Raw genomic sequence first — 72,089 nt, forward strand, 5'->3', positions numbered from 1 at the left:
CCTGTGTATTGTGGGTTTGGCATTTGCAGGCCAGAAGTGCAGACGGAAGTGCTGTGGACAGATGAAGGCAGAGATATGTCTAGGGTGTAGGCTGCAGTGCCTAGAACTTGGTATTCTCAATGAGTGAGGTTGGAGCAGAGGAGGTGGCAGTGATTTGTCACATGTGTAGGAGAGGATGTGTTCCTGGTGGCAGGGAAGAGAACCTCCTTAGCATGACTAGGTGTGGAAATGTGGGGTCGGGATCACCTGGGGGGTCATGCCAAAGCTTCGGAATGTTAGCTTTGCATGTATGTAAATATGGAGCTAAAGGGGTTCTTGGCAGAATTTCTATGGATGTGCAGTAAACACGCTAATGCTGCAGGTGTCCAGCTACAGAGGAGACATGTTCAGTGACTGCCAGTGCTGAGTCCAGTACATCATTACAACCACACCCCCACCGAGCTTCCAGAGGCCAGGGCCTCTCAAAGCTGTCATGAAGCACTCAAGTGCACACTCTTGTATCTGAGTCTGTTTTGTGTAGTGGCAGTCAGGACCAAAATTTTCAGTGCATCTGCCTCTTCCACCCACAAAGGCAGCCTGCATCCCAGGGCACACTTGGTGCGCAGATCCCTGGCCCATTGCTCTCATCTCAGTGTGATGAGAGTGTGTCTGTGCATAGGCAGTTTGGTCCTTTGACCTGAGTGTAATGTGGCTCCCCAGGGGGAGGGGAGATGGCAGGTACAGGCAGATATTTGTACCAGGATTGTTCTAGTAGCACATTGCAAGAACCCAGGGGGTATATGGAGGACACACTCGGGTAGCAGGATAACAAGATTGTGCCCTTGTATATGTAGCTGAGATTTCTCCTGAATGTTAGACCACAGTCTTCTGGGTAGCTCCTCTAAAAGCCATTCTCTGATGACATTTGTCCCACCCTGATTCAGGTGACCTCTCAGGAGACAGTGACAAGCCTCATCCGCAGGGCCTTGGACCAAAATTTGTTGCAGCATGAGGATGTGGACAACTTTGAGCTGCTGAGTATGATGTCTGAGGATGAGAGTAAGTAGGACAATCAGACAGTGGGGAGACATGATCCACAGTGGGCTCAGGATAACTCACAGCCAAGAGAAAGTGGGCCTTGGCCCCAAAATACCAAAGTGTGGTGGGCCTGGCAGAGACTCTCAGGGGGTGTGGGTGTTTTGTGGTATAATCCTTGAGTGCCACCTAACAATTCTCTCCACTTTGCTCTGCAGAAATCAAGGTCTCTGACCACTCACTGGTGTGTCTGTCCATGAATCCGGGAATAAAATATTTCATCATGAGGAAACGCCCCCAGGTCAAGGGAAAGGAGGTAAACACCTGCCTTATTCAAGCTGTACTTGTGCTGCCATTCCACTCCCACCTGGGGAAATAAGAAGCCTCAGCACCTGGACATATGTGCTAGAAGCCCATAGAGCCACCTGACAGGCTGGGGTGGCTTTCTCTTTCTGGGTTTGCTGATGTTCCATCCCCCACAGTTCTCAGAATCAACCTGCAAGTCCTCCAGGCCGCTTTCCCACAAGCAGGTGGGAGACACCTGCTTAATTCGTGTCCACTTAGAAACACAAAGTCCAAAGATGGCCAAGACTGTTTTGGTAAGCCTGGGAGCAGGGGTGTCCCCTGGTGCTTACACCTGGGTGGGGAACAGACACTGGTCCAATACCATGGACTACTCATGCCCTCTTGAATTTGGAGCTTCTGGATGATCAGGAGGATAGAGGGGAATCAAGAAGGGAGAGGTCAGTGTGAAGGGCTGGAGCTGAGATAAGGGAGCGCAGCAGCTTGTCCACTGCCATGTCTGAGGGAGTCTGTGTGTCAGGTGGCAGCATGCAGTCCAGAAGGGCAGGGGCAGGTATGGGTGACAGATGAGAATAGGATAGGACCTAGGTTGCAGGTTCCCTTGTATGGGATGCTGACGTCTATGGAGGAGGACAGCAGTGTGAGGTTCTGCATGTTCCTTGAACAAGGAGCTGAGAGAGTCTCTCTGCAGAGTCGATATGGATGTGGAGCAAGCACACTAAATGTCCAGGTAACCCAATGACCACCCTTGCTGGATGAGGTGCCCTCCTACATCCCAGCCAGCACTGAGCCTCTGGAGGCCAGGAGCTCTTGTGGCTATGTTTCAGCACTCCTGTGTGTGGTCATGTTCCTGGGTCTGTTTTTGGCCCTGGCAATCCAGACCAAAGCCTCTAGGTTTTGTGCCTAGGCCATTCCCAATGCCGCCTGCATCCTCGGGCAGACCTGGGATCTTGGAGGCTATTGTCCCATTCCTCCCAACTTGTGGGATGAGATTGCATCTGTATGCAAGTAGTTGAGTCCTTTCACTTCAAGAGGAGTGCAGCTCCACAAAGAGCAATGTCAAGCCCAGGAAGTCCTATGTTCAAGGATTGGGCTAGTAGCCTATGGGAAGAGCCTACACGATGCGCAGGAGGTGACCCTCAGGTAGTAGGGTCATGGATGTTGCCCTTGTATTTAGAGTGGAGGTGCCTCCAGAATGACCCTGCCCACTGCCCTTGAGTAGTCACTTCAAGGCCCATTTCCTGAAGGCCTGTCTTCCATGCTGCTCCAGGTGACCTGCCAGGATAAGGCTCCTGTCGTCATCCGCAGCGCCCTCGACCTACACTTGCTTACTCAGGAGAAACCGGAGGATTATGAGCTGGGCCAAATCATCTCTCATAGTCAGAGTAAGTGAGACAATCAGATGGCAGAGAGCAAGGGTCAGGATGTGGACTCAGGTCAACTCTTAGCACCAAAGAGTAGTCTCTGACCCCCAAGAACACTCCAACAGGGTGTGTTGGGTTCTTGCACAAAGACAACTGCACTTCTGCTGGTGGAAGTTCTTGAGGTCTAATAGTGTACCCCAGTGGATATTGCGGCTCCCCACCAGGTGACCTGCCCAGGACATGAACAGGCATACAAAGCTGACATCATTGAGGAGTGAGGAGGAAAGCCTCTTTCCAGGAGCAGTATGCTTTCATGGTCTGGGATAGGAGTGGTTTCAAAGAAACGTGGAAATGCATGGGCTAACGATGGAACTGGCATTTTGTGGACTGAAGCAGTACTATTAAAAGCCTTCTGTGTGACCAGAAATCCACTGCCTGGGCAGAGCATTGCCAGGATTCTAGCAAGCAGTAACAGGATGAAATTGGGAAGAAAACACAGCCTGGGAGACAGCCTGAATCATTTGTTTTTGCATAAATTCCATGGTCTTCCGCACCTGAGTCCACTTGCCAAGGAGTGATCACAATAGCCGGGTTGTGATTCCCTAACTAAAGTCAGATGAGGGCTTCCTGAGCACGTAGCCACAGAGCTCATCTGATAATAATGCCAGTGCTTTTTTGTTGGTTGGTTGGTTAGTTTTTGTGAGCCAAACACCACAGCATCCATTATCCCAGCCTATGTACACTGAAGACCACCATCCCAATGAGTTCTAGGATCACTTGTCTCCTATCTTAACCTTCTGTTAGGTTAGTAGAGTCTATGCAAGAGGAAGTCTGTCTGGGGCCTTGGTAGCCTAAGAAATTCATGGCAGAGATCCCCACATCCAACCCAGAAGGGATGGAGAACAGGCTCTAGGTTAGAGGAGGGTGACAGGAAAGAGGTGTTCAGAGGAAGGAGAAGCGGGCTGTTGTATTCCCCCACTCGGGGTCATGGCACCACTGGGCCATACACCATGTTGGAGGGAAGCAGTCCCTTTGCTGGTCTTTGGAACCATTGTTCTCAGTAGGGCAGCATTTGGAATGTGGCCTCCATTCTCAGAAGCCTGGTTCACATGGAGGCAGGCTCCACCAACACAGAAGCATGGCTCTAATGTGGTATCCGTGCTGGTCAGCCTGTCCTCACTGTGGCCATACTTGAGGAAAATAACTCAGAGGAGGAATCCTAGGCCTTTTCTCTGGGTTTCACAACTTTCTCTTTGGTTGTGCACTGAGGCTGTCCATAAAGCTCTAGTGTGTGGCAGTGGAGAGCTCCTCAGCCCTTGCCACAAAGGCATAGAAAGGGAGAGAGAGAATGAGGGTGGCAGAGAGGGAGAGAGAGAAAGATGGAGAGGAGGAGGAGGACCTCTACTTGGAGAATGAGGATTCAGTGGAGCCAACAGGAACAAGGTACTGTTGCCCAGGGCGCAACCCTGTTTAGGTCTTCCTCCAACCATGCTCAACCTTTCTCCCAGTCCCTCCGACCCCCCAGTAGTGTATTCATCTTGAATGAGAATTTCATGTTGACATCAGAGCACTCACCATCCAATGCTACCCTCCAAACCCACCTATGAAGATGGCTCATGTGGGGACTGAATCTTCGGCACAGGAGCCTTTTGTGGGAGATTTCAGATGTAAATCTAGTGGTGTGCTTTGGCAGATGCAAGAGGACCTGAGATGTTCTGGATTCCAAAGCCTTTGGTAGGACAGACATTAGGTGTGTTGAAGTGCTCTGCTTAGTTCTTCCTCAGGGAGGACTGTGGAGGCTGTCTTGTTGGTATTGGTGCTGAATTGGAGAGCTCTCAGGTGTGTGGCTCTGGCCTTTTCTGGCACAGGCTCTCAGATGTTGGGGTGTCCTAGGGAGCACCTCCTGAGTGCCACCTTCTTTTTGTACACCCCTCTCTCCCCAGAGCTGAGGATTCCAGCGCAGGCCAACGTATTTTATGCCAAGAATCCTCACAAAAAATCCAACTTCGTGCTGAGGAAAAGAAACCTCTCCCAAAAGAATGATGAATGGATCCAGCCTCAACCTCCCTCTCGTCCTTCAAAGAAGGCTCCAGCCCTCCTGAGGATGCTTGCAAAAATCTGCTGCTGTGTGCCTGGGTGGCGCTGAGGCAGCCCAGGAATATTTACATTGATTACTATTTGCTTCAAAGTTTGAATCTACAGTTTGCCATTGTCTTTGACCTTGTTAGTAACACAGTTGTTACTCTATCCTGTAATTTTTGTTTCCATTAATATATTATTATTTTAAAATATATATGTTTTTGTTACCTAATCTACTCTGATGATTTGAGTATACTAAATGTAGCAGTGTTTCCTAATGGACACATCCAAACCAACAGGAAGGAATGTTTCATTCTATCAGCAAGAACTTCAGTATTTAGGAGTTTGGCAGATGGCATTATCTGAGTCAGTTTTCCAATGGGGGCAATGAAGTATCAGCTATCATGGTACAAACACAAACAAGGCACACAAACACACACAAGAGCACACACACTCACTGAGAGATAGATAGACAGATGGAGTTGGTCCCTGCTGAAATACTTTGGAGACATGGTTCTGATTTCTCCCATTTTGGGTTATTTTTAATTGCCCAAGTTATCTTGCAAATGAACCCATGTCTGAGGAAGACATGCATGTGTACTTCACATGCCACTTTTCACATAGCAGGAAGGTCATGTCATGTAATATTTTTCATGCAGCTGTGTTTTGACTGTGAACCATCCCATGAGGTCAGCTGTGAAATTTTCCACTGGTAGCATCACAATGGGGATCCACTCTTTGGGTTTGAGGATATTTCAGATTTTCTTGATTCAGACTGGAATGATATATATATAGTTTTTGATGAAAATTCTGCATTTGATGGTAATGAATGCCATGCATCTAGGAATCTGTAGACTGCAGACAATGAATGGATGCCTACTATTGCCTGGACTGGTCTGAAAAGTCCTGTAGCATCTGAGCATGTGTGAGGGCTGTACAGGTCTTGCAAAAAGTCCAGGTCAGATGATCCTGCACAAAGCTGAACTCCTAGTGGTCTCCACAACAGTGTAAGGGCCAAGGAGAAACACACTTCCACACAGAAGATGGGAAGCTACCTTATGAAGGTGATCATAGGTAAGAGATCCTCTTGGTAGGACCCATTTTCCATGGGGCCAGAACTGTGCTCTGAATGTGGTTGCTGAGAACTTGGAATTTTCTAACTGAAGCAGTTCGTGCAAGCTGCTTCCACTTGCAGGAACAAAGTGTGTTCTCGTTGAGCACTTTAGGCTGTCCCTGGTTTAACTAGAGTGTCAGAAGCACTTGTAATGATTGGCATTCATGGTTTCACATTGAAGCCTCTGTGCCATCTGTCAACCACTGATGGCTGCAAGTGGGGAATGGAAGCCATTTGCTGCAAGCAGTTTCAACTTGCAGGACTAACTTTGTTGTAAGTGGGCACATGGTGTTTTTCCTGTGTGAGCTAGAAGAAAGCAAAACTGCTTCTTACAGGTGACAGGCATGCTTTCACATTGAAACTTTTGTGCCATTGATCCAAAACAGTTCACTCATATGGGCACCTGCACTTCAACTGTATGTGGTAAACAAGTGTGACTAATGGATGTCAGTGAGACTTTGGAGAACGGACCTTCTCAGCTGGTCCTCTTTCCTCCTGCAAGTTGGTGATCTCTTTCTGTCACACTTTGTGTTTCATGCCTGAACTGTGCTCTGTATGTGCTTGATTAGAACAGTTTAGAAGTGCAGAAGTGAAGCTGTTTGCAGAAGCAGCTTCAAGTAGCACAAGCTAACTTGTTCTCAGTGAGCACATGGAGATTTTTCCCTGGTTGAAGCAGTGTGAATGAGAATGGCTTCTCAGAGCTTGTAGGCATGTTTGCATTTGGCAAACATTGCCATCTATCACCAAGAGTTCCTTGCATGCAGAAACCTTCTTTTTAAGTGTTCTCAGAAAGGTCTGATGAGTGGATTTCCATGGAATTCCGTGGAATTGATCTTTTCAGCAGTCATCATTGGCTTCTCAAATTTGTTGATCCTGGGCACAAGGACTCTCTTGCTAGCCAACATTGTATTTTCGGCCTAACCTCGGCTCTGAATGTGCTTGCTGAGAGCAGTTTGGGAGTGCAAAAGTAAAGCAGTCTCTCAGCAGCTTCAACATTCAGGAGCTCATTTTGTTCTCAGTGAGCACATTGGGGTTTGTCACTACTTAAACTAGCATGAAGAACCACCGCTTCTCAGAGGTGGCAGTTTCCCTCTGAACCATCTGTACAGTTGGTCAATGCGAGTTCAATGCAGGCAGGCACTTGGATTTCAAGTGAATTCTGTGACAAACAATTGAGCAATGGATTTCAATCAACCTTGGGCAATTGCTCTTCCCAGTGGGCCCACAGTTCTTCTCCAGTTGCTGAACCTAGGTCCAAGGGCTCTCGTGCTAGCACTCTTTGCATATGGGCTGAAACTGTGCTCTGAGTGTGCTTCCTGAAAATATTTTGGAAGTGCAAAACAGAAGAATTTTGGCAAGCAGCTTTCATATTAGGAAATGACTTTTTTCTTTTCGTGCCCATTGAGCTTTGTACCTGGCTGGAGTAGCCTTAAATCCAATGGCTTCTGAGAGCTGGCAGGCCCAGTTTCCATTGGAAGCAACTGTGCTCTTGGTCAATGGTAAGTTGGTTACTGTCAGGTACCTGCAGTTTCAATGAGTTTTTAGAAGAAGGAGACCAAGGGGATAAGATGAAACTTGTGCAATTCATTTCCTAATCAATGTTGGTGATGCTAGACCAGAGTGGACTTTTGCAATGATACTTTCTCATGTTTTTTGCAGGAAATGTGTTCTGAATGTGCATCCTGAGATGCATTTGTAGGGGGCAAACAGAAAAAGTTTGTGCACAAAGTAGATTTGTTCTCAGTAAACACGTGGCGGGTTTTCCTTGGTTGAATATGCAGGAAGCAGAACCTCTTGTCAGAGCTGATGGCACCATTTCACTTGGAACCATCTATGCACTCAATATTAAGCAGAGGTCATTGCAGACAGGCTCATGCAACTTCAAGATAGTTTTCAGAATCCGTTTGAGGAATGGATTCCAAAGAATCTTTGAGGTATTTACCCACCCATCAGTCCTATCACTTCCTCTCTGAGCAAGTGCTCCAAGGTACAAGGGCTCTCCTGCTAGCACACTTTGGATATTGAGCCTGAACTGTTCTCTGAATGTGCTCAATGAGAAGAGTGTGAAGTGCAGAAGAGAAGCAGGGTATACAAACATCTTCAATTGCAGGATGTAAATGTGTTTCTAGAGAGCATATTGGGATTTGGGCTTGGTTGAACTAGTAGGAATTGGAATCCTTCTTAGAGCCAGCAGTTACAGGCTTTACTTAGAAGTTTCTGTGTCTTGTATAAAGCAGAGTTTGTTGCTCATGGGTACCTTCGTTTCCAGTGAGTTTTCAAAAAATTTGAGAAAAATATTTCAATGAAACTCTGGGCCATTAATCTTGTCAACCATCCAATGTTCCACGTGAATATTGGTGATGTCCCAAGGGATCTCTGGGTAGCACAATTTGCACTTTCACATCGTCTGAACATGCTGGCTGAGAAAAGCTTGGAAGTGCAGAACAGAAGCATTTTGTGCAGGCAGCTTCCAATTGAAGGAACGGTCTTGTTCCCTGTAAGCACATTGAGGTTTGTTTCTGGTTGAAGCTGCATGAAGTGGAACCACTTCTCAGAGCCGGCACTCTCAGTTTCTCTCTGAAGTATCTGTTCCATTGGAAATGTAGATTCCTTTCAATAGGGCCTCATCTAGGGAGCCTTCCCATGTGTCTCCCACTTGATTCAAACTTCTCCAGTGCACTTGTTGTCAAAGCAGGGACTCTAGGAGAGAGGGGCTCTACATTCTCCACACTGAGATCTCTCAGCAGGGAGGAGTCCTCCATGCTTGGATGGCAGGGCTGTGATCACCTGGAAGGTGGAAATAGGAGGCTTCCAGGGGGCTGGTGGTGTTCCTAGCCAGGGTGCTGGTCAATGCAGTGCATTTAATCTATGGATCTCAAGGAGACTTATGCTGCAGATTTGTGTAATTCTGCATCTGTATGCACACAGTTCTTCATGTGGGGAAAAAGCAATGTTCTCAAAGTTTGCTTTACATTATACTCAATTTACAAATCCCAGTGTCCCATCTTAGCCCAGAGCCATTCCATCAGCACAGGGCCAGTGGGTAGTCCAGTGGTCAGTACTATGACAGCTCCCAGGTGGCTCCAGTGTGTAGCTGAATTTGACAGCCAGTGTACTGTAGAATTTGCCCTTGAGGTTAGAATATATTGACTTCCTCTTATGTCATTTGACTAGTCAGGATGTCTCATTAACTATCTGTGAAATCTTCAAGTTAGCAATCTCTGGTCATTTCTACCCTTTGAGGCACTGGTTCAACAGTTGGTCATGGTCATGGGTAGTCCTGGGTCACAATGAGGGAGAAGAAGACAATAATGTAGAATGGTGGTGTAGAGAGTCAGGGTGGGGCCAGAGCCCACACTGTGGTTAGGGTAGGGAAGGGATATGAAGAGACTACCTTGAAAGTGAGCTCTGGCTGCAGTTAACCAGGAATCAGGGCCTGGAACTGGAAGCCATGATAGGGCTTCTGACTAGAAAGGACACATCCTTCTGGGCTGAGTTGGAGGTCCATCCAGGCAGAGGCAAACAGAGAGGATGCAGGAGAAGGGGATGGTCTAGATCACAGAGCAGCTCCATCACAATATAACACAGAGTGAATTTTTTTCTTCCAGTTGTTGGTAAATGCTGATTTATTCACGTGATACATTCACATCTACCTTGTCCATTGGAAAGGCCGCTCAACCACAACAGGCGATGATATCTTGCTGGATGTGTGCATTCTAAAAAGAGGTGAGGTTGGCGCCAATAGAGTGTGTGGGCACTCAGGCATTGGCAAGCTTGCTTTGGAGAGTGAATCCTCTAAATGTTATTGGGCTGGCTTTTGAGAGCTCCTGTGGTTTGGCTAGACGTAGAATTCTTTCACACAATTTAGCATGGTGTATATTTTAGAGAGCATGATCACTGAGGGGCAGCTTGCCGGTTTGAAGCCATGAGCATTAACATCTATCAAGTTTCTCACCTGGAGTTGGCTACCTACAACTGGTGACAGTGTTTTACTACTGCTGAGCAATACTGAACAAGTCTCTGGGCCAGTAATCCATTGCTGAACTACATCACCAACAAAAAGGCACTGAGTGAAGGTGAGGACCAGAAGAGCCCGGGAACCACCAGACAGCAGCCTTGAAGTCCTGAGCTCTGGCATATCATATGCCAACTCAACTGGGTATCAACCTCTTCCTGGGCTCATTAGAACTGTGTGCTACAACTTTCAGAAGCAAATGCAGAATGATACAATCTTCTCTGAGGACACTTTTCTAAGTCTTGTTTGCAGCACATCTTCTAAGTCTCATTTGCAGCATGTCTTCACTGGAATGAGTAGGCATTCGGCATTCTGTTGTACTTAAAATTCATTCTACCCCTACTTGGTAGGTTGTGTGAAAGTGACTCGGCCTGAATGCATTTTACATGCCAAAATATGGCTTGTCTTTTCTCCTAAACTTATAAGGGCAGTCAAAGCAGCCAAGGAGTACTATAAATTCAGGCATAAAATGGCCAGATAGACTTGGATCACTGTACATCTTTCTAGAACCTTCTTTCATGCTCTGGCTTCCCTGAGTGTAGGGACTCTGTGATCCAGATTTGTTACCAAGTAGTTTCTTGGAAGGCGATGCTAGAAAACTCCAGGTGGGAACAGGAAGTGATTAGGAACTGGAAGACAGGGTGTACCAGCCAGTTGTTGTCACTAAGTGAGTAAACACAGTTCTGATAAGGAGTGCTGGAGGTTCATGTAAATCATGTTATTAATAGAACCCTTCCTACAGGTGAGAGAGCTAGGGGTTCTCCAACCACTCCTGACAGCCATGGCAGGATTCTGCTGCTGGCCTTCACTGTAGGCAAATGGGCCATGGTGCTGGGAGCTCTAGGTCAGCTGGGGTGTGAAGAAATGGCATAGTGATGGACAATGTCATCCAGCTTTGAATCCCCAGACTGGGATCTTTAGCAGGGCAAGGTCAGAGACTGTACTCAATGCAGCATCTACTTCTCAGCATAGTGCCAGGCACACAGCAGACCTTCATCAATACCCGTGGAATGCACTAGCTGGCCCCAGCCCTGCTCCAGGCCTCTCTCAGCTGAGCTCTTTCTGCTGGTCCTGTCTGTTCTAGTATATTCAGCTCTTGCTTCTTTGTATTTCACTTTCCTGAATTATGTCCTCTTTTTCCACACTCCTGTGGTCACTCTTTCTCCACACTCCTCTGGTTCCAAATGGCTGTCTGGCGGGGCTGTGGCAGAGAGATCTCATTACTACCAGAGATGGAGTTTTTAAACCAAATAAGACACGTGCTCTGCTGCTTAGGATTGTCTTCAGCATAACGTGAGGTAGAAGGTTTGAAATTAGGATTGTCCTCCCAATCTTAAGGCATGTCATCCCTGTGTGCAGATCAGAAAGAGCCCTGGGAAGAAAGGCAGGTGTGGGTTTGGAATCAGAGACCAGCATGAGAAGAACACTTTCACTGCTTACTAGACAATGAGCTTGGGCTTGTTCTGTAACCTCTTGGGACCTCAGTGTTTGCATATATGAAATGGGGATAGTTGTATGCCTGATTTCAGGAGGTTGGTAGAGAGAATCCTAGAAGTAGAGGAAGAAAACACACAGCATCTGTGAAGCACCCCGCCCCCATCTTTAGTCTTTCCATGATTTTCTAAGCGTATGTTGATTGACTGTTGTTCACAACAGCCTGCAGATCTACCTGAGGTCCCATATAATCCACACGATGGAGAAGCTCACCTTTGCTCAGTTGCCACATTTGCAAGGACACCTTCTAATAGAATCGGATCTAGGAAGCTGGGGTCCCTTTGCAGAACATACAGGATCCACAGCAAAGTTCAAGCCCCTGAGACAGAGGGCTTCTGCTGGTGTCCTCATGTCCTCATGGGCACTGCAATGCCTTTCTCCACAGATGTTCATTGAGAGCCTGGTCCAGGCCAGGCAGGGCTTCCTGCTAAGGATGTGGCAGAGAATGAAGCACATGCCTGGCTGGCTTGTAGGGGAACAGTCGGGGGCAAGACAGGCCAGTGATGGTGAAGACAAGACCAGTTAGTTGACTTGTCCAAAGGTCTTGGAGCCAAGCACTCTTCTAAGCACCTTATCATAAAAGCTTCCTCATCCCTCAATAGTTGCAAGAGGAACAGTGCTTTGGTTGTCCCCATTTTCCATAGGTGACAACTGAGGCACTGAAAGATCAGGTCACTTGGCCAAGGTCATGGAGATAGCACAGGGGGAAGTGTTGGCTGCAAACCCTCCCAGGTGGCTACTGCTTTGGGCTCTTTATCACCCACGGCCTGCAACCTCTTGGTCATGCTGTGGCCCCTGTGACTGGTCTGTCACCAAATAGTGATTCACTGCAGGGCCTTTCCCAAGTCCTCTTCCACCTCAGAGTGCCTGTGTCTCACAGAGAGTTAACCAGTTTCCTGGGCCCCACTGGAGTTCCTGGTTTTGCCAATCTGTTGCGGAGTCTGAGAATGTGTGTTTGTAACAAGGTCTCAGGTGACCCTGAAGATAATGGGTCTCAACACAGTTGACTTTCCCCCTCCCCTTGGGTCATTTTACAATGCCTGGAGACCTTTTATGTTATCACAAGTCAGGGGTGCTGGTGCAAAACTCAGGTAGAGGTCATGGGTGCTGCTGAATGTCTACACTGCACGAGGAAGACCTCTACAGACTAAGAAGGATATGGCCTGATGGGCCAAGGGCGCCAAGGTGAGGAACCCAGTGTGGAATACAAGCACATGAACTTGGGTGTGTGAATGTATGGCCTTGGGGCTTGTTTCAAAGGTGGCTTCTATCAGTGCAAAACTCCAGCACCTCTGAGTGGCAGCGTTTCTGACAAGCTCTGAGCGGGGATGCTGGTGCTGCTGACCAAGCCACCCCACTTTGAGTAGCCAAAGTGAAGTGGAGTTCTTAGGACACCATGAACTTCTCAGAAATGCAAAGTGGACATCTTCTGTGTTAGATCAGAAGAAAAGAAACTCTGAGTTGGAATAAACCCTTTCAACTCACCTAGTTGCAAGTTTGTCCCTAAAGCACCGCTGAGACAGCAGGGCCAGGTGGGGAACAGAGCTCCACTCCTCTCCTAGCCGCAGGCAGAGGCCTGCTAAAAATGAGGAGGTGCAGAGGTGGGTGAGAACTGCCTTGCTTCGGTCCCCAAGCATCCAGTAAAGTCTATTGTCACCTGGAGTGGCGGCTTCTTCTCCAGGGCCCACGCTAGCATTGGGGTTTGCATCTGCCTGACTTTCAGTTCTGTGAATGGAAGGTGGGAACTGGCTGCTTGAGACATGGTTGCTATTTTGGCAGAGGGTATGGGAGAAATGACAGGACGCCCAGCCCTCCAGAGCCCGCACCCCTGCCCCTGTGATAAATGGCAGCATTAACAAGGTTTGGTTGAGAGGGTCCTCCAGATTTGTGACTTCCCATGTCCGCCAGCAGATGTCACTATAGCTGGCAGAACAGAAGGCCTTTCAAGAGTGAGCTGGGGGAGCAGAGAGGGAAAAATATCATCAAATAGAAGGCAGAAGCCAAAAGTACCCTTGGCCTAGCAGGATATGGTCCATACTATCATTTTAGGAATGGGGGACATTCTGCAATAAACCCACTATCAGATCGTGTCATTGAGGTTTAGCTTCTGAGATTTAGGCAGAAACTCTCCAATGAAACACAAAGTTTCTGGCTTCTCTTAACTGAGAAAGTCTCCAGGTTTTGGCTCCTGGCCTATATGTATCAGGAAACATTTTCTTGAAGGAAACAAACACGTTGCACTGAATAAACATATATTTGTTGTAGCTTACCCTGATACATCATATTGACGGGATTTAAAAATTGATTCATTTTACAAATTCAGCAGCTTATTCTGAAGTTCCATTGCCCTCAAAATTCCTTATGATTGGCACATTAGCCAACAAGCAGAATTCTCTGAAGCCCCAGCAAGAAAAAAAATAAAGTCAAATTCCTATTTGTTGACATTTGAGGAAAACAAGGGAGAAGTAAGGGGCCCCACTCACTGGTGACAAGGTCTGGTTGAACATCTTTTATCTAATGCTTACCAAGAATGGTAGCAGAAAGAGCACTGGTTCCTCAAACAGGGCAAGAGAGAGGTTGACACAGATGAAGAAGTACGTGGCCATCCACATGGCCCAGTGATTATAAAAATGGTAAAGTCTGGAGAGGAAAAACAGTAAAGGTGGTTATAACCACTGAGCAGGAGTTATATAACACTCAAACTTCTGTGCTAAGATGAACAGGGGCCGGGGCTGGGATGGCAGCTCAGTGGTAGAGCAGTACCCAGCACGCACCAGGTCCTGGGTTCCATCCCCAGCACTGCCAAATAAACGGGTAAATAAACAAATAAATAAATAAGACTCGTGATGGGTCACATGCCCTTTAGGTTCTCAGGAACAGGGGTGATATCACTTTAACTCAAAATATAAAACACTAACAGAAAACATCAAGACGATGATCATATCTCAAAGCACACTTGGTGGACAGCCAGCTTTAGCACCTTCTGCACGGAGTTGTTGTGACAGTAATAAGAGAACACTCTGAACCAGAGACTGACAAGGTGAACCCTCAGTTACAGTGACCTAAGGCCATGTGGGCGTGCCTGAGTCCAATGTGAAAATGTGCACAGCCCGTCTCAACGCAGTATATTCAGGACAGATGTGGCTGCCACACACCAGATCCCTGCAGGGTGGGACAGTCCCCCACTCCTGCTTGGCAGTCTGGGCACATGAGGTGTTTGTTGCTTTTGGAGACCCTGACACCGAGCGCTGATGTAAGAGAGGGTTTTTCCTTACTCTAGCCAAGGGCTTGGTCTTAGTTAAAACTTTAGGGGGAGATAGAAAAGGATGGATTCCCAGGAAAGGAGTGAATGTGTGGGTAGCATTAGGAGGTGACAGAAGGGAAAAGAGAAGCCCTCTTTTGCAGTCCAGGTAACGTTTGCTAGGAAGAAAGGTGGCCATGTGCGTCCAGCTTGGGCACTCCATCTCCTGGCCCTGGTGGTGTCCATTACCCCCGATCTGCTCTTAACTGACCGGATGCTCCCTGCACGTGGGACACTGTGCTCTTAGAACTTAACCCAAACCACCAGGCTCAGGGGCTGGGCTGCAGCTCCATGGTGGAGTGCTTGCCTAGCACAGGCCCGTCTCTGGGTCGACTCCCAGCACCACAGAACAAAACACTCTTGGGTTTTACCCAAATTATGTGCCGTACGTAGACCCCTCTGAAAAGTTTCTGTAGAAAGAATGCCTCCAGGTTTGTCTCAACCTCTAGAACTTAAGGTGGACAAGTGAACAGCTAGATGATTAAATTACCTGATAGCCTGAGGGGAAGTTTGGAATGGAACGTTCCTGTTGTACTGGGCATCAGAAACATAGGCAGCTCCAAGAGAAGGTTCTGGAAGGGGGAAAACGTCAGCACAGGAACTAAACTGCTTTTTCCTTGTGGGAATGCATCAGGCACGGAGGGGAGCCCTGCCCCTCCACCTCCAGCCCGGCTCCCTAGAGGTTGCCACCATCAGCAGAGCCATAGGTGCCTTTCCTGGTGCGTCCCCTGGGACCAAGGATCCTGCAGCAGAGCTGGCCATGTGCACACTGCATTTTCTAGAACTCAAATACAGGTTCTCATTTGAGGAAGGATAATAAGAAAGCACTGAACAGAATATGTACATGGCTTACGTGGCATATTTACACATAAATAAAGGTTCCATCTGTCCAAATATACATATGAGTATATGCACACAAACCCAAGTATAGAAACCCCAAATTATATTTAAGCCACTTGGTGGGTGATTGAAGGGATTTTTGAGGCGAAATCTGACAAGTGAATTATCCATGTCTCCCAAATCTACTTAAGGTAGATCTCTATACATACATGGAACTGAAAACCAGTCACAAGGCTTTCATGTAACTCATGGTGGACACATTTCAGCCAATATATTCTGGACTTTACCCCCTTTCAGGACACAGAGTTGTATTCTTCTTAACAAGCAACTTATCATTCTGATAGTACTCATTTTTTTTTCTATTCAAACATAGTTGCATTACATATTCTTATGGAGGTGGGTACAACGGAACTCAGGGAGCTTAACCACTTTGCAACATCCCCAGTCCCCCCTCCCCCCACCCCCCACCCCCCGCCTTGAGACAGGGGCTTGCTAAGTTGCTGAGGCTGGCTTTGAACTTGCAATCCTCCTACCCCAGCCTCCAAGTGCTGGGATTACAGGCGTGTGCCAATGTGCTCAGCTCAACATTCTTTTGTATATTATACACACACACACACCACACACACACACAAGAATATCACACGTGCACACATAAATATCTTGGAGCCCTATGAGTGTTTTTGTAGGATTAAAAAAGTGCATTACTTCTTGATGAAAGAAGACATAGATATCCCACAGGCTTCCAAATTGTATGGGAAAGAAGACTTGTGCAGGTAAGCATTCGCGCACGCCCAAACACATACACACGTGCGTGCACGTTCTCCTGCTTGTCACTAAGGGTGATGTGATTTTAAACAGTGTCTAACACCGACCAGCCAAAGGGGCTTCTAGAGACTTTGTTTGCCTTTCCTTAGGACCAGGACTGCTGCCTCCCTGTGTGATGATTCACATTCTGATTCTGCATCGATGAGATAAGAACATACACACACTGACCAGCTATTTTGCCCTTTCCATAGACTTCAGAAAGAAAAATAGTCTGATAAGCTAATTGACTGCCTGAGCTATCCACTGTAAACAGAAGCCATCTTCCTGCCTGTTTTGAATGGGTGTCTCTTACTGGTCAGGCAAGTTAATCTTAAAAATGCATCACGTATTCATAGGGTCAAAAGATTCCCAACTGTATGCAGATGGTCAATCATAGTTCTATAAAGCTGTTAAAAATTATCCAAACAGAAAAGAAATGCTTGAATTAAAAGTTGATGCAGAACCATATCCTTAGAGATGGATTCACTGCTGTAAGAATGGATTGCTTTTGGAGTCTCACGCATTCCAGGGAAGGAGGACACTTCACCAGGGCACATTACCAAAACCTAAGATGCACTATCTATGTTTTTGACACATTATACATTTTTCTTTAACATATCCAATAAAATATTAATAGAAAAACTATTAATATCAATTATTTTTCCATCAAGCATCTTTAATATTGAGCAATAAATAGTTTCCCAGTATACTCTTAGAATTCTGTTTTAGGTAAAAACATCTTGTATCAATAAGAGTTGATTTGTTTCTAGCTTTTTCAGTGCATGCACATCAACTTTGAGAAAATTCTTTACCTTATATAAATGTTAAAATAGATTCTACTGTCTTTTATGCCTAAAGAAGAAAAAATAAATAAATATATGTTTAAAAAAATAAAGTCCTATTAAACCTCAGAAAGATCATACTGGGGCAGCAAAGAATTCAAACGCCCAGCAGACACCCTTTTCCGTCTCCCCTGCCCTAGGAGTGACCACCGCCAGCCCCAGATTCCGTCAGGCAGGCAGGCGACAGGAGCCGGGAATCTGAAGCTGCTGATGGAAGCGCTTTGAAAACACACTAACATGTCTTGATGATATAGATAAGAAAATCAGCAAAACTAGCCCTATCTCAAGGTCAAGAGAAGTCCCCACATGTCTTAACTTACATTCTTCCACTCGGGTTTTTCCTCCCAATGCCAACACTCCTTCTGTCACTACAAACAGTCTTGCCCCCGTCTTGCCTGACTCCAGTCCTGCCATTACTCATCCTGCACTTGGATAAACAGAGCAGGCCCCTGTTTCCCAGGGCCCCCTGTGCAAAGCTGCCAGTGACTTCTCTTCCCTTAGAGCTACTCTCCTTTGCCCAGATAACCAAGTGGGAAATCCTTGGCTTGGCCTTTAGGGGCCCCACAATCCCCTCTCTCCAACGTTCTCTCCCTGGCTTTCCCTCCAGGAACAACATTCTCTAGAAAAAACAGATGGGATTCCTTGTCCACTGCCCTCCATGGGCTCCCCCTCCACGCCTGATCTCATGCTCAGGCGCTACCCTCGCACTGTCCTTCCTTGGACTCCATCTCACACTGCAGTCTCTCCAGGAGGATGAGCGATCCCACATTTCCACATGGAAAGACCACCCAGAGAAGCTGGGGCAGTGCCCGTACAGTGCACATCCTGTACAGACAGCAGCCACAGGTGGAGGGCACCGGCCACTCTGGCAAGAAGGGTGAGTGAGTGAGTGATGGCAAACAGGCATTAGGACAAACACCTCGTGTCCCTCAGCATAGCCACTTGCAAACCAACAACCCACAGGCCAAGTGCAGTCTAAAGGTATGTTTTGTTTGGCCTGTAGAATGTGTTTACAATGTTGGCTACTAATTCAATTTTTTTTTTAAAACTGGAACTTACACAAAAATTTGAAATTATGATTTCTATTTAAAAGATTGATAACATCTGGCAAAGTGGGGCTGTGTTATGGTTAGTTATTGCCATTCGCCCCAATACTTCATCACCTGAACTTCATATTTTCCCAGGTTCTGCAGGTCAGCTGGGCAGTCCTTTTGGAGTCAACTTAGCTGATCCTGAAGGTCATGAGCACTGGGTGTTCTAGGAGGATCTTGCTCATATCTCTTGGCCGTGTGCGTCCAGAGCATCCAGAGAGCAAGCACCAACACTCATGGGCTTCCCACACCTCTGCTTGTGGACATCTGCAATGTCCCATTGGCCAAAGCAAGTTCCATGGCCAACTGCAGGTTCAAGGGATGCAGAAATGGACCCTAACTGTATGAAAAGGAATGGCAAAGTCACCTTGCAAAGGGGCCTGCATTCAAGGATCAAAAGACTTGGTGAGCATTTTTGCAATCTATGATCAACCCCATGACACAGCTGGAGGTGGGTGACTGTGCTTTTCTTAGGGCAAGGGACATGCCCTCCTGATCATCACAAGCCCTGTCCCCTCTGTCACTGAATCATTCCCACCTAGCTGGCTGGTTTTATGTTGCTCTTGAGGGCACTGCAGATTAAACCCACACTGCTCTCTGGTGAGCCCAGGGAGCCCTGGCCAGCCCTCTGCAGGCTTCTGGAAACTGCCATCTTCCCCTGACACGAACTTCTCTGCAAATGGCTATAAGGTAACACCAGGGACCCAAGAGCTTGAAGACAGAGTAATCACAGACCTGCATGAAAAAGTTGAAGAGTGAGAACATTCAAATAGAAGCACACAAAATATCAAGAGGTGACCACAGAGGACAGTTGACAGGAAACAGCATGGGGCACAGGCTCTCAGCCCTGGCTGCACCTCAGAATCCCCTAGCAGCCTTAAAGTTACTGGTGGCATGAGCCACATCCTGACCAGTAAAATCAGAATCTCAGGGGCAAAGCTGAACAAAGTACCTTCCTAAAAACTTCCCAATGAGTCTGACCAACAGTGAGGTTGGGAATCCGTAGCATTGGGATATTTCTATTTCAACTCTGAAAGTGAGGGATGCTGATGCATTTTTCAGGAACTATGCAGTTTCCTGTTCTGTGACCCAAAGCTAACTTACAAAAGATTAACCCAGTCAACTGGCCACCCAACTCCCCAGATCTAGATGTTCTGCCGCCTCAGAAAATATGGGGCTCTGCTGAGGACTGTCTGTTGGTACCAGGTGCATTACCCTTAGTGCCTGCTGCCTGGAGGAGGTCAGTCAGGGCATCCCGGCTGCGGTGCACCAGATGCTCCAGTGTCTGGGCCGCGCCAGGGGACTCTGCCCCAGCAGGCTGGCAGAAGGCCCCAGTTGCGCTGGGCTGTCCACGTGACACAGCGAATTGGCCCAGGGGCGAAGGACCTGCTGTGGCAGGAGGATCTGAGGCGGGTTTAATTAAAGGATGACTTATAAAAGGACAGGGGCTCTAGAATAATCTTTAGGGCTAGCCAGGCTGATCTGGCACCCTCCTCAGTTCCTCCCCAGGTCAAAGGGAGAGGGAGACGCTGCTGCTTCCGCAAGGAGGAGCAGGGAGGATGGAGACATGTCTGTGTTCAGAGGGGCCAGAGCAGAGTAAGAAGGCAAAGCCCTTTGTCCAGAAGGCACGGTCACCTGAGAGGTATTACAGTGTCTTCAGGGGTTCCTCCTCCTCCCCTCTTCCTCTCTCGTGTTTTCCGTTCTCCTTCTCTCTCTCTGTCATGTTGCTTTTCATTGACTATTTAGAGTCGCACTCCCTCCAGAGAGGTTACAGACCCTCGCAGGCATCTGCTCTGGATCTGAGCAGAGCCTTCCTCCCCACTGCAGGGTTCTGCTGCCTCCAGCCACAGGACTGGGTGGATGTGTCACGCCCCAGCAGGAGGCGAGCAAGTGGAGCCAGGCATCCTTCATTCCCAAGAGCTGCCACCCCAGCCAACATGGCAGGAAAAGCAACCCCCCAGGAATTAAAACCTTCACCCCAGGATGCACCAGGCACCTGCAGGAGCTGGGGAAAAGGCTCAACCCTTCAAGAGGTGCCTATGGAAATGGCCAGGGTGCTGCCGACTTGTGGGATGGTGGAGGACGGCCACAGCCATGCCCCAGGTGTGGGCACCCTACCCTAACTCCCCATGCACCCACACCTTACCTGGGGGGTATCATGGCAGCAGTTGCTGCACCAGGGGAGAAGGGAAGGCCATGTGAGGCCAGGGCACTCAGTGGGAAAGCAGGTGGCTGAGAGCCCATCTTGGGAGATGGGCCTCTCCTGAGGCAAGGCTCCAGGTCCTGGCCCATGCTCTGCTATCCCGATTGAACTTCCTTTAAAATGCAAACTCAAAGCAAATTATTAAGAATTTCAGGATGGCCTCTGCACAGCCAGGGCCATTCTGAATGTGGGACCCTGTGTAGCTGTGCCAGTCCTACACCTATGAAGCCATCCCTGAGAGGAGAGGGACAAGACCAGCTGGAGATGACACCCTAGAAAGGCAGTCAGGGAATAAGACCTCACCCTCGCTTTCCTCCCCATTTCTGGGTGGGTCTCTTCAATGGGAGAACCCAGATGCCAACCAGAAGGCAAGATTGCCAGTGGAACAGAATCCACAGAGGTCAGCCTCCTGGGGCCGATGGAAGGACCAACGATGTGGAGAGTCTAATCCCACCCAGTCTGCACCTTCGCGCCTCAATATTCACTCTTTAATATGGGTGGGAAAAAGCTACCATATCTCTGGAAGCTAATGTCAGCTTGGTCATTGGTATGGTCTGAATGATTGTGTCCCCCAGATTCATGTGTGGATCCCTAACCCCCCATATGATGGTCTTAAGAGGTGAAGCCTCAGTGACATGAGGGTGGGGCTTTCAGGAATGCAACTGGTGTCCTTATAAATTTCCATTGTTTATAAGCTACCCTACCTATGGTAGTTTGTTACAGTCACACTCCCACCTGAAACAGAAAGGGAGCCACCAGCGACATCCTCTATATGAAGTAGTGGGACTGCAGGCAACAATGAAGTAACAGCAGCATGACTGCAGAAACCCTGCTTCTGTAGCTGGTCCCAGGACCCACGGGGTAATGACATCCCTTCACCTGCTCCATGATCCCCTCAGCCTTTGCTAAACAGGGATCTTTAGCTGGCAGAGTGATCCCACCTTCCTCTCCTATGGGAACTCCACTGGCAGTCCCGTCTTACTTGGGTTGCTATAGTTTTTTTCCATAAACTTGTACAGTGGGACATGGAAATATAATAAGAGATGTCCAATGCACCTGCAAGACTCCAGACCTGGCTCTCCCTGCCCCACTGTAGAGCAGATCTTCCCTTGGCCATTGGGACTACTAGCATAGGCAACATAGCACCCCTCCCCGTGCATGTTGTTTGGCAGCACGAGGAGCCCAGAATAGGCAGGGATATTCCACTTGCAGTGCTTTGGTACCTAGAAGAGAGAGTCTCCCTTATGTTCCAACACTGCTTTGGTTTGGAAGAGTGTATCCCTCAGGTCCATGAGTTGGAAGCTGGGTCTGCAGGGTGATGCTATGGGGAGGTCCTACGGGCCTTTAGGAAGTAGGGCCTAGGTCACTGAGGGAGCACCCCAAGGTACATTCTGGGACCTCATGCCCATCCTCTGTTTTTCTTTGCTTCCTAGCTCATGATGTCAGCAGTTTGTTCCATTGTGCACTCCAAAGCCCCAAAGTAGTGGGGGAGTCACAAGGTCTAGGGATGGATCCCCCAGAACCATGAGCCCAAATAAGCCTTTGGGCTATTATTACCTTCTATCCCTGGCTAAAGGACCACCTTGCGCAGCTCCGTGTGGGAGGAGCCCGGAAGTAGCGCCCTGGAGGCAGGGCTGCAGCTCAGGGTGTGGTGGGTCTGGCTCCCGGGATCCAGAAGCTGAGAAGGTGAGCTGTCGCAGTGGCCCCGATCTAGGCGCCCACACGAGGGTGGGACCCGGAGGACTCTGCCGCCGCCCTGGAGCTTCGGTCCCGGGCTGCCTGTCCCCTGGAGCCGTCAGGGCGGTCCCCACAGCGCCCACCGCCCGACCCCGCTGTCCTGGTTCTCACCTGAGGGCTCTCCTCAGTGGAGCTGCTGGTCACAGCGGGTGGGTTTTGATTTGCAGGGTCCTGTTCAGGATGCGGTGGCCTCAGCAGTGTGGCCTGCACCGTGGACCTCAGAGAAGAGGTGGCCTGACCCGCAGGCCCCCTGGAGAGGGGAGGGCGACGGAGGAGCCCAGGTGACCTGGGGGCAGGAGGCGGCTTAAAAGACAGACCCGCCCAGGTATTTCAGGTGTTACTGACTCTGTGTCCTTTTGTTTTCCTGTCGCACCTGTGGATTCTGGGGTTTAAGTCCTCACTTTAAAAACCCTCTCCTGGTTCCTTCTGTGTACCTGACCCATCATTTTAAACTATGTTCCAAGGTCACTTTTTGGTGTATGTGTGGTTCTGGGGATTGAACCCAGGTCCTTGAGCCTGTTAGGCAAGTGACCTACCTGAGCTCCACCCTCAGAGACCCTTGTAATTTTTCCCCCTTGGCCACAAGGTCTAATTGCCAAGGCTGACCTCAAAGGTTCCTCTTCCTCAGCCTCCCTGGTGGCTGGCATGACAGGCATGCATCTGGGACTGCCACACTCTAGCCTGTGATGGGAACTCATGTGCATCTGTCCAGGGCTGACCATGGTTCTGCAGAGCTGTGCTCCAGGCTCCCTGCAGGGCTGTGGAGGCTTCTGCTGCCCAGCAGCCCTGGTGCCATGGCCAGTGCTCCTCCCAGCCTGGGGCATCAGCTGCCCATTGCTGTAGGCTAACCGTATTTTCTTCTTATGGCACTTGTACATTCTCTAGAGTATGTTGGATGGTTTGTCCATTAGGAGTCTAAAGTTTAACAGTCCACTGTTTTAATGAGTGTCTAGTGGGAGTATAGTTACATTGCTGGTAAGAGAATTAAATGGATTTAACACATAAGAAGGTTAGTTTGGTAACACTGATTAGTAATGCAAACACACTGACCCAACAATTCTGATTCTGGATATTTACCCTTCAGTATCCTGCAAATATGTATTCATAAGCTGTGGCATGCACTAGATATTCTTTGTGCATACATAATTAGACATAAAAATGTTAGATGATGAAACACTGTCATGAGAACGAGATAAGCCATAGACTGGGAGAAAATATTTGCAAAAGAAATGTGATGTCTCTATATTGGTTCATTGATTTCAACAAGTGCAAGACTCTGATGTGTGCGATCTTGATGGCAAGGGGGTTTTGTGTATGTGAAAGAGCCTATGTCAATGTGGTAGCCATCTTGGGATGCCATAGCAAAATGCCACAGACTGGATGGCTTAACCAACAAACTTTTCCTTCCCAGGTTTGAAGGCTTGGGGGACTAAGATCAAAGTGCTGGCCAATTCAGTTCCTGATGAAGGCCCTTTTTCAAATGGGTATCTTCTTGCTGTGTCCTCACACAGGAGAGAGAAAATGGAGGAGGAGGACATTCATTCAGTCCATGGCAGAGAACCCTGTTGACATTCCATTTAGTTTTGCTGTGACCCTAAAACTTCCCTACAAAATTAAAAAAAAATGGTGATGACAATGAAGAGACCATCAGGGTGACAAGGTAGAGTGTGCTGATGGAATGAGTGGGCTTCTTGTCTAGTATGAGATAACTGTCTTGATGTGGATTTGTCTCTGTGTCTTCTATTCTATACCATTGCCCTACATGTCTGTTTTGGTGCTAATATCATGCCATTTTTTGTTACTATAGCTTTGTAGTATAGTTTAAGGCCCGGTATTGTGTTGTCTCCTACTTCACTCTTCTTGCTAAGGATTGCTTTGGCTATTCTGGGTCTTGTATTTTTTTAAATGAATGTCATGATTGCTTTTTCTATTTCTATAAGGAATGATGGGATTTTAATTGGAATCACATTGAATCTGAATAGCACTTTGGGTAGTATGGCCATTTTGACAATATTAATTTTGCCTTTCAAAGAGCATGGAGATTGTTCCATCTTCTAAGGTGTTCTTCAATTTCTTTTTTTAGTGTTCTGTAGTTTTCATTGTACAGGTCTTTCACCTCTTTTGTTGATTCCCAAGTTTTTTTTTTTTTGAGGTTATTGTGAATGGAGTAGTTTTTCTAATTTCTTTTTCAGAAGATTCATCACTGATGTATAGAAATGCATTTGATTTATGGGTATTGATTTTATATCCTGCTACTTTGCTGAATTCATTTATTAATTTTAGAAGTTTTCTGGTGGAGTTTCTTGGTTCCTCTATAGAATCATGTTGTCAGCAAATAATGATAGTTTGAGTTCTTCTTTTCCTATTTCCTATTTTCATATTCCTTTAATTTCTTTCATCTGTCTAATTGCTCTGGCTAGAATTTAAGGACAATGTTGAATAGGAGTGGTGAAAGAGAGCATCCCTGTATTGTTCCAGTTTTTAGAGGGAGTGCTTCCAATTTTTATTATAATTCTTGGAATTGAGTAGATTAGTTCCTCTGCTTTATTTGCAAAATTATTTTAGTTTGGGTTAGTTAGCTGCTCAGCACATGCTGAGTGTGTGTGTATACACACACACACACACACACACACAGAGAAGAAAAAGTAGTTTTGGTTATTCTAATTCCTTTGCCTTTTAAAATAAAATTTACAAAAACAATCTTGACAGGCCTTTGATAGAATTGTGTGAAACCTGTGTGTCAGTTTGGAGGAGAATTGCCATCTGAACTATTTTGAATATTCCGATCCGTGAACATGATATGTCTCTCCATTTATTTAAGTCTTTTTTAGTTTTTCACATCAACATTGAAAACTTTTCTCCATATCAATCCTGATATATTTTGTTGGATTTGCATTCATGCATTTCACTGTTTTTTTGAGTGATTGTAGTTTTAATTTCTATGTGTAAATCTTCATTGCTAATCTATGGAAATATGATTAATTTTTGTTTATCTTATGTCTTTCGAACTTACTTGGAATATCAAGAATTGTTTTTGTTCTTGTTTTATTCCATAGGATTTTCTATATATGCTATTATATCATCTGTAAATTGAGGGAGTTTTACTCCTTCCTTTCTAATCTGTATTTTTTTATTCTTTTGCATTCCTTAATACAGTGACTAGAATTTCTAGTATTCTGTTGAATAAGAGTGGTGAGAGTGGAAATCCTTGCATGTTCTTGTTCTTAGTGGGGAAGAATTCAGTCTCTTACTATGTTGCTAAAATCATAGCTGTAGACTTTCTGTGGATGGTCTTTCTCAAGTTCACATAAACTCTTTGCTCTTTTTAATTGAAGAGAGACTTTGTTTTGTTTTAATCATGTATGAGTGTTAGGTTTTATAAATACTTTTTCTGTGTCAACTGAAAAGATGTGGTTTTTCTTTTTTAGTTTATTGACATGGTGGATTGCACTAGTTGACTTTTAAATGTTGAACCACCCTTGCATACCTGGAAAAAATCCTACTTGGTCATAATTTTTATACATTATTAGATTTGGTTTACTAATATTTTGTTGATTTTTTTTGCACCTAAGTTCGTAAAAACACTTATGCAAGTTATTTTTGTTTGGGTTGGGGCTGTATCTCAGTGGTAGAGAATTTGCCTAGCACATACAAGACTCTGTGTTCAATCTCCAGCATTGTAAACAAACAAACAAAATATAAATTATCTTTGTCTGGTTTTGCCATCAGGGTAATACTAGCCTCATAAAATAAGTTGGAAAGTTTTCTTTCCTCTTCTATGTATTGAAATAGTGTGTGTAAAGTTTGTGTTAATTCTTCTGTAAATGTTTGGTAGCATTCTCTAGTGAAACCATCTGGGTCTGAAGACTTAATTTTTGAGGGCTTTTAAAGTATATAATTGAAGTATATTAATGAATAAATTATATTAATACTTAATTTTTATTATATGAAATGTAGCCTTACATTTATACAGCTTCATATTTCCAAAATAGTTTTTTTTTTTAAATTTTCCCAGAGGAAGGATGTCAGAGGATTCTCTAGTGAAACCATCTGGGTCTGAAGACTTAATTTTTGAGGGCTTTTAAAGTATATAATTGAAACAAATAACCCAATCAATAAATGGGCCAAGGACCTGAACAGACAGTTCTCAGAGGAGGACATACAATCAATCAATAAGTACATGAAAAAATGCTCACCATCGCTAGCAGTTAGAGAAATGCAAATCAAAACTACCCTAAGATACCACCTCACTCCAGTAAGATTGGCAGCCATTAGGAAGTCAAACAACAATAAGTGCTGGAGAGGATGCGGGGAAAAGGGCACTCTTGTTCATTGCTGGTGGGACTGCAAATTGGTGCAGCCAATTTGGAAAGCAGTATGGAGATTTCTTGGAAAGCTGGGAATGGAACCTCCATTTGACCCAGCTATTCCCCTTCTCGGACTATTCCCTAAAGACCTAATAAGAGCATGTTACAGAGACACTGCTACAACGATGTTCATAGCAGCACAATTCACTATAGCAAGATTATGGAATCAGCCTAGATGCCCTTCAATAGATGAATGGATAAAAAAATGTGGCATTTATACACAATGGAGTATTACTCTGCATTAAGGAACGACAAAATCATAGAATTTGGAGGGAAATGGATGGCATTAGAGCAGATTATGCTAAGTGAAGCTAGTCAATCGTTAAAAAACAAATACCAAATGACCCCTTTGATATAAGGGGAGTAAACAAGGACAGGGCAAGGACGAAGAGCTTGAGAAGAAGATTTACATTAAACAGGGATGAGAAAAGGGGAGGGGAGGGGAGGGGAGGGGAGGGGGGATAGTAGAGAATAGGACAGACAGCAGAATACATCAGACACTAGAAAGGCAATATGTCAATCAATGGAAGGGTAACTGATGTGAAACAGCAATCTGTATACGGGGTAAAGTTGGGAGTTCATAACCCACTTGAATCAAACTGTGAAAGATGATGTATTAAGAACTGTGTAATGTTTTGAACGACCAACAATAAAAAAAATAAGGTATATAATTGAAGTATATTAATGAATAAATTATATTAATACTTAATTTTTATTATATGAAATGTAGCCTTACATTTATACAGCTTCATATTTCCAAAATAGTTTTTTTTTTAAATTTTTCCCAGAGGAAGGATGTCAGAGGATTCTCTAGTGAAACCATCTGGGTCTGAAGACTTAATTTTTGAGGGCTTTTAAAGTATATAATTGAAGTATATTAATGAATAAATTATATTAATACTTAATTTTTATTATATGAAATGTAGCCTTACATTTATACAGGTTCATATTTCCAAAATAGTTTTTTTTTAAATTTTCCCAGAGGAAGGATGTCAGAGGAGACCATGCTTCACCCTCCTGTCCCACCCCCACCCCCACATGGCCTTTTTTCTTTCCATCTCTTTGATGATTTCAAAGTGAAAAATTGGGAGGTCAGGAAGCCTCCTTGTGGGTGCCCCAGGTGTTTCCTCATAGGGCTGACTGTGGCTAGTACGTGTGAGATGAAGGTGTATCACTAGTGTCCTACATTAGAGAAGAGGCAAGGGAATCAGATGGGGTGTCCCCAGAAGCCCCCTGGCCCCATTTCTTTGTGGTAAGAGGGCTTGATAACAAACAACAGGTGCCAATATGGAGATAGGCACAGAGGGCCCCAGCTGTCCCCTCACTCCACTGTGCTGTTGATGTTATCACTGTGATTATAACAGCAAAGAGAAGCAGGTGTTGGGCATTAAAATAGGAGCATGTAAAATGGAGAAGAGAGGATTTCAGTAGAGGGTCAAGATCACTCTGGGGTTACCTGCAAGGTTACGCTTTGGGGTACCCAAAGTCCTTATGAGAGTAGATTCAGCTTCACAGGCTTCTTTCATTCTGAGCAAACCATTCTGGGTGTACCACACACATCTATGTGAGCAGATACTTATGTCCCAGATTGGCTCATGGCCTTGCAATTGCTCTGGGGTGGAGTCTCTAGGCTGGCTTAGCACCTCTTATGACTGGACTCACTTCATAGCTGACCCGAGCCTGCACTCCCCACCTGGAAGCTGATGGCCCATTTTGCACTGTTAGAGGTCATGAAGGGATGTGCTTCCATACCAAATCTTGGCATGAGCAGGAGAGGAATATGACAAGAAGCTGGCAAGAGCCTGCATGGGTTTGCCACAAAGGAGTGGGAGGCTCAGGTTAATTCAAGTTGCTTAAGGTGACATAGCACATGACTGCATCAAAGCCTGGAATAAGGGCCTGTCATAAGCAATGTCCTTCATATATAAGGAATTCAAATAGCAAAACAAACAAAACACCCAAATAATCTGATTGAAAAAATGGATAATAGATCTAAATAGACATTTATTTTTAAAAAGACACACAAATGGCTAACAAGTATATGAAAAATGTTCAATATCATTAATCATAAGGTAAATGCAAAATCAAAACCACAATGATTTAACACCTCACCCCAGTAAGAGTGACTTATCAGGGTTGGGTTGTAGCTCAATGGCAGAATGCTTGCCTAGCATGTTTAAGACTCTGGGTTTAATTTCCAGGACAGACCAAAAACAAATGTCTATTATCAAAGAGATTAAAGATAACAAGTACTGACAAGTATGGGAATATTTGCACACTATTGTTAGAAATATAAATTAATATAGTGACTATTGAAAACTGGAGCTTTCTCAAAAAATTAAAAAATAAGACTACCATATGATCCAGCAATCATACTACTGGGTATATATCCAAAGGAAATGAAATCAGTATGTTGAATAGATATCTACATCCCTGTGTTCATTGCAGCACTATTCACAATAGACAAGAGATGGAAATAACCTAAATTATTAATTTATAAAAAGACAAAACTGTGGTACATGTACAGTGGAATACTGTTTGTCCATAAAAAGGATGAAATTATTTCATTTGCAACATCGTGGATGTAACTGGAGGATATTACATTAAATGAAACCAGGCAGAATCAGAGATATTACATGATCTTATTCAGATGTGGGATCCCAAAACGTGGATCTCATAGAGATGTAGAACAGAGTGGTGATTACCAGAGCATGGGGGGAGTAGGAGAGAGGGAGGGAAGAGGAAACAGTTTGGCCAACAGGTACTAAATTATATTTAGATTTGAGAAATTCTGATATTCTGAATGGCAGCTATTATGAAGACAACAACCATAAGTGTAGGGGAGGATGTAGGGGAAAAGGCACACTCATACATTGCTGGTGGGACTGCAAATTGGTGCAGCCAATATGGAAAGCAGTATGGAGATTCCTTGGAAATCTGGCAATGGAACCACCATTTGACCCAGCTATCTCTCTCCTCTGGCTATACCCAAAAGACTTAAAATCAGCATACTACAGGGACACAGCCACATCAATGTTTATAGCAGCACAATTCATAATAGCTAAACTGTGGAGCCAACCTAGATGTCCTTCAGTGGATGAATGGATATAAAAAAATGTGGCATATATACTCAATGGAATTTTACTCAGCAATATGAGAGAATAAAATCATGGTATTTGCAGGTAAATGGATGGTGTTGGAGAAGATGATACTAAGTGAAATTAGCCAATTCCCCCCCAAAAAATGCCGAATGTTTTCTTCGATATAAGGAGGTTGACTCATAATGGGGTAGGGAGGAGGAGCATGGGAGGAATAGATGAATTCTAGATAGGAAAGAGGGGTGAAAAGGAAAGAGAGGGGGCAGGGGATTAGCAAGGATGGTGGAAATGATGGACATCATTAACCAAAGTACATGTATGAAGACACAAATTGGGTGTCAATATACTTTATATACAAACAGAGATATGAAAAATTGTGATATATATGTGTAATAAGAATTGTACTATATAAAGACATGAATTGGTGTGAAAAAAATTCTGATATTGCACAGTAGAGTGAGTATAGATAATGTATTAGATATTTCTAAAAGGTTGGAAGGAAGGACTTTGGATGTTTTTTCCCCACAAAGCAATAATACATGTTTGAATAGATAGATACTGATTTGAACATTACACAATATGTGTGTGTATCAAAGCACCATGTGGTAGGTGTACCATAAATATGTACAATTTTTATATGTTTGTTAAAATAAGTACATACATATCATGCCTATATGATATGGTTTGGTTTTCTCATTTGTATAGTGGATGAACCAATGGTCCTTAGTCCCAGTGGGGTAATGAGGATTAAAGGAACAATCTAGCACATAGCTTAATAGAATATAAGATCTTGCTTAAGATTACCCATTATTATTGTTAATATTCCTTTTTTATCACAAAGGCAGAATTATAACTATGGTAGCCAAAACTTAGCATTAACACAAGTATGATAAAATTGGAGTTGTCATCATTCATAAACCTGTGTGGCCTTTCACTGGACGCTACCAGTCTGAAGCTGTGGCATTCCCCCATGTCAGCCACCCCTCAGCCTTCCTCTCTGCCTTCACTCAGATGGAGTGGCCAGTCTGCCTGCCCCTCAGATCCTCTCTGTGAACTCAACCAACATGAAGCATCTCTTGACATGGAGCCAAGTGATCCTGCTTGGAGAAACAGTACACTGTTCTGTTGAGTATGAGGGGTGAGTGATTGGTTTTTGTTTGAATAATTTTTCCTCCCTCAGACAGCAATTAGTTCCTGGAGACACAGCCCCTTCCTTCTTGGCTCAAGGAGGCCTTGTGAGCCCAGGGATGGATTATCTCCAATGATCTTCCCCCTATGTGTGAGTGGGCATTGAAAGAGTCAAGAAAGCAAGGAACTGCCCTTTGGTTTTGACAGTGAACTCTCTAGAAACATGAATGTGTAGACATACATTTTATTGTGGCTTCTTTTCAACAGTGAGTCAGCTGTCCAAAGAGTTTGACCCTGACTTGAGATGGACAAATCATTGGAGACCCAGATCCTTTGGGAGGAGAGAGAGATCTCAGTTTTCTTGACTATATATAGTCTTGTACTTAGAAGCCAAAACAAATATTCACCCTAAAGATCAGCTGGCCCTGGGGCCTACCAGGCTCTAGTCTTCTCCAGGAATTTGCAACTGTTGAGTAGTGACAGCAGCAGCAGAGAAAGTGCTCAATGTATTTCATTGGCAGTAAATACAAACTGATCACATTATTTAGAAGTGTGTAAGTATTGTGGGCTCAAGACACAGCTGACAACATTTCTGGATATAGGGAACTTAATATATGAAGGAGGAGATGGGCAGAAAATATACTAGGTCCATTCTTTTTCAATATGGTATCCTTTAGCTACAGGGAGTTATTTAAGTTTAAATTAATTTAAATTAAACTCAAATATCTGCTTCCCAGTCACACCGGTCACATTTTGTATGCTCCAGGGCCATATGTGGCTAGTGGCTGCCATATTGAGCACTACCAGTACTGAACATTTCCATCAATTCAGAAAGTTCTACTGGGTAGCAATACTTGAGGCAATTTCAGAGAGTGATTTGTGCTAGAACAACTGTAAGGCTGAGGCAAAAGGGCTGACTCTGCAGCTGCTTTATAATAGGTGGTTGGAAAGGCCTCTCTGAGGTGGTGATTCTTACATCAGATCTGCAAGGAACCATCCCTGTGAACAGCAGGGACAGATCATTTGAGAGAGTGAACAGCTGGTCAAAGGTCCTTTGGAATTAAGAGATCAGCATTCTGGGAGAAATGACCAGGAGGTCAGTGTGGCAAAAAGAGAGAGAGAAGGCCAGAATCCTATAGCAATGGGGATGAGTTTGGATTCCATTCTAAGTGCTGTAAAAAGCCATGGAAGACAGAAATGTCGTGGTATGCTGAGGGTGGTGAATGGCTTGAAGAATAGCAAGAGCGGAGGCTGGGAGACCTCAGCAAGGCAGGACATGAGGGTGGCTGAGATAAGGGTGCTGACTGTGGACATGGAGAGAAATACACAGATTGGGGTTCATGTCTAGGTTTCCCTTGGCTGGTGACAAAAGGAGTGAAGAATGGATGGTTGGTGAGGGAAGAGAGTGGAGGAGCTGGGGGTGGGGAGCAAATGCTATGAAGAGTGGGAGAATGGAGACAGTTCCCATCACCTTTGCGCCTGGGTCAAGGGGTTGGTGTGACACTGCATCTTCTTTTCTTTGGCCAGAGAGTACGAGAGCCTGTACATAAGCTGGATCTGGATCCCCATCAGCTGGTGCACAGTCATTGAAGAACCCAAGTGTGACGTCACGGATGACATCACTGCCACAGTCCTTTACAAACTCCGCGTCAGGGCCACATTGGGCTCCCAGACTTCTGCCTGGAGCACCCTGAAGCACCCCTTTAATCAAAACTCAAGTAAGGCACTTTTTTTCCTTACTCTCTGCTCTACCATGCTCCCCTTCTCATGTTCACCAAGACTTTCAGGATCCTTTTTATCATCAAAATAATCTTGCAAAGCCAGAGTATGGTGGATGTAAACCACTCTTACTGATACATTTTTGAAAAATATTTTTAGTTATAGATGGACATGATACCTTTGTTTTTATTTGTTTGTTGATTTATTTAATGAGGTGCTGAGGATCAAACCCAGTGCCTCACATGGGCTAGGCAAGCGTGCAACCACTGAGCTAAACTCCCAGCTCGCTGATATATTTTTAAAATTGCTGATCACTTCCCTCTCTTTGGTTCTTTGACTTTGGATGTCGTTGCTGACTGTCTTGGTCAGGGTTTGTGGATGGTGGAGACCCTGGCATTGGGAACCTGGCTATTCCGGAAATAGGGAGATAGCTCTAAGATTGCCTCTGATTACACCACTCGTACCTCCATAAATCTTATACTGCCTCCCTTCTGGTGCCTCCTGAATTCCATATTTACTGACTGTCAGCAACTTTGTTGTTTAAAAAGATCTATTTCTTTAATGGCCATGAGAAATAGTACCCTTCTGCGGTTGCTGGGAAATGACTCTTCTAATTGCTATAGTACCTGGAAAATGATTGAAAAAGAAGACAAGAATCCAGGTAGGTGTTTACATATAGCTGAGTGCAAGCAATGGCCAGAGTATGACAGGATGTGCAGAGGTGGAAAATAGTAGAAGCCAGGACTTGATGGATGGCAGGGGGTAGAGAAGCAGCTATCCAAGTGGCTTTGATATGAAGCTTGTCAAGTCAACAGAAGGTAGCCATGAAAGAGAGAGTGTCTAGGCAAGGTCTGTCTCACAGCACAATCCTTCTGGCTGCTGTGTGGAAAGTGACCTGGAATGGGCAAGCCTGTCCAGAGCAGAGGAAGAGCGAGGAGAGGGTTGTAACACTCCAGCTGATTCAAGATGGAGCCAAGTCCCAAGCATGGAGGAGGAGGAGGAAAGGATGAATTCAAGAGACATGATGAGTTAGAAAGGACGAGGCTTGGAGACCAGTTATTAGGGGATAGGGCTGGGAGAGATGGTGATGGTGTCCAGCTTCTGATCAGAGTCAGAGAGAATGCCATCCAAAGCAGAGACACTGGGAGAAGCAACTGGTCTTGAGCAATGAGAGACATCTGTGTCTCTGTGCCCTTTGTGATGGAGATTCCAGCAGAATAACATGCCATGGATGCCTGACTGGCAGCTGGACATCAGGATCTGGGCCTCAGAGAGGTCAAAGCCAGAGACACACAACACCAGAGTTGGTAGCTAAAGATTTGGGAGAGTATAAGATTATCCAGGGAGAAGATATGGGAGACAAAGAGATCCTGGGGTCTTGGGGAACCTCAGGGTTTAACATGTCTATGGAGAGAAGATGGATGGGCTGGAAGGTCATGGAGGGAGAAAAGGCTGAAGGAGGCCCCTGCACGGGTCCTCAAGAAAGTGACCTCATGGAATGGAGGGGATGACAGTGTGGTTGCCGGGGTGGAAGACTGATGGAGGTGGGAAGCAACAGGGCAGCTCTTCCCCTAAGCAGGTGTGGGTGAGAATGCAGATGGTTGGGAGCAGCAGGAAGAACAAGGGCAAGGGCCTTTGGTAGCCTTTTATTCAGAGGTGGCAGAAGATTCTCTGCTGTGAGTGAGGGCAGAGGAAGTAATGGGACAAGGTCAGGGTGGTCAAGGAACTTGTGACATTGGGTGGACCTTAGAAGGTGGGGGCTTAGAAGGTGGGGGTACCCAAGCAAGAGGCTGAGGAAGATGAAGACAGCTTTGAAAGGGAAGTTGGCTCCATGGAACTTGAGGGATGTGGTTCAAATCCCAGTTCAGTCACTTGATGCTTGGGTCCCTGCCTTTTTCTCTGTAAAAGGGGCAACAGGTCGCTTCACTGGATAGTTGTAGGGATCACATGAGAAGAAATGTGTAAATTACTCAGCGGAGTGCTATCCTACCATAGCACTCAACTGTGGGTAGGTGTTATCATTTTTTGCTCTAGGGATGCCTGGAGTCGAGAGCCAGAGAACAGAGGAGTGGAGGGGTGGGGCAGGAACAGGATTGTTGGAATGAAATACCAGTAGGAATTGTGGTGCCAAAAATGGATTCCTCCCTCTGGCCTCCTTCCCAGGCAATGGGAGGACTTAGTGGAAATGGCAGGATCCTAGGCACTGGGGGAGGGCACTGCAGCTCTGCCTCTGCCTGCAGTATCCAGGTAGCACCCAGCACCACCTCCCTCTGGCACCTGGGAGATGCCAAGACTATTGCTGGGGATTGGCAGCTGTTGGAAGGAAGACTGGGGTCAAATAGATAAGGGAGTGCCTTCCAAACTATGTGGGCAGGGCTGTGCTGTCAAACATGGGCTGAGAAGGCCAGAATAAACAGGAAAAGGTCTTGTTGCAGGGGAAGCTGAAGAAAGGAGCCCGTACTTGCATCAGAAGGTTGAAGATGTGTTCTTGAGCTATCCCTGCACAGAGGAATCAGCAACTGGGCTGGGTGGCTTGGTGATCTCTTAAAGGCATTCCGTCTGTCCTTTTCTGTTTGTAAAAGGCCACTCTGACTTTTCCCCAGGAATCCTTCTTTAAGGCTCCCCTATAGAGGATCTTCTGCCCTTAACCTTGTTGGGAGCAGAGGTTCTTAGCCTCAACTGCATGCTGGAGTCGAGGAGGAGCTTGAGAACCACACTCCTGGGGCCCATTCCTGGAGGGTCTGATTTGACTGATTTGTGTGCATCCTGGTCATTGGGAGTTCAAAATTCTTCCTAGTTATTTTAATTATAGCTGGACTTGGGATTGCCTAGTACAAAGAATAAACACCCCTCATGGGGGAGCTAGAAACATAGATATGGGCTCAAATTCTGGTCATTAACTGTGATTCTGGGAAAGTCCCTTAACATTTCCATACAAACAGAATAATATGTACCCTCTTAGGTTTCCTGGGTGGATTAAATGAGACAAGTATGCAGAATGCTTAGACAGAGGTTCCTGGCCCAACACTGTCAAAAAATTCTTCTCTGAACTTTGGGTCATTTTCTCTAATAATATCTATCCTCCATAAAGATGGAGGTCAGAGGACCTGGGTCTGCAAGGCACATATGGATTCATCATCAGTAGCGAGGGGGTGGGAGCTGCCTCTGTGACCCCTTCTGTTCTTGGCCTGCTGGTGGGGATTCCTCTCTCTTTGGGATCCAAGTAATGTAAAAGATGATATTTATATTTAAATTGTAATTTCTAGAGTCAATGTTAAAATTTGTAAAAAGCCTTTGACTTGCCAATAATATCCCTCTGTCAGGATGTGAGATGAGGCCTAGAACAGAATAGCTAACCTATCCACAGGCCTCTGGTGGTTTGCAGATGTCTGAAAGTATTCAGATGCCTGTACATGCTACTATCTATGAGAACTATAGGGATGCACATGCCCTGCTAGGTATGTTCATTCCTAAGGGGAAAAGATGGGGCCCAGCTATGCTCCACATAGATCCAAGTTCAGGCAGGTGTTTGGCAAGCATTAAGAAACGGCATCTGCTCATTAGATGAGCCAAGGTGAAGAGCAATGTCTACTAGAATATTAGGTTAGTGGAACCTGGAGCACACAATTTTAGAAGGGAAAGTAATAATGTCTACTTGAGTATGTAATCCCTTTTCCTCTTTTCTTGAGTATATATATTTCTGGAAAAGAATAGAAGACTTTACCGAAGTTAAGAGGCCAAAAAAAAAACCAGAATCATAGTAAATCTTTGCCATTTGGGTTTCATTCATTCATCATTAAAAAAGTGGTCCTGCCTGGGACTGGCTTTGATTCTGCCCTTGTCTTGCCAACAGCCATCCTCACCCCACCCAGGATGGAGGTGTCCAAGGATGGCTTCCACCTGGTCATTGAACTGGAAGACCTGGGGCCACAGTTTGAGTTCCTTGTGGCCTACTGGAGGAGGGAGCCTGGTGCCAAGGTGAGTCAGGCTTTGCGGGGAGATGGCACAGCTCTCTGAGGGTGGGTGAGGAGAGCCAGGTCCTGCAGTGCTCACTGTCTGGGCAGCCTGAGAATGAGCAGCTCTGGGTGAAGCCTGTGGAGGGAGATATGACTAGATGCTGACCATTCCGTGGGCCTCTTTAAAAAATAAAAATGCCTTAGTCCACTTTGGTCTTAGCTGGGAACATTTTCAGGCAGATCTGCTGAAGTTTGGGGGACAGCCTCATGCCCCGAACTAAACTAGATTGACCTGGAACATCTTTTGAATGGACTTTTCCCCTCTCTCATCAGCTGATCTCAGCCAGTTAAGGGAAGCTGGCCAGGGTGTTCCAGATCAACTGGATGATTTCAAGAGCCTACGAGGCTGGTACAAGCCTCTTGAGGGTGTGGATCTTGGCAGGGAACAGAAGGGGGCAGCCAGCCAGGAGCTGCCTTATGAATAAGCCCATTTAATTAGGAGCAGGTAGGCCATGCAGAAAGCCTGGGAGGGAGCTGCCCCTCCCCGTGGGAAGGCTGCTGTAGTCCAGGTGAGTGGAGTCCAGCCCTCACAAAACAGCAGCAGCAGAAGGGGTAGGGCACCAATGGAAAGTGAGGGGACCCTCAAATCCATGGAGCCCCTGTCCAAGCTGAGAGGGAGACAGGGCCTAGAAGCCCGCTCCCATCAGCACCAGGAAGTAATGGGCTTTCTCAGAGTATTAATATAGGCTCTCACAGAATACCTGAGCAGAGCTGGCAGAGTCTCCTTTCTCCAGGGACCCCTACCTGTGGTGGCCTTGCTTCCTTCCGCTGAGTCCTCTTCCTGTGGCTCCCTGCCCAGCTTACTCCCAGAATCTGCCCTTCATCACACCTTCCAACATATGCCTATGATGGTGCCTTCCCAGCCACTCAAGGCCTCTGAGCCTGAGGCCTCTCACAGTATCCTCTCCCCTTTATCCCTACTTCCAGTTCTAGGTATTCAGTTTCCCAAGACCAAAGTCTTTGGAGAGGAATCCCATTGTTCATGCTCATCGGGCCAAGCTTAGTGGTTGCAGGAGCTAGTTGGTCTCTGATAAGACCCTTTCAGACTGGAGGTATCCCAGATCACTTAGTGGTGTCTGAGGGCAGTGCATATGCCCTGCCACACACTCAATAGGGGCTTTAGGTTGGGAAGTGTCCCCTGGAAGGTGGGTGGGGGCAGGTAGGGCAGGCAATAATACCAGCCCTTATCCCCATGAGGTCAGAGCCAACTGATAGGACATGGCATTGCCAACCACACAGGTGGAGTGGTGCTGGGGACAGGGTCAGCACCTGGCAGGAGGCAGCACACAGCTCCCTCAGATTCTTTGGGACAGAGTGGCTCCCCACCCTTGTAACTGGCAGGGCCAGTGCTGAAAGAGAAGTATGTGCCCTGAGTCACCTAGGCTCAGCCTACACAAGCCTCTGCAGGCTCAGATGCAGAGCACAGGCCCGGGGCACGCGGTGGATGTGGAAAGGTGGACAGCGGAGTGCATAGACAGAGGGATGGATGGGCAAGTGGGGAGGCATGGCCCACCAGCTCTCTGATTTTATGCACTGATCTCTGTGGCAGCAGTGACCATGCCAAATCCTTGTCCAGTCAGATTTACAAATTTCCAGTCTCTGCTCAAGTATCATCCTTTCAGAAAGGTTTCCGCTAACCACATTGTCTAAACTAGTGCCTCCCTGTCACTCTCTAGCCCCTTGCCTTTTCTCTGCACAGCTTTTATGGCCACCTGACATGTATGTATATATTGTTGGTCTTCCCCACGAAAGCTCTACAACAGCAGAGACTTTGCCTCATTCATTATATGCTCTGTCCCTGTTCCTGGAACAGTGCCTGATACTTATTAGGTGCCTAATAAACGTGAGTGGATAAACGAGCAAGTGAGTGCAAACATGCGTGAGTAACAGGGAACATTCTGTACGTACCCCAGATAGGAAATTTCTGCAGTGTTCCCTTCCTGGCTCTCCTCAACCTTTCCAGTTCTGCTACCCTCAGAGAATAACTGTGTTTTCTATTCTCCCAAAGGAACAGAACAAAGTGGTGAGGAGTAGGGGCGTTCCTGTGCACCTGGAAACCATGGACCCAGGAGCCACATACTGTGTGAAGGCCCAGTCTCTGGTGAAGGTCATCAGGAGGCACAGTGCCTTCAACCAGAGGTGCAAGGTAAAGAAGATCTGCCTGTCCCTTGGGCCCCTGCAGAGGTGACAGCCCCTCTTGGTGCATGCTCAGGTGCCTTTGATTCTGAGCCTTCCCTTGATTTCACAGACCTGGGTGGGTTCCGGTGGTGAATGTGTGCAGGAGGCCATCTTAGTGCTGGGTGGGGATCTTTAAACAGCTGTCACTCTCCCCGTGAGAGCTTTCTCCTCCCTGGGCCAGATGTGTCAAGGCTGATGAATACTGCCTGTGATTAGAGGTGGCTGCAGGAGAGGCCACCAGGTTCCTTGGTGAGCCTGGAAAGGAGGTCATACACCATACAATGCCACAGTTTCTTTTATTGGAAGGGGCTTTATGGAGTGTCTCCAGAAGCCTCTTTTTTTCCCCCCTTGACGTTAAAAAAAATTTTTTTTTTAGTTGTAGATGGACACAATACCTTTAATTAATTAATTTTTTTATGTGGTGCTAAGGATTGAACTCATTGCCTCACAGGTGCGAGGCAACTTTTCTACTACTTAGCTACACCTCCAGACCCCCCTTGAAATGTTATGGTCTAAAAACTTGAATAACTTGAAAACACTTTTGGAAAAAATAAACCCAACAAAATTCTACATCCTATGATCCTACCATTCAAATATCACCACTTGTGTGTGTGTGAGTGATCTTTTAGCCTTGAATATATAGTACATTCATATGGTGCAAAAAATATAAGAGACACATGGAAATTTTATTTTCCATATCCATTTTCCCCACCCATAAAATTCCTATACCCTCTACCATAGATACGGACTTCTTGCATATACTTCTGAAGACTTTTTAATGCATATACAAGTAAATGAGAATATGTTTACATATATTGCCTTTCCTTTTCTTTGTAGGGTGGGTACTAGTGATTGAACTCAGGGGCACTTGACCCCTGAGCCACATCCCTAGCCCTATTTTGTATTTTATTTAGAGTCAGGGGTCTGTCTGAGTTGCTTAGCATCTCTCTGTTGCTGAGGCTAGCAAAAATGGTGGCATGTTCTATACATTTTTCTGGATCTTGTCTTTTTCATTTTATGTATCTTATAGATTTTGCTGTATTAATAAAATAGTTCCTTTATCCTTCATTATTGCTACATACTATTTCATTATATGTATATGAAATAACTGATTTAACTAGTCCCCTATTAATGGGCACTTAGTTTTTCCCAAAATATTTTTCTATTACAGCCAGTGCTCTAATTAATTTCCGCTAATACATTGATTATTTTGCCAAGGATGGGTGTGTAGCTCAGTGGTAGAGGGCTTGTCTAGCATGCACAAGACCTTAAGTTTGACCCTCCCAACATTGTGAGGAAAAAAAAGATAATTTTTCTGGTATACATTTATTTGAAGAATAAATTATTCGAGGTAGATTGACTTGGTTGAAGATATAGACCTTTAATTTTGATTGCTGTTTTCAAATTGCCCTCCAAAGGAGCATAGCCCTCAGTCATTACCTACACGTCGGAGTTCTATAGCATATAAATACTGTGCCTATTTTTCTGTTTTTCCCCAATAACTAACATATCTATAACTGTTCCCATGTAAATTTTCTGATTATTATTTTATTCACTTTCAAAAAAAATCATGTCTTGTTTAAAAAAATCCAATCAACACAGAAGTTTTAAAAAGGGTCAGAGTTAAATATTGTCCACTCTTCCCCATATACCACTCAGGAGGTTTCCTTTGGTGAGTCTGGCATTTAATCCTCCCAGTACTGTCTGTGTGATTCCAGTGCTCACACACACAAAGGGGCCTATCCCATACCTAGTGTTCTGTGCCTGGCTCGTCTTCACTTGGCAATATATCATAAGCATCATTTTATGTTGGTATCTTTGGGTCCACCTCAGTTTTTTTAAATGCTGCATAGTAAACCAGTATATTTAATATCTCCTTATTAATGAGAATATTTTGTGTTTTCTAGTCCTTTGCCACTATAAACCATGCTGTAGTAACCAAGTGTGTATTTGTCCCAATTCTCATTTTAATAGCTGAATGACTAGCCTACCATTCTGGTGAATCCCCTTTATTGGGTATTTGAATCACTTCTGTTTGCTTTTTGGGGGGAGGGGAGGTACCAGGGATTGAACTTAGGGTCACTCAGCCACTGAGTCATGTCTCCAGTCCTATTTTACATTTTACTTAGAGACAGGGTCTTACTGAGTTGCTTAGCACCTTGCTTTTACTGAGGCTGGCTTTGAACTTGTGATTCCTCTGCATCAGCCTCCCGATCCACTGGGATTACAGGCAGGCGCCACCACACCTAGCTTTCATTTGCTTTTGAAGATGATATTCATTCTTTTATTAAATGAATATTTACTGAGTATTCACTGTGTGCCAAATCCTGGCCTGTGCACTTGGATACAGCAGGGAAATCCCTGCTCTCAAGAACCTCCCCTCTAGTGGAGACAGATTCCCAACAAGCAAAAGATGGGATGGTATCAGTGGGTTCCATGAGGAAAATGTACCAGAACATGCCTGGAGGGGTGGGAGGGGCAGGGACCACTCTGGGCAGAGAAGGGGGTTCTGTTGCTGTATTCCAGAAGTTTCCATGAACAGACCGGTGCATATAATTATTTCCTTTCTTGGAATTATTTTTTTGGAATTGAAATCATAGGAGTGGATTGAAAGGGTATGAACATTTGTGTATCTCTCAATGTACACTGCTAAAATAATTTTCAAAATCTTTGAAACAATATGCATGGCCCCAGCCACTTGTGTGAGTACCAGCTTCTCCACAACCTCTCTGGCTAAGTTACCCTTCACATTTTGAGCTAGCTACCCGACCAGGGGGCACTTAAATGAGCTACTCCAGGTTACACAGAACAGAGATGGGAAAATACTGCATTCCCCTTCTGCATCTCCAGATGCCCAGGTCTGGTCCTTTCTGCTACATTTACAATTACAATAATTATGGGCTTTGGAGCTAACCCTATCTGTGTGACCTGGGGTAAATTGCCTATCCATTCTGAGCATAGAATCATCTTATAAAAGCAGAGAAACAGGGATTTACCACCCAGCCCCCAGCATAGAGCTGGAAGGAGGAGCCACATAACAGGGGCTTGATATATCATAGTTATTATGTGACTGTTTTCCGGACTTAATATTCTCCTCCATAAGATGGATCAGTGCCAAGAGCAAATTGCAAAACACTTTGTTTTCGGTTACCACCCAGCCAGTTCTGGGGCCTGGCCGGGTGCCTTCCTCTGGCAGCTGTGCCAGGTATGTGCTAACACCACTCTTGCCTTCACACACAATGCTCCTCCCTTCCCCTTCCTGAGAAAGATATTTTAATCTTTTCTGGAGCTTTCTGGAAAGCATACCTTAATCTAGATTTTCTAGATTAAATCTAAAATTTAGATTTTAGAAAAATGGCGGCAATTTTGGTCACCAGGGCACATTATCAAATCTCAGGTTTCTGGCTTCTGCTGTCTTGATTGACATTCGGCGTCAACTCCAGGGGTCAGGGGAGGCCTGGGTTTGGAGGCTTCCCCTTTATTGTGGTTTCTAAGCATCTTCTTGTCTTTCTGTCTCCAGAAGAGGCTCTCCCGCTGGCCCTGGCCCTGTTTGCCTTCCTTGGCTTCATGCTGATCTTCGTGATTGTGCCGTTCTCCATCTGGAAAATGGGTCAGCTGCTCCAGTACTCCTGCTGCCCCGTAGTGGTCCTCCCAGACACCTTGGTAAATAAGCTTCCTCTTTCCTTGCAGCATGACGCTGATCAGAGGGCTGTACCTTAGGCCTTAGGTGGGCATGGCATGCTTTTTGTGGGTTTTTTGGTTTTTGGAGAAGAGCACCTGTCTCAGTCTGTATTGCTAGAATAGAATATCACAGATTGGGTAATTCATAAACAATAGAAGTTCATTTGGTTCTGAGGAAAATATGACCTTTGACCTTTGGGTTTGACTTATTTTGCTTAACATAATATTCTTAAGTTCCATTCTTTATGACTGGCTGAAACTCCATTGTGTATATATACCACATTTTCTTTATCCATTCATCCATCGAAGGACACCTAGGCTGGTTCCACAGTTTGGCTATTGTGAATTGTGCTGCTATAAACATGGGTGTGCATGGATCACTACAGTATAACAACTAATTCTTCAGGATAAATACTGAGGAGTGGTATAGCTGGGTCATATGGTGGTTTCATTCTTAGTCTTTTGAGGAATCTCCGTGCTGATTTCCGTAGTGGCTGTAGTAATATACAATCCTACTAACAGTATAGAAGTGTTCCTTTCTCTCCATGTCCTCTTCAGCATTTATTATTGTTTGTGTGCTTGATGTTGCCATTCTAACTGAAGTGAGATGAAATCTCATTTTAGTTTTGGTTTGCATTTCTCCAATTGCTAATTATGTTGAACATTTTTTTAATGTATTTGTTGGCCATTTGCATTTCTTCTTTTGAGACATCTGTTTAATTCATTTGCTCATTAATAAATTGAGGGGTTTTTTTTGGGGGGGGAATACCAGGGATTGAACTCAGGGACACTCAACCACTGAGCCACATCCCCAGCCCTGTTTTGCATTTTATTTAGAGACAGGGTCTCACTGAGTTGCTTCGCACCACGTTTTTGCTGAACTGGCTTTAAACTTGGGATCCTTCTGCCTCAGCATTCCCAGCTGCTGGGATTACAGGCGTGCACCACAGAGCCTGGCTGAGTTTTTTTGATGCTGAATTTTTTGAGTTCTTTATATATTCTGGCTATTAATTCTCTGTCAGAAGAAGCAGCACAGTTTTTCTCCTATTCTGTAGGTTCTTTTTCCCATTCTCAAGTCCTTTTATGATCATCATCAATCCATTGGTGAAAGTAGAGCCCTCAGCTAATCATCTCTCAAAGGTCCCACCTTAAGGCTGTTTCCTTGGGAATTCAGTTTGCAATACATGCTTTTGGGAGAACATATTCAAACCACAGCAATTTCTAATCAGAGGGTCTAGGAGAGATCTCCTTTCTCCAGGGTATAGGCACCTCCCTGAGACCACCTCTGCTTTCTCCCAGGACCTGGCATAAACACAACCTGGTGTTTGCCCAGCCCAGGATGCTTGCCATTTCAGGAGTCATACACAGTTTTTCTCTTCTGAACTGTCCTGCTGAACCTTCTTGGTCCCTTTCTACAGTTCCAACAGTGGCTACATTCAATAACATACTCCAACACAATATATTCAACTGATCCGCCAAGGGCATCAGGGTAAAGAGCATGTGTGGGAACATTGGAAGTCTGGACTATGCTTTGTCTTTGGTGGGGATGGCGTGGGGACATGGGGGGCAATTTGGACTTCATAGTGACTCCCAAAGACTAGGGGCCCTGCCGGTGTTCCTAGCTCTGCACTAGCCTAGGATTCTTATTCTACTCCAGGGAACACAGAGCACAGGAGTGAGTGTGCCCGGGGTCATGGTGGGGATGTGCCCGTGCCATGGTGGGGAGAAGCAGAAGCCAGCAGTTCCCACACGGTGCATCTGGCCACCTCTCTAGATGCCTCCCTGGATATTCCAACTTCTATTCTGTTTTTTCCCCTGGATTTCTAAAGTGGACAGATTCTCTGAGTCAATGAATTTCCCCACGGTGCTGTGTGAGAGATAGATCATTAGTGTCCATTAAATCCCAAACACATTCTGGAGCCGGGCATCACTACCACCATCCCCCTTCTCTCAGCAGAGCCTAGCTTCTCTGACAGTTGCATTGTTTATACATAATCCTCCAAACTGTTAAAAAAAAAAAGCGATTTCCAGCCAGCCTTGCAAAATCCACTCATCTTGCCAATTAAACTGTAGAAAATTACCAATCGGAAATCTTTGGCAATTCTCCAAAATGTCCTTCCAGGTTTGTGCTTATTTTATCTGTGTGGGTGAAATGTTACATGTCTATATCTACAATTTTACAATTGGGATGGCTGCACTCTGAAATGTGCCATGAAGAATTCCTTTCCATTAAAGTTTATATCACCATGTAACAGTCAAAGCAAAAGTACCCATGCAAGGACAATCATGTTAATTCGGTCCAGTGTATATTCTCTATTTAAAAATATAATTTTTCCCCATGTCTTTCATCCATAGTTGCTTCGCAGGGATGGGGCTTTGGTGCTAAAGGGTCTTTCTTTCCTTTCTGTGACTGACTTCATTCTTTCTTTTCTTGCTGTCATATTCTACTATAAGGTGGGTGGCAAGCATAGAGATGGCCCCAAGTTAGTAACAATGGACCACCCCAAATGTGGCCTTGTGTGCTTCACAGAAAGTGGCATTTGTGAGTTCAGATGCTTTTGGGGATCAAATAGATACTGGAAAAAAATGTCAATGCAGTACAATGACCATCACTCAATAAGAAGAGGGTGATGGACCCAGGGAAAATCATTCCATCTAAAGAAAGCAGCTGCTTTTTAGCTCCAGAAGGTTGCCACAAAGGTCTGAGCCAGTGCTGCCAGACCTCCAAGATTCATTTATTTATTTTTTGCAGTGCTGGTGATCAAACCCAACTAGACATGCATTTTCCCACCAAGCTACACCCCAGTCTGAGATCTCCAAGTTGTAAATAGGAAACCTCGAAGTCCAGATCCTTATGAGAAATCTCATGATTTTTAAATATTGAAAACATATTTTGGGGGGCCTGGGTTGTGGCTCAGTGGTAGAGCACTCGCCTAGCATGCATGAGGCACTGGGTTTGATCTGGCACCACATAAAAATAAAAACAAATAAAATAAATAAACTACAACTAAATTTAAAAAAAATGATAACACATATTTTTAAAATATCATTGGAACCTTGCTTGAAAGTTAGTTCTAATTGTGCAACAATGTTTAATTTTTTTTTTTGAGGGGTACCGGAGACTGAACTCAGTGGCACTTGACCACTGAGCCACATCCCCAGCCCTATTTTGAATTTTATTTAGAGTCAGATTCTCCCTGAGTTGCTTAGCACACTGCTTTTGCTGAGGCTGGCCTTTAACTCACAATCCTCCTGCTTCAGCCTTCTGAGCTGCTGGGATTATTTAATTTAAATGTTTTAGAATTGTGCTGTCCTTTAAAGTCATGTGTGATAGATTGGGAGGACAGTACAAAAGATTTGAAAAATTTTAGTAATTTTTTACTGCATGTTAAATGACAATATTTTGGTGTATCTGTTAAATAAAGTATATCACTAACAATAACTCCACCTATTTCTTTTTACTTTTTAAAATGTGCTGCTAGATTTTAAAAATTGCATATGTGGCTCTCATTGCTTTCACTGGACAGCACTGCTCTAGGATTTAAAAATAATCAAGCAAACCACTACAGGTTTGGCAGTCAGGGTCCTGAGAATCTGACTAGGACCAGCAGCAGTAAATTGATGGCTGCTCCAGGCTAACACTCCTGCTCAGAGGGCCCTTCTTGTGTGGTATCTTTTCTTATTGTCGGTTGGACACCAAGAGTAAACCCCTGAAGCTGCCTCTTTAGAAACAGGATCAAGGGTGATTGGCTGGATCATGCTGATGTCTAGGAGACCAAGGTGGTGGAAACCATCATGCCTGTTCATTTGTGTGCATGTACTTTAGGAGTGATGACCAGGAGGTCAGTGGGAGGTAACTATAGAAGAACACAGAGAATTTGTGGAGGTGAGCATACTAGCAATGAAGTCCCTTTGAATAAATGGGTATCTGCATGTTTGCAACTAGCAATGATTATGCACCAAGGTCTCAGAAAAAAAAATGAGCAAGAAAGAGACTGCATTTATGAGCACCTTCTCTGGACTTGACACTGTGATAGTTGCTGTTCATGAAGCATCTTAGACTAGTTCATTATTCTTCAGCTCTTGGTGGAAAATGGTTAGTTCCCCCCCACCCCCGCCCCCCGAATTCTGGAATTTTGGAGCACTGACGCATCAGGGCCTGGAGGGAATAGCTTGGCAATGAACTGGGAGATGACCTCAACAAATGCTGTAAGTCACTGATCTAGGGGTTGGAATTGTCTTTGGGATTTTTTTAACAGCTTGAAATTTCATCAAATAATTGGGATTTTTGTGACACTCTTTACTCTCACTACTTTCTACTAGTGACATGTAATAATCATCGATGAAAATTAATTTTCAGAAAGTAACCAATTCACCCCAGAAGTTAATCAGCTGCAGAAGGGAAGAGGTGGATGTCTGTGCCACAACTGTGCTGTCTTCTGAGGAACTCTTCAAGGCCTGGATCTAGACCTGAGGAAGGGCCCACAGACTGGCCTGCAGGACACAGGACTCGTGAGGGGTGAGGCTGTGTTCCTGTTTTCCTCCACGGATGAAGGACAAGAGAAGTCTGAAGAGCCTGCCGTGTCCATGTGTGGGAGCAACTGTCAGAGGCTGAGAGTCGTGCCAATGGCACTGGTGAGAGTTCAGGAGATGTGACTTCCAGACCCAGAGCTGACATTTGCTAGCTGAGTAACCCTGGGGAAAGTGACTTCATCCCTCTGGTTCTCAGGTTTCTCTTCTGCAATGGGGATTAACTACGCACCTGTCTCTGCTCTCTGTCTCTCTTTCTATGTATGTAAATACATTCAGCCCTTGCAGATCTGCGGGTGGCATTCATGCCGGGAAAGGCCAGCGCTCCTGGAGAGCAGGATATAAATGTGGAGTAAGAAGGACCAAAGGCCATACATGAGTTGGCTTGGGCTCCCCGCTTTCCCAGAGGAAATGGAAGAGGAAAGGAAGGATGGGAGCAAGTGTTGATCTCACTTCAAGCCAAATGCTTATGCAGAGGTGGAGGGCTCAGCAAGCCATGGTGGGTGACCTGGAAGGCCACAGCCCCCCTATGTAGGCAGTGCACCAGTGCTGGGTATCCATAGAACACCATCAAGTGTGGACTGAGTGCACATCCTGAGGACGGCCGGTAAAATGTGTGTGTGGTGTGATGAGAGGGCAGGAGGTGGTCGGTTCCAAGTGTAACGTTTGCAGCGTCTGTTTTTCCTGTGGCGTTGTCAAAGTGCAGAAGTAAAAATCAAAAGGGGTGGTCTTTTTGGTTCCTGCAAAAAAAGTGGGCTTTGGGGTTTTAGTTACATCACCAGCCTTGGGTCCAGAGAAGCGTAAAATACACACAGTTCTGGCTTCATGCTTCAGCCCATAGTCACAGGCTGCCTGCTTTGGGGACAGCTTCTGCTACACAAGAGCTCCAACTTACTCGGGTGGCAACAAGATTACCTGACCAGGGCGTTCTTGGTTTTTCCCAGAGGCCCCTTTCCAAAGGATTTATGTGGGGACTTCCTTTTCCTTTAGGCATTCCACTCAGAGATCCAGACTCTGCCTCTTCTACTCTGCTTGATTGTTGATCAAGACCTGTACCTTTTTATTCCCCACTCCCTCCCAGGTCTGGAGCCTCTGAGTGGGTTCCTCTCTACCCCCACTTCCTGGCCCTTCCAGCCAACCTGTGGTGGGGACAGTCTAACTGCCTCAACTAGTTGTCTTCCCCTTTGTAACACCACCACCCCACCATCCTCTCTCCACCTGGCAGGGTCTCAAGTAGATTGGGGAGGGCTGTGTCCAAGAGTGAGATATCCTAAGTGCTTTGCCTTTATGTTCTTCTTGTTGGTTTGACTCCTTTATGGAGAGTATGTGTGAATTTTATACTGTGCCTGAACTGGAATCATGTTCATTTTATAAAAAATAAAGACCACATGACTACATGGGTCATACTTGATCCTTCCTCTTCCCTGCCTCTTTAATCTGTATCGTCCCTCCATCACCTGACCAAGCCCAGAACCAAGAAATGACCCCTGACCTCCTCTGCTTGAATCTCTCACAGGATTCCATCCATTTTTGCTAGTCTGTATAGGTACATGGAAATTTCTCTCAATTCTTTGTTGTCTCCCCATGTCCCCAACACATGTGTTTATTGAGCCCCAACCATGCACCAGGCACTGAACTAGTTCTTGATCATAGAGGAACTGCCTCCTCTGTAGCTGAAGATTTCCTCCCTCCTGGAGCCTCTCCCTTCAACTAATTTATCCCTGTCACTTGGTCCTTTAAGTTAGATCATTCTAATAAGTGGACGTGGGGTGCATTTAATGATAACAGGACAAGAGCTATCAACTGGGATTACTCTGGTGAGCCAGGAGTGAGGTCACCCTAGTTATAAGGCATAGCTCTGACTTCATGCTTCTTCTGGAAGCTTTAGCCTCCCATATGCTCAGTTACCAGGCCCAGGAGCAGGCTCAGCACTAATGCTGGCTTTCCTCTCACAGCTGTCATTGAGACCTACAGACTTCTGGGGAAGAGTTGGAGGGCACTGGGTGTCTGTGAGTAGCCCAGGGTGGCTTCTTTGGTTTCAGTGATGTCTCTTGCAGATTTTGCCACTGCCCTCCTAGGAGCTGTCCCTAGGATTCCCCAGAGTCAAGCCCAGCTGTCCTGATTTTGCCTTCAGGGAACATCTCCCAGTGTCCAATGAAGAAACCCTATTCCATGAGGCTTGTGTTCCAACAGGACAAGGGAAGAATACTAATAATGCGATAATAAAGAAGTATATTATTTAGTGAATTAGTATATTGGGAGTTTATGAGGCTTATGGAAAAATGAAAGGTAGAGTAGAAAATGGGGGCCTGGCAGCCGGTTGAAGCTTTCTCAAAATGAAAGTGAACTCAAACAATGGAACCTAAGATATCTGTTGGGTAAGTTTTTTTCATAGCCATACAGTGTGACAAATTACCAGTGATTCAATAACAAAGCAATTTGGCAGCAAATGTTTGGAGGTATGTAGACTAATGCAAAAATGTTGTTCAGTATTTGCATTGTTAATATTATTGATAGTTCATTTAAAAATGTTATTCTCCTAAATTATCAGTTAGAGCAAGAAATAATTGTTTATTTTGTTGGGAACCTAGCTTTCAGGATTAGTGGAAAGGAGGGCCAGTTGTTGATCTCACAGTTTGAATAAGACCTGTATGTGGTTATGACTGAATCAAACAAGTTAATATGTAGTCATGCTTGCTTAAAACAGTAAATCAAACGTATTTTGGCTTTTTATTCCCCACTGAAACAGCCCGTTAGAAATGTCACTGCCAAAATGCACCCCGATTCCCAGATTTATGGTTTCTGATGCTATTTTTCTACAAGTCTGGGGGCTGAAAGGTACAAGGTAATTCTAGAACACCTATAATTTGTTGGATCATAAAACAAAGCTTTAAATGATTGAGTCATTATAACTTATCCACAACCCATCTATACAAAATGCTCCTACTAGCTAAAAATTTGGCAGTGGAAACATCAGGAGAGGGTTGGCTGGCATCAATTGGTACAATACATTTGAATTCATCAGTCCCTAATGATATCCAACAAGAGCTGACAAGATGAATTTTCAAAAAATAATTGAATAGAATGTATTTCAGTTGGGTTGGGCTTATTAACTCATTTATTGTGTCAATAAAAACTACTAGTAAATGTAAATGCACAATTCAGAACGTGTTTTCTCCTTCACCACCAATCTCTGGCCCCAGTCACTGCCCTCTTCCACCTGAAGGTCTGTACAGCCTTTCCAGAGGCCATCTCTAGTCTGCCCACGCCTACATCGTGTCCTGCCAAGAGGTTCTATGGCAAAGTTCTTTTGAGTTCCTTCTGTAGACACTCTCTGCCACTCCTCCCCATCTCTTTAAAAAGGGTGTCTTTTCTTATTTCCTCCATGCCTTATTTCATCCTTTGGCCTTTGACTATGTAAGTGCTGATCTCTTTTGAGTTTCCAGCGTCAGCTTCTGGGGCCACCTGGACGGGAGGACCTCATGACGTCCATGGGTGTCTGGCGCCACCTTGTGGTGAGTCCTGGAAAATTCCTTCTGCTGTTCCCAAGCGCAGTGAAACTCCCTGGGCCTCCAGGATAAAGGAAGACTCTGACCATTTTTCCAAATGAGGACTCAGTTGGAAAACTCCCACGGGCTCTACCTTTAACAAACTTCCATTGTCAGTTGTGGAGTTGAGACGTTATTGGCCTATCTCTTCCCTCTGTGTCTGTGTTCTATCTGTCCCTGGCACATTGGTGGCTTCACAGAGTGCCTGGCTCGCCCTCTGTACGGTGACCATTCCCAACTTCTTAAAAAAAGAAGAAGAAGAAGGAAAAAAGACTTCTTTTGATGTCTTTCTTGCTGTGTGTCCTATTTCCAACCATCCTGGGCCAGGCTGACTTTCTTGGGGGTGTTCCTCTGGCTACAGATCACTAGGGAGCGCCACTGTGACACCTAGTCTGTGAAATTGGGACCAGAAATATCAGAGCTGATCCCAAACTATGGCCTTCTTTTTCTGGCTCCTGGGACCTTCAGGTCCTCAAATCCTGGACAAACCAAGTGAGCCTGGAAAACCCACGCCTGCCTAAGGTGGAGAATGAGGCTCGCAACCGGAGGACAGCGCTTCCTCTCTGCCTCCTTCAGTGAGAGGCTGGAAAAACTGAGCAGGCTGCCCTCTCCCGCATCTAGGAGCGAAGTCCAGGCCCCCAGGCTGTGGAGGAGGTTCCTGGTCTCTCCACTGCACCCCATGGAGGACAATTTTAAAACGACTTTTGAAAAACCTGGAACCTTGGAATAACGAGTGCCCCAGCAGACCTCATTAGGTCCTGCATTTTGCTCTTGTACTGAAGACTGCTCATCTACCAAGAGGCCACGAGCCTCCAAATACCACTGGCGACACCAGCTGAGTCTTTCATCAAATCGCCTCAGTGTAAGATGACGCCCACAAACAATGTGCAGGCCTTGGTTAGATGCCTGGCACCTCAAAACCAAACCAAACCAAACCACCACCACCAACAACAATCCAAAACAACAATAAAAAAGATTAAGCCTAGGAAACATGCTCTCGGATCTCCAGCCTTAGGAGATCACATCCCGGAAAGGAGTCCCTGGTGGGGTGACACCTACTTCCAACCTACCAACTACATCATCCTGAGGGCTTTCGGATTATGGGGGGATAATGAAGGTATTAAATAAATAAATAAATAGATTTTGCTGTACCAGAGAATGAACTCAGGGATGCTCTACCACCCAGCTACATCCCCAGTCTTTTATATATTTTATTGTGAGATTGGGTCAACACTAAATTGCTGAGACTGGTCTCAAATTTGCCACCTTCCTGCCTCAACCTCCCAAGTCACTAAGATTATAGGCTTGGGCCACTGAGCCTGGTGCAATTATTGTATTTTAATGCGTGAAGAGTTTTAATTTAGCATATGGTAGCAAGTAATGCTGAAATTTAAATATAAATATAACTTTAAGTTCAGCTTTAGTTTACGAGGTAATCTCTTTTTCAGATAAAAGGATTTTTCTACTTACAAAAATTTGCAGGTTCTTAGCACTTGAAATTTACTAAATTAAAAGTAATATTAAGAGATATCAGGGAATCATCTGCTTGGAAATATGCCCTCCCAGCAAACAATGAGGCTGTAAGTGTAAAAAGTCTGAAATGTGTTGAGTTTGCTTTTGTTTACCTTATTGATTATGGATTATTGCTCTTTAGCCCTATAGACTGATTGCACATTTCTGTGTGGGATTAAACAGCATATACAAACTGCACCTGGGATTGTCCAGAGTTGCTTAACCACTGAGCCACATCTTTTAGTTTTTTATTTTGAGACAAGTCTCACTAAGTTTTTTAGGACCTCACTAAATAGCTGAGGCTGGCTTTGAACTTGTGATCCTTCTGCCTCAGCCTCCCCAGCTGCTGGGATTACAGGTGAGCACCACCACTCCTGGCTACAAATTGCACTGTTTTGAAACAAGTAATTTTCTGCCTTTTCTTTTTTCTCCTCATCTCCTGCCTGTCTACCTCCCTCCATCCCTCTCTTCTTTTACTCTCAATTTTTTTCCTTATCTAAGAGTTTTGAAGTCTGAAGGAGTTTGACTTTGAGTTGACAAGAAGCCTCACAATGAAGAACTGATGGCCTGAGGTGTGGTTCTAAACATGCTACTGAAAATCAAAAGCTGAATTTTGGGGGAGTGGTGGTGAAGGACATGAGGAAGAGGGGCCCACTCTTTTCTTGGCTAATGACTCATTTATTTTTAAATTTATTTTTAATTTTAATTATTTATTTTTAGTTTTTAGCAGACACAACATCTTTGTTTGTATGTGGTGCTGAGGATCGAACCCAGGCTGCACGCATGCCAGGCGAGCACCTACCACTTGAGCCACATCCCCAGCCCCCTCATTACTCATTTAAATAGTCATTTCCCACCTAAAGGATTTATTGCAAAATTGGGATTTTTGGGGAACTAAATGCTAATTTAAACTTTAAAAAGGCATGATATATGAATAATTAAAACAGATGACATTAATTTGCTTCTAGTTCAAAAAAGATGATTTTATGGTTTTCTTTAAAATCACAGATGCAGCTCCTACAGAATGCTAAGTCAGGAATTTGGGTTCTGCCATAATTTATTCCAGGGAAGTATTTGGATTTCTCCACTAATACTAAATAGCTACAGCTGTGGTCTGATGGTGTGTGCTATGATTTTAAACACTGGGGTCTTTTATGAGCTGGTTCTGTTAGAACTCACATAATCTGGATGTTGTAGGATTCTATATAAAAGCTTCCGTTTAACTTTCTGAAATGATGTAAAGGTGAAATAATCTGATACATTTTTCAGTCAATGAAAAAATTCATCATGATATAATTTGATATATCTGGTTATATATTTTTTCATTTAAACTTTAAATGTAACTGGTTATATTTTCTGACATTCTTATTTGGCTTAGAAAACTTTGAATTTTCTATAAAATTAAGGTGATTGGTAATTGTGCTTTCCAAAGACTTCTGAGAATATACATTCTGTACACTGTTGATCTCTATGATCAAAATAAGGACAAAATGAAACATATATAAAGCTAAGTCTGAATTTTGATTTATAACAAATACATCTTAGTATATTGCACTTAAAGTACATTTTTGAGCTAATTATAAAGAATATGATCTCCCTGTGAGAAAATTAATAACTTTGACTAGTTTTGGGTTTAAGATACTACTGCTAGGTGCAGTGGTGCATGCCTGTAATCCCAGTGGCTTGGAAGCCTAAACAGTAGGATCACGAGTTCAAAGCCAGCCTGAGCAAAAGTGAGGCACTAAGCAACTCAGCGAGATCCTGTCTTCAAATAAAATACAAAATAGGGCTAGGGATGTGGCTCAGTAGTTGAGTGCCCCTGGGTTTAATTCTTGGCAATCCCCCTCCCCCAAAGCTACTAATTGGGAGAACCTTTCAATTTTTCGCTATGGACCTTGATGTAACCATGCACAATACAATGAACTGGTTTATTAAGTTGAATATTACAACCGGTGGGAGAGTTTATAGTTCACAAAAGAAGCAAGATAAATTTTAAAAAATTGGAAAATAAGAACAGTCCTTTAAAAAAAAAAGACATCCCCCTCAACATGTGAAAGTAACAAAGGAAAAGATAGATTAGGTGGGGAGTGGGCAGAATTGTTCATTCAGCTAGATATTGTGTGAGCCAATCCTGATCTTATCCCTGTGTATTAGCCCCTGATGATGGACAAATGAAGTTCAATCACCATGGCAGAATTTTGGCCATTGTTCTGTTGGAGGTTTCTCTACTATCTTGCAGTAGGTAGAGTGTCCACCTTCTAAGAGCTTTGGTTGGCTAACCATTCTGATGCCAGGGCCCTCAAACTTCAATCACCAGAAAACAGTTGAACCAAATCTTGGTATCAAAGACTCATAGAGCAAGAGAATGAGAGATGATGAGTGACTCTAGGGCAAAGAGAGTTTTTCCAAATCTTTAGTAGAGTGCAGTCTGAAAACCAACAAAAATAAGAATTAGAAGAGTTGAACTTTATTTGATAACTGGAACATTTATTGGATTGTTGGGTGATGTTATCATGCTATCTTAGAACTATTTTCTTTTCAGATGATAAAGATAAATAATTATGTTTACTTGTTTAGAAGTCTAGATTATTTTTTTAACATAAGAGAAAAGGAACTACAGTTGTAGAATGAAGAGTTTGAGGTTTTATTTCTTTTCTGCTTTTTTTTAGAACTGGACTGAAAAAATCAATATGAACTCATGCTTTTAAGAGAACAAAAATAGTACATTAAAAGCACATTGTTTTTTTTTTCCTCTTTGTCTATTGAAATGACCAGGGAGCTGTGTTACTCACAATCCATTGTGGCTCCCATCTTCTTTTCTTCCACATTCTTTCCCACTGGAAGTACCTTGGGAGAAATGGAAGTTTCCACATAATGAGCTGGAAGTGAAAGGTGAACATGAACAGTGAACAACAAGGCTAAAAATCAATAAATTAGTGAAATGCACAGGGCACAGGAGCCAGTCTAAAAGGGGGTCCTGCTGGCCAGAGTCGAGACAACTTGAGTGTCAGAAATCAAGCACTGGCTGAAGTCAACTAGCATATGGTAAATCTAAAAAGTCATGAGTCCAAAATGGTGCATGGAAAGAGAGCAAGTTGACATCAAGTATTCTAAGAGAAGGTGGGGGTGTATTTGGTGAGTCTCTTATCAATATTGGTATTACAAACTCAACCACTGTATAAATGAATAAAACAGAAACTGGAAACACAAATACAAGGGGAATATAAGTGGATCACTTTGTAAGCTGTGACTTGGAGACAGACAGTGGGGTTGGGGATAGAGATCCGTGGTAGAGCTCACAATTGCCATGCATATGTGAGGCCCTGGGTTCCATCCCCAGCACTGAGGATGGAGTGGGGAAAGATAGAGAAATGCCTCATAAAATATTAAAATTCAATTGGGATATATTTAATCAGACTCGTACATTAAGAAAACCCATAAAATTAATGGTTAGGGGCTGGTATTGTGGCTCAGAGGTAGAGCACTTGCCTAGCATACATGAGGCACTTGGTTCAAACCTCAGCACCACATAAATATAAAAATAAAGACATTGTGTCCACCTATAACTGAAAAATAAATATTAAAAAAAAATAAAACTAATGCTTAGGAGTTGAGGTTCAATGGATCCTGGCTTCTGACTGGAGATCAGTCCCCGTCCTTCTTTCTGTATATGGAGGACAATGAGTATCAGCAAAAGTTCTGTTGAAAACAATTTTCTGTCTGTCTCATGTCCACACCATGGATCAAAACAGAAGTTTTCTCCCAAGAAACAAGTGAATACAAACCTCATAATAAGTCAAACTGGGTAATGAATGTCATTAGTTCAAAGAATGTTTAAATCTTTAGCTTCAGTCAGAGAACAAACACATGCTCAGAATGTGAAGTGCCTTGAATACTTGCAGTAGACTTGTAAAGGAAATTTTTTAAAGGTTTTTTTTCCTCCAAATTTGATAACAATTCTAAAAGTGTACATGATATAACCAATGTCTACTGTGGAAATAAGAGGAACTTGTCTAAGCTATCAGTATCAAATGGCAAATTTTCATCAACTAGGTTTAGAGGGAAGATTAAATTACCTTTTCATCTAAAAACAGTGACTACAGAGTCCATATATGAAGAGATCAGAAAGTGCTGTCTGGTATCAGAAAACTGATACTACAGAGGTGTGTCAAATAGTGCATCTGTACCATTATGATTTACTTTTGTATTTCTAACTAAATATTCACTTTTGAAACTAGATTTGGATCCCGCTCCCCCTGCAGGGGCGCTACTGAAGGACTACAGGGCCCCAAACCCAATTTTAGGAATTCTAACCCCTGTGCCCTACAGGATGTTCCCATGTTAAAACCCCACAAGCTGCACGTAGCACTTCCCAGCTGCACATAACACTCCAAGCTCTATACAATGCCACTACCAGATGTTCCATATAGATAATCCTGGGAAGGCCAAGCTTGAGTAAATAGAGTAAAAACAGGAACTAAAAGAATAGGATGCAATTTATGGGTTTCTTTTCTGAGAACATAAAGTGGAAAAAAACAAGTTTACCCCCCAGGTGACTTAAGGGGCTGGACCTAGAGGAACTTAGATAAACCAATAGAATAACTGTTACTGTGCTAGGCTGAAACCTTGCCCCCTGCTTCCTATAAAAACTCTGTACCCCCGAGCCCGGGTGTGCCAGTCACCGAAGCTCCGGCTGAGGTTTTGCTGTGCACCCACGGGGCACCTGTGTGAGAATAAATCCTCCTGCTGTTTGCATCTAGTGTCTCGCGTGGTCCATTCTGGGTTGGGGGATCTGGGGGTCTCTCACTACATCCCCAGCCTTTTTTGTTTTTTATTTTGAGACAGGTCTTGCTAAATTGCTGAGGCTGGCCTTGAACTTTCTATCCTCCTACCTTGGCCTCCCAAGTCCCTGGGATTATAGACATGTGCCACCACACCCTGCTGCATTCTTTTTCAACTTCCCTTCTCACAGGACATGGGACAGCCCTGCCTGCTGCCTTGGGTAGCCAGAGCAGCTGTGTCCTCTCTCTGTGTCCTTGTGGCCTGTCCTCTCTGTTGCTTCTTCCCTCTCTAGGACTGATTCTTTGTTCTTTCTCAGCACCTCCCAAGGCCTTCACGGACCCCTCCCAGCCTAGCTCCTGACTTTCTGAGTTCCAGGGACCATCCATGACCAAATTCCAGATCTGGGTCCTTTGGTTCAAATTCTTTTGAAAGAGAATCTGCCTGAGCCAGTGCATGGGTTGGGTGTCCATCCTGGGTCAAGGGGATTTGGCTTAGGTAGGACCATGTGGGGTAACCAAGGCATGAGGGCCAGCTCCACCATGAGAGGGGGTGAGGAATCTGGAAGTATCTCTCCCAGGGAGCCCCAAGCCCCATGGTCCAGTGGAGGCAGTACGAAGTGGGCAGGATGCAGCCACTTGTTCTGACCCTTCTCAGCTGTGTCGGTGCTCTCTTGGTCCTCTGGAGCAGACAGGAGGCTGAGCAGCAGCCCATGGTGGATGGGCAGGGTGGCCCCAATCAGGCAGGGCCTTAGATTCCAGGACAAGGATTACCCTAGATGCAGCTGGCAGCAGAGCCATGGACTGGAGGGGTGACTCGAGGAAGGGAGAGGTGTCCGGTGGCTGCCACCATCCAGGCAAGGTGTCCCGGAGGAGTGTGGTCAGGGGCACCTTCACAGATATGTGCCAGTGTGGACCTGAGTCAGGAGGCCTCTTTCCCTCTGCGGATCAATGCTCTTTGGTGGCTGTTTTGATATTCTTAACACTTTTATCTTTTTATTGTGTTTTCTAAGAGAAGTCCCTCATGCTCATGCCTGTGCCTGTAGCCTCAGCTCATGTGGGGTCCCCCCTGCGCTGCCTCCCTGGCACAGGTTCTCAGCTTCACCCGAACCTGTCTCTTGTCCTCTTCCAACTGGCCTCCCATTCTCTCCTTCACCCCAGAACCACCATGGTTATCTCCACAGGGACCTCTGTGTATGGGCCTAGCAAAGGTTTGCTAGTCACACATTTGTGTCTTGGGGCATGACAATGGCATTACCATAAAGTGTCTGAACCTCTTACCACCCATGATCCAGGTACCAAGGGCCTCCCACATGGAAGTTTAGAGGTCAGATCATTCATCTGCTGTGGGTTGGGGCCTGGTCCACCAGAGGGGAAATGCCTAGTTTGACTTTCCTTAACCCCACACCCAGGTGAGTTGAGTGGGCTAGCAGGCTGGCAGGTTGGACTGCATTAGGACAGAGCCCTTAGGTACCTGTGGCTGGGAATTCTCCCTTGCTAGTCATCCTTCCATACTTCCTGAATCTGCCTTGTTTTTGCCTCTGGCCAGCTCCTAGCACCCCACAGGGACAAGCCATGAAATAAGAATTGTTTGATTCCCATGGTTCTACACACCTGCTAAATGCTCTTGATGTTTGATTTCAAAATTGAAACTGCACAATGTAAAGATGAGCAGTAAAATTATTACCAGTAACTAAAAAAATCCTCTTTTTCACTTAGAACACTATAAAATATCAAAAATCATGGTGACTAGCTTAGAAAGAGACCACAAAAGGAAGGGAAAACCATTCTCCAGACCAGTGGTGACACTTTTTCCACCTCATGCACGGAGGGGCGCACAAATTATATAGTTGGTCCTGCTTTTGGTTGACATGTCAGGGAAGGAGCTGGAGCAGCCCAGGGTCATGGGGACAAAGATGATGAGTTCATTTTGGGATGTGATTGGGGATGCGTTTTGGTTTTGCAGTACTGGGTTTCCAGAGGCGACAGCAGTAGGAGTGTGAGGACACTGGGGATTGTCAGGGTGCTGGGTTTGCCAGGAGAGTGGTACCAACCAATGGAGGGCAGCTGAGTGTCCACTGCAGGAAGCTCTGAAGGGCTGGGGTAGTGAGGAGTGGGGGGTGTGTGTGGGGGGGTGACAGATAACTCCTTCCAAATCAGGTACAGGAGGAAAGAACCAAAGAGAAAGTCAAGGGCAGATGAGGTGGCATGGCAGAGTCACCTCGGAATGTTAAGAAGGACAGGTGCCCACACTTCACTCCAAAAACACTTCAAGTGCTTGGGGAAGGCTCTGCTAGAAGGTGTGGTAGTCTGACGTTAGAAAAAAAGGAATAAGAAGCAGCTCTGAGCTTCACAGTAGGTGTTGTCTGGGCATGGAAACACTAAAGGGCTGCTCCTGTGTAGAGATGCATCTGGTGCAGCTGGATTTTTGCAGTGTGAACGTGGGCACCTCAATGTCCCTTGTCTTACACCGGGTTCTTGCCCCAGGGAACAGAGGAGCTTGGGCCAGGTGTATGGGAGGGTCCTCCTGCTTGGACTCTGGGGTTGGGGGTCTCTTTCTCCTGGGCTGCAGGTCTTCCTCCACTCCTCCCACTGCCTGGGAGGTGTGGCCCAAAGATGCTCAGGCTCTTTCCCACCCAGACCAGCAGACACCTCTCATGGGAGCCAATGCAGGGAGGACCAGCTCAAGATCCTGGAGATTCACAGAGCCAGAGGCAGCAGAGCAGAGGGGCTAAGAGTGCTGCTTATGGGCTAAGACTCCTGTGTTTTGAGTTCTGACTCTACCATTAAAAGCTGTGTGATCTTGGGCAAGTTATTTAACCTCTCTCTGAGCTTTTAATTCCTCATCTGGAAGATGGGACTAATAATAATACCTCCTACATCAGAATGGCTAGAGGTTAAATGAGATAATATATGTAAAGTGATTAGTGCAGTGGCTGGTGTATGGTCTGTACTTGATGATTCCAATGGGTGGAACTTTCTGCTGATTGGCCAGCTGCTCTGCTTTTACATGGGGTGACCTGTGGGGGGTGGCTACATGGGCTGCTCCTGTGTCAAGCAGTACAGTTCCCGAGGCATTCAAGTTGCTTCTCTGGGTCTAGACGCCCCATTTTTCCTCTTCCTGCCCCCTGCTCCCCTGATTGGTTGTTGGGGCTTCAGGGTCTGGGCTGATGGTGCAACCAAAGGAGGGAACAAGAGCTGGTGAGCAGCACCTTTGAGGCCCAGGGCCTTCTGAGCCTGTTGGAGGAGGTTTTGGCCTGGGGGACATCAGCGTTTCCACCTGATGTTTTTATCTGACAGTCCTGGCTCAGGTTTCTTGCTGTGAGAGCGAGGGTCTGAAGAGGGCCTGGCACTGTAGCTTTTCAGGATACTGAGCCAATTTGTCCTGTATCAGCTTTCCTGGGGAGGGAGTTCAGGCCAGGGAGGGAGCCTTTCTGCCCAAACCACTCTTGACAAATTCCTCCCAGAGCCATTGATGGAGGCGAAATGCTGGTGCTTTAGAAATGGGCTTGTGCACTCTGTGGGAAGACTGTGAAGACCTGGGCCCAGGCCACACATCTTGCTTGTCTAGCGCAGCAGTGTCTCAGACATGAATGGAAGACATCTGACCAGGTCCGGGGAGTGGGCATGCACCCCAACCCTTTCTGTAATATCCTCCAAACCCTGAGAAATGACAGGTCTCTCCCCCACCCCCCACCCCATACTCTTTGTATTAAGACTTCAAAATGGACCTAGGGGGTAAGCTGATGAAGAATTCAATTATGGAACAATAAAATTTTTATTATGGGGGCTGGGGTTGTGGCTCAGCAGTAGAGCACTCGCCTAGCAAGTGGGAGTCCCTGGGTTCAGTCGTCAGCACCACATATAAATAAATAAAATAAAGCTATTGTGTCCAACTACAATTAAATAATATTTTTAAAAAGTTATATTATGTACAACTGAGTTACATTGCTTGAAAAGTGTGGGTTTCTTTTTTTTTGGGGGGGGTCAGTACTAGGGATTGAATCCAGGGGCACGCTACCACTGAGCTACACCCCAGCTCTTTTTATTTTTATGTTGAGACAGGGTTTCCCTAAGGTGTCCAGGCTGGCCTTGAACTTGTGATCTGCTGCCTCAGCCTTCAGAGTCCTTGGGATTACAGGTGAGCACCACCACACCTGGCAATGTTTTATCTAGATTAATATATAGTGCTTTTTCTTTCTTGCTATTTCAAATACTGCAGCAGTGACTGTCTCACGAGCTTTGTGAGTATGTGTAGGACTCAATCCTGGGTCAGGGGCATGCGCGCTGGGAAGCTGAATCCAGCTTATGCTTTTGATTCTATTCCTTCCTTACCTCTTCTTCATGCCCTGGCTTTATCCTGAGATGGATTGAAGAGTTTTGACTTCAATTCTCTCTCCCCTTGCCAAGTTCATATACTTAAACATGAAGTATTGGTTCGTCTAGCCCTAAAGAGCTGGTGAATCCCAACATTTATCTCCCTTCTCTCCTCTTTTGGAATATTTGCAACCTCTGGACCAGTGGGAGATTGACTCTTCCCAGCGGCAGCCCCGGTGAGCGCGCAGAATCAGCTGTCGTTCTCGGAGCGTCCACTAGGTGTCAGTGGAAGTCTGGGTTGGTGCCGGCTCCGGGCTATGGTTGACTTGGCTCGTCCCAGCGGAACCTCGGTGTCCTCTCGCGCAAAATAACAAATGTCAGTGGCGCAGGGCACTTTCTTCTGGAAGTTCTACAGGGAGCTCAGGAGTTTGCATATGAAGCCAAGGGAGCGAGAGACTTCTGATAATGATATTCAGCGTGGAGCAGAGCCAGGTCTCTCCCAGCTTTGCTATATGAGATTATTATGGCGAGGCAATGCAGGCCAGGTGACTCTAGCTGGGCATGCTGCTGAGGGTATGGTGTCCTGTGTGGGTTGCAACACCTGGCACAACTGAGATGTCGCTGCACGGCTGCGCGGATGCGGGGTTGGAGAGAGGAGTGAGGTGGGGACCTCCAGGGACCAGGACCACAGGCTGGAAGGAGGCTCCTAAGGAGCCATTCCACCGCCCCCCCCACGCCCCCATGCCCAAGTTTTGCCAAACGTCCTCCAACTGTCCACTCTATTTAGACTGGAAAAACAAAAACAAACACCCCCCCCTCCCCTTTTTTGGTTTATTTTTCAGAATCAGCATTCTAACGTTTGAATCACATCGCAAGTTTGGAATAAAAATTCCAAACTTTTGCTTTGATGTTTACCTTACCTGTGCAAGTACCCACGGGCTTTTAATACTGGATCAGGAGAATCACCTCTTAAGGCCTCCATACCCTGTCCGTGCTCTTCCTAAACCACAGATGGTCACCCCTGGGCACCAGTGTGGTCACTGCCACAAGGGCTGATCCTGATCCCTGCCAAAGTCTGGTCTTGGATGGGTAAATACTTGTACTCTGCGGAGTGAATTGTCAGCTAGTATCGATGTTATGTAAGCAGCTATTACTCTCAGAGCCCAGCACAAGCCCCAGCCAAGCACCCTGTTAGATTTAGTTCTCCCAAATCCTCAGACCCCAGATACTCTGTTGCAGCCTGAGTCCCCACCCCACCTTAGGCTTCCCTGCCTCCAGGCCTGTCTGTCCTGACAGCTTTCCTAGCCTCAAGTCTGGATCTTAATAAACTTGTTACTCCTGCAAGGCTTGAGCTGCCCCTGCAAACTGTCTACCTCTTTTCTGAGCTCAGCAGTTCTAGGGGTCTCGGGGCAGGAACATGTCTTCACAGCACGACAAAATCATGTGACAGTCCTCCAGGGCATCAATGATAAGGGATTGTTCACCTTATGTCCCTAAGGGCCTCTGCATCATCTACTGAAATATATAAATATACATATTTACATAAAATGTGTAGCCTTAACTGGCATAACTAATAAGGATCTCCAAGGGTCCCAAGATGACATGCTATCCTTACCACATTGACAGAGTCAGCCAATATAATTTACTAGCTATTGGACTCACTTTTGGACCTACTTACAGTAAACTGTTTATCTTTGTGTTTGCAGACGCTCAAAGAAAAATCTCTAAACATTGGTTCTTTATTTGTTGATTATTATGGAAAGGCACATAGGAGGCAATTGATGTCGGTTTTTAAATTCACAAATGCAGGGTGTTTTGTCTGTCCTCTGTAGAAGAACTGGCTGGCAGCTTGACAGGCTAGGTGGTCGGATGATGGTGCTCTTGTTCATCCCTTTCACCTTCTCCCACCATCTCTCCCTCTCATCCTTTGCCCTCTCTAAACCGGAGCATTCAGTCTGTTTGGGGGGCCTTTTTGTTGGGTTCCTTGTCCTGATTTCTTAGTGTTATTTGCTGCTACAATCAACAGTGAAGAGGTCTTTAAACTTATGTTGAGAAGAAGAATTGTCATTTGGGTCCAGAGCAAAACATGGGCACCCTGGCACAGTCTGCATGATACCATTTACTATGCTGCCAACAGCAGAGGGCTAGGAAGGGGATTTGTGGGTGTGTGTGTGGGGGGGGAATGCAGGAGCTTTTGACTGAATCATTTTATGCTCCATGTTCTGGAGAAGGCAACATAGCAACATAACTAAGGGTTCACCAGTGGGTGGAGAGTCAGCTGCGCATGGGAGCAGCAGAGGGCGGGGGATGGGGAGAGCTGGGAACACAAAGAGTTCTGGGCTGAGAAGAATTCTGTGGTCTGGATTGAGCTCTGGGAAGTGACTAAGACTCTCTCCTAGTGTCCACTCCTGTCTAGGACTCTAAAAACCGATCTCTGTTTATAGGGGGTCAAGTCTGGAGGTGGAGCACAGGAGGCCATTAGAGCGAAAACCTAGTGCAGCCAGGAGAAGGACCCACAGAGAGAGAGAGAGCCCAGGGGAGGGAGTGGGGTGCTGAGTCTCCTCCCTTAGATTTCTGTTGTTTGAAATTTAAGCTGTCAGCTGCACCCTCTTGGGGCAAGTGATGAGCCAGAACACTCCCAGCCTCTACTGAGGCTTCCTGTTGCTTAGGAGGCCGGCCCTGCCAGTCTCACCACCCGTCCCAGTTTCCTAACATGTGCCTTGTGCTCTTTCCTCTCAGTATCAGTGCTTATCAGGCATTTGGGCTTTTCTCAGGCCAGAAGGGTCAGCCAGGGCTTGACTTCGGTCTCTGGCCAGCATTTCAGCTGCTGTGAAATGTATTAAGAGTGGCCATGAAGCCTGTCCAGGAGAATTGCGTGCATGCAGTCGGAATGTGGAAGTTGTCACTGGTCAGTTACTCCACTCCAGGACTCTTGCAGGTGAGAACACAGAGAGATGATATTCTCAACCTGCCTCTTTAGCCTCCGTGAGCCTCTGGGCCTGGCTCTGGCTGCTTTGGTTGATTTCAATATTGTTCATCTGCGTTCAAGTTTCTGCCTTCCTGGGTCCAGTAAAATGGGAAGAACAATTATTGTCCCACCACTGCCTGAACACCTTTAAAACTGGTGCTGGATTGTGGGTTACCGGCTGTGCCTCTGAACCCCCCAGGCAGATGGGAGTTTTCACCAGAGGGACATGACAGTTCCCCCAACATAATGTCATTGGGGCTCACACTGCTGAAGGCTTTCATTGGAACAGGCATGAGGTGGAACTGCCTCAGTTTCCCTGGGTGAGAAGTTAAAGAATAAATAGATGTTAAAGAATAAATAGCCCAGAGAAGATAGGAATATCTGCCCCTATTTTTCTACTCCCTGAGCTATTCCCTGAGCTAAAAGAGCTCATAACCAAATCCTCCTCTTCTTTTTTTTTTTTTTTTGGAGGGGAAAACTGTGGGGGGCAGGAAACACCTCCACACATTTTAAAACAGTAATGACAGTCAGAATCATAACAGGAAGTACTGAGCAGTTCATTCAGCTAGTCACACATCCTGGAAATACTGCTGAAGCACACCAACTGTAGAGAACTCCATTCTGAAAAATCTCACAAATTTGACTAATGCCTGTTTGATGTTCCAGTTTTATACATCAGGAATAATATGTGATATGGGTTAAATCTGTAGCAAAACTTCTTCTTTTTTAAAAAAATTACATCCTGTGGTCTCTTTTGCTTTATTTATTTATTTATTTTTACCACGAGTACAATGTACACCGATAAAAAAGATGTACGTCGCATGTATCTGTGATAATAGCCATGGCAAAGGCAGTCTAGGCATATTAACAACAGACTTATCTATGGAGCAGCACCTTATGTAAGATGCATTTTCCTCTAGAGCCAAGCATCAAAAAATTCACCTACATGAGTAGATAAGTGGCCCTTAGGCTCACAGACAGTCCAGCACTGGGCCCTGAAGCAGGGGGGCTTCTCACCTACATAATTGGCTCAACAAGGGGAAGATTTCCATTTAGCACCACAGAAGCTGACATGTAAATTGGGACCTGATGCTCCACAGTCTAGCTGTATTCATGTCACCCTTGAAACCCAAGTTAATTTCAGTGACATCTTTCTTTACTCTGGTGGCAAAATGTGCTTTCTGTCGGGGTCCATCTTACAAGCTTGGGTATATATTTGCATGGCAAGTGGAGACATGTTTTTAGGTTTTGCTTGAATTTAGCCATTCAAGATGTCTTATAAAATTGTCCCCTTCGCTCCTCCTGAAAAACATAGAACAAAATAATGATGAAAAACTTGGAAGAAACTGATGGGATGACCTTTCCTTCCTGGTGGCCAGGGGCTCACTAGGCTGTGGCAAGCAAATCACAACTTCTTCCTCTGGCCTGATGACTCCTCAGATTACATGTTCTCCTCTTCTCCCATCGCTAGACTTCTCCAAGGAGAGGTCAGAATTTCTGCCTCCTTTTCTGTGCCATCCCACATACTCCTAATCTCTTGGCATTTAATTTTAACTCCTACTTTATTCAAGTGATGCTTTTGAAGAAAGCAGATCAGATGGTAGAGCCTAGACCTGGTGGTTTTTCCACAGCCTCCTGGTAAGATTTAACCCATGTGATCATCGTATTTGTGTTAGGCCCTCCAAAGATGTCCATGTCCTAACTTTGGAACCTGTGAATCTGTTGCCTTACATGGCAGGGACTTGGCAGGTGTGATTGAGTTAAGAATATTGAGATGGGAGATTATCCTGGATTATCTGAGGGGACCTAAGGTAACCACGAGGGTCCTTGTGAGAGAAAGAGGGAGACAGGAGAGTGTCACATCAGAGATGAGATAATAGAAAAAGAGGTAGGAATGATGCAAGGTCATGAAGCGGATGTTGGTGAGGCAGTCATCCCCCAAATGTGCCAAATACAGTGGTATTCTTGGATATATAGACCTAGTCTATGAATATTCATTGTGGAATAATAAGTGTGGGGCTATGTGCTAAGAAATGCTGGCAGCCTCTAGAAGCTGGGGAAGGTAAGGAGTGGATTTTCCACTGGACCTCCAAGTGGAACACAGCCCTGCTGATAGCTTTGTGTCTTTTTTGGGTACTAGAGAATGAACCCAGGGACACCTTACTACTACATCTCTAGTCCAGGATCTTACTAAGTTGCCCAGGCTGGCTTCAAACTTGCGATCCTCCTGCCTCAGCCTCCTGAGTTGCTGGGATTACAGGTGTGTGCCACTTTACCTGCCTCTGTTGAAATCTTGATTTTAGCCCCGTAAGGCCCATGCAGACTTCAGACCTTTAGAACTATAAAGAATACATTTGATTTGCTTTAAGCCACTAAGTATATGGTAATCTGTTAAAGCAGCAATAGGAGAAAACAACAGAGTGTTCAAACTTCTCCCAAGAGCGTCATAGCCAAACAATAGAAAATTTCTGCTTTTTCTGCTGTCCTTTTCATTCTGTCCTCCTAAACAGGGGAATTTTAAACCTCAACCCTCTTCTCTTGTCTTGCGTTTAGCACTTTCATAATGAATATTGACAGAATAAATCTAGATGTTTAAGAATATCACTGAATTTTGGACCCTTGGGGACACCCACATCACCTAAACCTCTCTTTTAGAGATTCTTTTTCTGTTCACAATCCAAGAGGAGTGAACAGCAGGCCACCTGACCCCACATCAGTCACATCTGGCAGGTGTTAGGGTCTGCTCCATCCCTAAGGGAGCTCACTGAGAAGCTGGGCTGGCTCAGATGAGACGCATTGGGCTGATCAGATACCTATTCTGAGGATTCTATTAAGTGATCAAGATTTCCCATTCATGGTTGGCACTGGAGCAGGAAGGCTGTGGTAGAGTCATGTCTGGAGTGGCAATCGAGGCTTACTGAAGTTAGAGAGAAGGGGACATTCAGAGCTGGCTGACGGGGAGGGTGGACAGGAACAGAGGGAACTGGAGAAGCTGAGGAGCCACTCAAGGGTGAAGAGGTGACAGTGTGTACTTTTATAGTGTGGGTTTTGTCTTCTCCTGGGCCCAGAGTTTTCTGTAAGTGGCTGAGATGATTTAAGACCTCATAAAAGCTTTGTCTAGTTTGCATGCATTTCTGTTGCTTGCAATCCAAAATTCCTGACTAGAATCTCTGTTTGTCCGTTGATAAAGCCAGAAACCTGGGGGTGGGGAGGGAGATTGGCTTTGACTCTCCTTCCCTTCTCTCTTGTTCTGGGGGCTGAATACAGGAGAAGGAGGAGAACCCTAGGAGGTCCTAGGCCAAGTGGCTTTTGTTTCTATGTCAATAATAGTTTGGAGTGATTCGAGACATTAACTTTTTTTTTTTTAAGTTGGTAACTCAAAATAGGGAACCTAATGAGCATTTGGATAAAGGACACATAAGTCACCCTCCAGTGGAAGGCACGGAGATTCTTTATTAACACCAACTGCAAAATACATTCTTAACCATGATTTTAAAAAAAAGATGATGTGGGATTTAAACTAGGTCTGGCCTAGATAGAGCTCCTCAGGGCAGAGTATGCGACTTATCCACCACCTACTTGTGGTACTTAGTTCAGCACCTGGCATCTATTCATTCTTTTTTTGCGGAGGGAGGAAGGTACCAGAGATTGAATTCAAGGGCACTCAATCTCTGAGCCACATCCTCAGCCCTATTTTCTATTTTATTTAGAGACAGGGTGTCACTGAGTTGCTTAGCACCTTGCTGTTGCTGGGGCTGGCTTTGAACTTGTGATCCTCCTGCCTCAGCCTCCTGAGCCATTGGCATTATAGGTGTGTACCACGGCACCTGCCTCTATTCATTCCTTCTACAATCTTTGTTGCATGCTGAGGCACTAAGCACATAAGCAGGCATTCAGTGTATACATATTGGATGAATTAAGCTGTCTATACATCATGTTCTGAAAATTGTTCATCTAAAAAGCTCCAGATTCGCTTGCCTGACAATTTTAGCTTGGGAAGAAGAGACAGTTTATTTAGAAGTACCACCATTTTCTATTTGCCCATGAAGGAATTCACATTTTGAGCAAGTCTTGAATTATGATAGTGATAATACTTAATAAAATTATTAATCTTAATAAAAACTCATAAAAATACTTAATAAAAATTGTTGTTATTGGATGGATCCATACAAATAAAATTGTCATCCTTGAGCAATTAAAAAAGAAAATATAGGGATGTCCCTTAATAAATTTTTTTTTTTGCACTTCTGTGGATGGAACCCAGGGCCTTGCACATGCTAGGTAAGTGTTCTTCCACTGAGCTACATCCCCAGTACCACCCCCCCCCCACTTTTTAAAAAAAATTATATATGCTAGGGAAATACTCAACCACTGAGCTAAATCCCCAGCCCTCCTTAATCAAAATTTTAAGGATAAGTGCCATTTTAGTGTTGGGTTGTATGTGTTCCTTAGTGAAGGTACTACCCTGAATCTTCCCTATGGATTCCTTTGTCCTACGAGATGAGACTCAGTGGGGTCCTGGATCTTTGATAATGGAAAATAAACTCTCTCCTCTTTTTTGGCTCATTTTGGAAAAAAAAAAGAGGAAATCTATGGTAATATTGCTCCTTCTGGAGATTCTGGGAGCAGCGGGGTAGAAATCTTGCAGGTAGCCTGCTTGGGTTAGCACACAGCGGAGCATGCTGTCCATGGGATGCCCTCAGGTTGGCCGCAGCCTGGCTCTGTGAGAGCTGATTAGGATGCGGAGCAGAAATGCAGGCTTGTTCATAGAGCTTGTCTCACCTCTGCCCCTCAACTCTGCCTAGGCCCATTCCTAAGTGTGGAAGTTCCGATTGTTATCTCGGTAACAGAATCCCATTCCTTGTCTGTTTTCTTTTGCCCTTATCCTCACATTTCTTTGAATGTCCTTTCATGGGACATCTTGATCTGTTTCCAAAGAAATGCAATTATCAGAAATCAACCTCTCTCACCCATTTCTGCCCTAAGCAGCTTTTGCCCACTGGTGAATTTCACATTGTACTGAGAAAGTCAGCAACTAATACTAATAACAATAAAATATGTTTGTATTTTTAGATGACTTTTTCCACTGGGGACTCCCTGGTGAGAGCCAGGCGCTGAGCAGAGTGAGGGTGTATATGAGCTGGAAATAGAGAGCTGAAACCTTTTCTTGACAGCTAATTTCCATTTTTTGGTATCAAGGGGTCTGTGCCAGTAATTGGCATGCAGATTGTGTCTGATGGGCCTGTTATACAGAATAAAGGAATCTGCTCCCTAGAATAAGCCAACCCCAGGCTGATGGATGGGGCATAAGGAGGTCATTGCGAAAAAGAAATTGTGTGTGTGTGTCCCTGTGCATGTGTGTGTTTCACAAGAATTCCTACCCCCTCCTCTTTCCCTCTTTATCCAGCAAACTCTAATCTTTCAAATTGCATTGAGACAAATGTTGCTCCGTTTCTCTCCCTCTCTCTGTTTTTTTTTTTCCTTGAAGGGATATTTGATGGAACCCACTCTAGGTTTTAATAAAGTATGGGGGCAAAGGAGAAATTAAAGCAGTGTCATGGTTTGTTAGCAGCCCAGGATCGTCCAGGATGGGCCCAGGCTACAAATTATACTCTGGAATTAATTGGCAGAAGGTAGCTCTCCTGTCCATCATCCTTAATCCAGCAGCTATGGGACAGCAACAGGAAAATGTGGCTGTTATCCATCTCTTTTTTTGCTTTTCTAAGTCATTGGTCTGATTGGTTGGTTTTCTTTGGTCCCCACCTCACCCATCCATTAGCAGGTAACAGCTATCTGCTGTTACCTCTTAATGCTAGGCATCCTCTTAAGGGAGGCTGCTCCCAGTTCATCTGTCCACCTTGGGAGACAGGGGTCAACAAGAAGGCTTCCCAGGGGCTGGGGTTGTGGCTCAGTGGTAGAGCATTCGCCTAGCACATGCGAGGCCCTGGGTTCCATCCTCAGCAACACAAAAGAATAAATAAGTAAAATAAAGGTATTGTGTCCAACTACTACAACATATATATATATATATATATATATATATATATATATATATATATATATATATATATATATAGAAGGCTTCTTATACCTATGGGAAGCTGCAAGAGAATTTAACTTTCTTTTTCATAGCTATGTTGAAATTGAAACCACTGCAGAGTTAACTCTTTAAAATTTTTTTTTGTTGTAGTTGGACACAATACCTTTATTTAATTAATTCATTTATTTTTATGTGGTGCTGAGGATTGAACCCAGCTCCTCGCACATGCTAGGCGAGGGCTTCATCACTGAGCCACAACCACAGCCCCAGAGTTATCTCTTATCAACACAACATATGTGGGTTAGACTACTATCTCTAGGATGAGTTTTAAAGAAATATAAAGAAGAAAATGGGAGAACCAGCCAGCTTGCCTGTCCATGGTTCCTACTCCCAGATGATAGTAGATGATGTTGGCACTTTCTTGCTTGTTTGGGATGTGCCAGAACCTTGGTCTCAATGACATTTAGACAGTTTGGGGAGTTTCTTACTGTCAGCCCACACTTAGCTTCCCCCAAGAGCTCAGACCCCTGCCTCTTTGTACAAAAGAGAAGATGTGTTTGTATTCAGTAGATCTGACTCTGTCTTTCTTAAGCATTCTTGCATGTCTGACCCCAGAAATCTTTAGGATTGTACCGTTTCAAGTTAGAAAGGAGTAATCTTTTCCTGCCTGGTTCTTTTCTCTCTGAATACAAAAACTGAGTTTACCTTGATTATTAAGATGAAGTTTTGCATCTCACTCCAGTAAGATTGGCAGCCATTCTGAAGTCAAACAACAACAAGTGCTGGTGAGGATGTGGGGAAAAGAGTACACTTGTACATTGCTGGTGGGACTACAAATTGGTGCGGCCAATTTGGAAAGCAGTATGGAGATTCCTGGGAAAGCTGGGAATGGAACCACCATTTGACCCAGCTATTGCCCTTCTTGGACTATTCCCTGAAGACCTTAAAAGAGTGTACTACAGGGATACTGCCACATTGATGTTCATAGCAGCACAATTCACAATAGCTAGACTGTGGAACCAACCCAGATGCCCTTCAATAGATGAATGGATTAAAAAAATGTGGCATTTATACACAATGGAGTATTACTCAGAACTAAAAAATGACAAAATCATGGAATTTGCAGGGAAATGGATGGCATTAGAGCAGATTATGCTAAGTGAAGCTAGCCAATCCCTAAAAAACAAATGCCAAATGTCTTCTTTGATATAAGGAGAGCAACTAAAAACAGAGCAGGGAGGAAGAGCATGAGAAAAAGATTAATATTAAACAGGGACGAGAGGTGGGAGGGAAAGGGAGAGAGAAGAGAAATTGCATGGAAATGGAAGGAGACCCTCATTGTTATACAAAATTACATATAAGAGGATGTGAGGGGAAAGGGAAAAATCAAGGGAGAGAAATGAATTACAGTAGATGGGGTAGAGAGAGAAGATGGGAGGGGACGGGAGGGAGGATAGTAGAGGATAGGAAAGATAGAAGAATACAACAGTCACTAGTATGGCAATATGTAAAAACGGGGATGTGTAACCGATGTGATTCTGCAATCTGTATTTGGGGTAAAAATGGGAGTTAATAACCCACTTGAATCAAATGTATGAAATATGATATGTCAAGAACTTTGTAATGTTTTGAACAACCAATAAAAAAAGATGAAGTTTTGAACTTTTATTTACAGTATTTGTGGCCCTCCCAAAGCTTTATGACCTTGTGTATGATAGGACTTTTGACAATAAGGTGTGGGAAGCTTTTATAAGGACCTTTCTTTAAAAATATTTGAACAGAATATTATAATATTTAAAAAATTATGGTAACTGATGCATAAAACATAAGAATCGTTCATATTAATGGGATACCATATACCATTTTGACACATGGATTCATTGCATAATGTTTAGATCAGGTTAAAATTTTAAAAGAAAATAGATGAGTCTCTCATAGAAATTCTTTGCTTTCTTATATTCCATTAGATAATTCAATGTGTCATTGAGATTCTAAAACCATCCTTTTG

General features: G+C 45.0%; 1 pseudogene; it reads left to right on the forward strand.

Moving 5' to 3' along the window:
• The first annotated feature begins 21,988 nt into the window (after positions 1–21,988).
• Positions 21,989–47,466, forward strand: LOC144371898 (interleukin-20 receptor subunit beta-like; annotated as a pseudogene).
• The last annotated feature ends 24,623 nt before the right edge of the window (positions 47,467–72,089 follow it).

Source organism: Ictidomys tridecemlineatus, chromosome Y, assembly GCF_052094955.1.
Source record: "Ictidomys tridecemlineatus isolate mIctTri1 chromosome Y, mIctTri1.hap1, whole genome shotgun sequence".
In the NCBI taxonomy this organism is placed as follows: domain Eukaryota; kingdom Metazoa; phylum Chordata; class Mammalia; order Rodentia; family Sciuridae; genus Ictidomys; species Ictidomys tridecemlineatus.